At 39.1% G+C, this 72,089-nt stretch overlaps 1 protein-coding gene and 2 long non-coding RNA genes across 3 annotated transcripts in view; 1 reads left to right on the top strand and 2 right to left on the bottom strand.

Annotated features, from left to right (window-relative positions):
- The window catches only part of LOC132602252 (uncharacterized), a 12,074-nt gene extending 5,326 nt beyond the window's left edge, over nucleotides 1–6,748 (bottom strand). Inside the window, exons 1-2 of the long non-coding RNA XR_009567689.1 lie at nucleotides 6,230–6,748; nucleotides 5,857–5,906 (exon numbers count right to left, since the gene is read on the bottom strand). This is a non-coding gene — a long non-coding RNA (uncharacterized LOC132602252). The remainder of the gene's footprint in view (nucleotides 1–5,856; nucleotides 5,907–6,229) is intronic.
- Nucleotides 6,749–11,563: 4,815 nt separating this feature from the next.
- On the top strand, nucleotides 11,564–14,678 carry LOC132603408 (rac-like GTP-binding protein ARAC7). Its single transcript, XM_060316456.1, has 8 exons — nucleotides 11,564–11,844; nucleotides 12,442–12,529; nucleotides 12,644–12,753; nucleotides 12,929–12,992; nucleotides 13,095–13,159; nucleotides 13,239–13,304; nucleotides 13,460–13,566; nucleotides 14,328–14,678. Exons 1-8 carry the CDS (start codon nucleotides 11,746–11,748, stop codon nucleotides 14,359–14,361), a joined length of 633 nt encoding a protein of 210 aa, XP_060172439.1. The 5' UTR covers nucleotides 11,564–11,745; the 3' UTR covers nucleotides 14,362–14,678.
- A 24,371-nt stretch (nucleotides 14,679–39,049) lies between these two features.
- Nucleotides 39,050–53,005, bottom strand: LOC132602250 (uncharacterized). Its single transcript, XR_009567688.1, has 3 exons — nucleotides 52,931–53,005; nucleotides 40,489–40,573; nucleotides 39,050–39,338 (listed from the first exon to the last, which is right to left on the bottom strand). It is a non-coding gene; the product is annotated as an uncharacterized LOC132602250 (long non-coding RNA).
- Between the last annotated feature and the right edge of the window lie 19,084 nt (nucleotides 53,006–72,089).

The following is a 72,089-nucleotide window of genomic DNA, read 5'->3' as shown; positions in this document are numbered from 1 at the left end:
AGAAAGGTATGCTGGGGATCATAGTGATTTACGATCGCGGTTTACGGGCCGTATTTTAATTTACGGTCCGTATTCCAAATCATATTTAACCATTTGATCGTTTGGCAGAAAGTTGAAGTTTGGTAAGTTGGAATACGACATGGTGGTTTACGGGCCGTGTACTACTTTACGGTCCGTATTTCATTTTATGACCAACTGGGCCAAAGTGCAAATCTGCAACTTTCACGTCTTCAGAACCTATAATTAGTCATTGTGGAGCATAACCTTATCTCTTATTTCCCTTGCCTTTGAAATCTTACTTAGGGTCGTCAAACTACATTCCCTTTTGATTAAAGCATCGTATACTCGTATTCTTCATTAGTCTATTCATTGTATGTTCACGGGGAAATTTACGAGGTGTAACAGAACTATATTTAGTCATGATTCTTAGTATGATACGGATATAATCATGTTATGGAAGGTAATAATGGTGACGAAGAAGCATTATATGAAAATGTGCTAAAATGGGTGTAAAGTTTTTGGCATAAGTTGAACATAAGGATGAATAATGAAGGCTTAATGTAATGTGATTACTTGATTATGATATTGTGAGTGTATTATGGATGCTTGGGAGTTGTTTTGTGAAATGGTGGAAGTTGACGAAATAGGGGAAATGCTGCCCAATTTTTGCTAGATCATGAGTTATTCTAGTTTGGGTTTAAAAGTATCATTAAGGCTTAATCATAGTATGAATCCTTCTAAATATAGATTATTCAAGCTTCGACGGTGATCGTAAATAGTTAAGAAGCCAAAGAGGTATGTAAGGCTAGCCCTTATTTCATCAAGGCATGGTTCCCTTGCTATATGCATCCTTTCATGAGCTCCATAATGTCTCCAAATGACTCTATCTCTAAGATTTCAAAAGCTTATGATCCTTGATACTTTCATGGTTCTATTGCATCCTTATATGATAGTTAATTCTCCAAGGATAGACGTAACGAAAATGATGATGGTAATAATGTTGATGATGTTTATGGGTTCCTATATATATATATATATATGTGTGTGTGTGTGTGTGTGTGTTTAAGTATGTATGACTATTATGTAACACCGAGCTTATATGGCCGGGTATGGTATCTATTGCGCGCACACCATTACAGTTGGGTACGGATAACACTGAGCCTTGGTAGAACCAGGTACGTATAATCACCGAGCCTTGTCATGGCCGGGTATTGAAACACCGAACCTTCATGGTCGGGTATGCTACGAATATGAATATGGATACAAGTATGAATATGAATACGAATACGAATATATATATATATATATATATATATATATATATATATATATATATATATATATATATATATATATATATATATATATATATATATATATATATATATATGTGTGTGTGTGTGTGTGTGTGTGTGTGTGTGTGTGTACATGAGTAAGCATTAGAAATGGAAGGTCCCTACGAAGGACAAGTAAGTAGATATGATGAAGGCCACTAGAGGTACAAATTACTCTATTACCTGCCGATTCTCCCATCTTATGTTATTTCTCGTGCTGTCTATTATGCTTCTACTATGATGTTGATTATGTTTTACATACTCAGTACATTATTCATACTGATGTCCTTTTGTTTGTGGACGTTGCGTCATGCCCGCAGGTGGCCAGAGAGACAGGCTTGATCCTTAGCTTTCTTATTCGGGGACTACATAGAGGAGATCCATTTCATCCGGAGCTATAACTTTTGGTATTATTCTTTTTGTGCACATACATATGGGCACGACGGGGTCCTGTCCCGCCTATATGATGTTACCTACTCTTCTTAGAGGCTCGTAGACAGTTGTGTATGGTTAGATGTCTTGTAGCCTTGTCGGCTCATATTTTGCATATTATTTTGATAGCCTTGTCGGCTTGTGTATACGGATATGGGCATTGTTATTGATGATGATATAAATGCGTTGTTGCCCAATGAGATTAGCACTATTGATGTATGTAAATTATGATTAAGCCATGTGGCTCACCTAGATGTGAATAAAAATGTACGATAAGAGGTACCCAGGTGGGTTAGCATCGGGTGCCCGTTATGGCCCTCCGGTTGGGTCGTGACAAAAAGAAGTTCACTAATCATCAGATCCTGCCTACTGGGAAGGTCTACCAGTCTGTCTATCGGTCGAGAGAGTAAGATACATCGGTGTAAAAGATTTCCTTTTTTCTGTGAGCTTGGTGTACCTGCAGGCACGAATGCAGCGCCCCCAGCAAAAGGGGCGTCAGTACGAATAATGTACTGAATATGTAAGGCAAGATAACAACTGAAATGAAATAACAAGCTATACTCTGAATATCTCAAGAAAGCATCTGGAGGTACTCTACCTGGGCTGCCTCTCGTCTAAGGCAAGATAACATAACTTTAGAAATATAACTCCGTGACCCGGAGGTCAGGCATAGATAACTCTATGACCCATAGGCCAGGTATAACCAACTTCGTGGCCCGTAGGTCAGGTGTGCACAACTCTATGACCCGTCGGTCAGGCAACACCTCCATGGCCCTAGGCCAGACATATATATACTCATGTAATAGTAATTCTAAGGTAACATAGAAACATGTAAGCAACATTCGCAATTACCATTCTGTTATGTCCCGTATTTTCGTATAATTGGAAATCGAGAAATAATTAAGACTTGTGTGTTATGAGGAAATATTTTGATTCTAGTTGATGTGACTATGTTGGTTATGAAATCATTAATGTTAAGACATTGGGGAAGGCCGAGGGTAAATTTGGAATTTTGGAAATTAGTTTCGGGAATTACAAAACGGGACTTTTAATGAATTGGACCAAGAAAAATTAGAACAAATTGAGGCCAAAGTCTTGAAGGGAGCCGGCTAAGGCTTGGCCCATGATCCATTTTGAGTGGTCATGTGATTATCACATGACCTATAATTGGATATATATTAAGTCCCCCTTTAGAGTTATCAAGAACTAAATCAAAACAAAAGAAAAATTGAAGAACACCCACCAAGGGCTCTCGGCCGAACCTAAGGAAAAGAGAAAGAAAAAAATTCCCCAAGCCTTGTTGTGATCCAAAAATCTTAGTCTTCACATAGTTGTAAAGTACTCAAGACCCTCTTCAACGGGGTACAATTAGTTTGGCGAAAGGTCCGCGTTTGCGACAAGTCGGAAATTCAAGAAAAGGTAAGAATTTTGCCCCTCTAATGTTATGGAATTGGTGTGAATGTGTTAAGGATTGAGAATAGACGAGAATTTCGTCGTTTTGATGTGTGTGCAAAACCGTGGGTATATGTATATTTGATGTCATGGCCGTGTGCCCTAGGAAGAAGAAAGAAATGTGAATTGATCTTGTTTGATTTGTTCAATGTGTCGTTGTGACCTTTATGTCATAAATGAACGTTTAAAGAATTGAATTGGCGTTGGAAAAGGATTTCGGATCATTACGGGAAAGTGTATACCTTTTGTATATTTGCGCATATCATTGTATATCTTTGATGCTAAAGACTTTAAATGTGACACATAGTTGATGTTAATGAATTTGGAATGAAACAATGCGAGTTAGAATGTTCGCCGTAAGTTTTTGATGTTTTGGATGAAATATGGAAAGTAATGAACTTCGGGAAATTTTGTATATTGTTGGAGTGTAATTGGGATGGGTTTGAATAATCTTGAATGGGTGAATGAATACAATAGTGTGGGCGCAAGTTTGGAATTGCGAAGTTTGAATGAAAGTTGTCAACTTGTGTAGTAAGGTAGAACTTTGAAGTTAGAATGATTTGATTGTGATTTATGTTGTTTGATGATGTTTGGGTTGTTGTTGTTGATGTATTTTGAGCCGAGATAAGTCTCGGGGGTGTTAGATTTATAGGGGAAATGCTGCCGAAATTTCGGTAGCCAAGTATAACCCAAAGATTAAGATGTTAACTTTCATGAATAGTAACTGGTAAAAGTGACCATTTGCAGTTTTTTGACGAAACGGGAATTGAGATTTGACGAGCGTAAGGCGCAATCCAGGTATGTAAAGCTTACCTTTCCTTCTTTTGGCATGTCCTAGTTATACTAGGTTAAGGTCGGACCCTCGGGGATAATTCTGCTCTTGGAAATCCGAGTTCAAGTTTGGGCACTATTCATTCAGCGCAATTGAAACCTATTCCTTACATTTGGTTGAAAGAATGTTCAAACCTTCCTAACTTTTGCTATTGTGTCCGAATCTCTCCGAAACTTTCGTAGATGGCTTTATGGAGCCTAAAGTCTGTGATTTGTGTCCGCCGCCTCGATTTGACTCAAGGTGGGCCCGTAAGCCCCGAGGCTTCCCTTATTTGATTTGTTTGACTCACTTCCGTCCGATATGAAAAGTAATTGTTTGCCTATGACTCAAAGGTCCGTTTGAAATCTCCTACACCATTATGGAACGTTTTGCACTATGAATGATACTAGATTTTCGGAAAATGATCTAGGAGTTGCTTTTCAAAGGTTTTGCAGTTTGGAACTTCGTAACTTCTATACATTAATTTTGATCGACCTGACTCCTAATCCGAGCCTTTTGGCGTCGGTATATGCCTATATGTAATTATATGTCGAGTCTTGTAATTTACTTTTAATATGCATATGGTCTCTGCACTACTCTGTTCGTGCCATTCGCTATGATTTCGTTCGTCGGTACCCGGGCCGGCTTTGTGATCGTGCGCGCTATACCATATTCGGAAGTATGATGTGTTACGGTTTCCGAGGCCTCGCCATAGGGGCCGGTTACCGTCTATGGAGTTATGTTGTGATATGGCATTTGATATGTTCTGATGATGTGATATGTGTGTGATACGATTTGTCTGGAGACTGTACGGAGATTTGAAAAACTTCTGGAGTATGATGTGTTGTGGCACCAGCATCGGGGGTGACCACGTCCCCAAGCCCTATACATGATTTTATTTGCATTTGTATATTTATCTTCCGCACAGGTTTGAGTTGCTACTTTGATGTTTGTGTTTGTTCCTTCTGACTCCAGTTATGATTTGGATCTCTGTACCTTCTGCTTTACATACTCAGTACTTCTCCCGTACTGACCCCCCTGTCCTTCGGGGGGGGGGGGGGGGGCTGCGTTTCATGCCCGCAGGTACAGAAGCTCGGTTGGGTGATCCTCCGGTTTAGGCTACCTATTCTGCTATTTTGGAGAGCTCCCCTTGATCCGGAGCTTAACTTTTGGTACATACCTTTTGCTGTGTGTGTTTCTGTACATTTGTGGCTGTGTGGGTACGGCGGGGCCCTGTCCCGTCATATGTTCGTATGTTCTGTTTTGTTTTAGAGGCCTGTAGTCATATTCGTGGGTCGTGGGTCCGGTGTGTTTGTATGTGGATCTGTTTTGCGTTCTTAAGCGGCCCGTATGCTACTATGGCCAAGACGGCCCATGAGTTCGTACGTGTGTGTGTGCATCTGGGCGATGTATATTCCGCCACCTTTCTGATTTTGATATGACTGTTCTGCACGGGCGACCGCTTAAGATAAGTGTTCGATCAATGTTTGTGTGACGTCTGCTATTAGTTTTCAGTTCGAACAACGTATGTTAAGTCTGAATGAGTCTTAATATGATGATCTGGTTTGTGAGTCTGTTTGGGGTGCCTAAGTAGGGCACCAGTCGCGGCCCACGGGGTTGGGTCGTGACACATTCTTACCATCATGCTAGTGTCTTACAAACTCGGCTATCCTTATACTCGTTCTCACTAAAGGAGAAATATCACAATAGGATCATGGTAACCCTTAGTAAGATCTCTGTGAATAGCACGTCTTTGTGCGAATAACCAAAGGTGGCTCAATAAGAAGGAATCATGCCAATGAAAAAAAAGAAATAGCCTTAACATACCTGGTCTTAGCTCAACGGCTCAAGAACTCAACTCGTATCTGCTCCTCGACCTATATGATAACAATAATGATACTATCGTTAACCATACAAACAATTCTCTTAATCGTATAGCGAAAACTTAACTTATCCTAAAACAAAATGGGCAACATCTCCCACGTTCTTCTCATTTCCCAAACTCCATATATCAACAACAATATACTTAAGTTACTCCAACCATTTCCAGCCACAACACAACCCAAAAATATACCTTAAATCAGCCCACACAACAACAATAAGTTATCCGATTTCCCGCAATTAACTCCATATTTCTCCTCCCACAATTTAGCTATGACCCGGACGAACTTAAATATATCAAGAATAGGAGAATTCTTACCTTATATGACAAGAACTACTCTTCTTCAATCTTACTCTACTTTGAAGAAAGCTCGAATTCAACAACACGACAAATCGGAACAACGAGATCGAAGCGGTGCTTAGAATCCGAATATTGTTCTTGAGAAAAAATTATACATTTCATCTGTAAAATGCAACGTCAAGTTGCTGCTTATGAAAACAGTAGTACGTTGCTGCTACCTTTCTTGAGAAACACAATCGTTTAGCTAAAAGTCTAAATTGGAAAGAAACATTGTTACTAATCCCAAAAGGAGAATTAATGTTGCTGCTATATTTGTATAGCACGTTGCTGCTCTAAAGGGAAATAATCATTGTTGCTACTAAGTATTTAGATGCTGCACATCAGGGGTTACTAAAAGGAGAAAGAGGAAAAAGATCCTTCACTATTTTCTCCGTACAGTTGCAGCCAACTTTTCTTATGAACTCCTTTAATTCTAGAAAATTGCTGCATGTGTGATATGTTTACATAATAAGAGAAATGAGCTCTCAAATGATGCCATTTAATTATTGACCGCAGGGTCTACATGCTAGCAAGTTAAGTCTCATCCTTTCAAATATGCCACTTACTACCCATTAAATGCATAGTCACTTTGTTACTTTTCTCCCATGGTGACACGTGGACATGATGTCCCCTCACCAATTATCCAAAAATAACTTTAATTAATTCTTCTATCTTCCACTAAAATTCTATATTTAACTAATTACGTACATAATTAATTTCTTAATCTCAATTCACTTAAATAGTGATTACCTTTAACATACTCCATATACCCATTATCATCATCATGTGACATAGCACTAGTCCATAACCTCATTTGTCATACATAAAATATTATTTGCAATCATCTTCGTCATACTTTTTCACTGTAAATCATTTCGGGACTTCATTCCTTGTATACACTGAGTTCTTGATTTTGATGCTTGAATATGACCAAATCTTTCGAGCTCGGTAAAATTTGCTAATGTTGACTGTTCAATTTCCTAATCCAAAAATACAGGGTATTATGGCTTGGACCGTATCTCATTCAAATAAATGTCGAACCTCAATGAAACTTATTTTCTTTGATTCGTTTAACTTCTAATCCTTACGACATATCCGTACCTATCCTTCTAACCACCCATAAACTTGTGGATAACCGCATTTTTCGCTACTAATGTCGTCTAACTTGTACGCTTTCTAACGCACAAAAATACGGGATGTAACACGTCTTCAATTTGAAAAGAAAAGAAAAAACTCTTCAGTCTGAGAATAATATATTGGAGAAGAAGGTGTTGAATTTGGAGTATTCAAATTTGTCCCTGAATTTTGCGACAAGAACTAAATATACTCCTAAACTTTGCAGGAAGGATTTAATTGTGGGGGTTGGGGGTGCGGAGGCGCGGGGCAGATTTGAATAAATCAATGTACTTTATTTTAACAAAAAAAATTAAAAGAAACAATTTTAAAATTAGCTATTTTACTTCCATCGGCCGAGAAAAGCATATTTGAGCCTATTATGTAATGATAAGAGCAAAAATATAGTACTTTTTCTTAATGGATGATACATTGCTCTAAATCATATCATCCAAAATATATTTAAGCCTTTCCCCATAAAAAAAAATTAAAAAAATTCCTTGAACAGTGGTTCTGCTTATTTTTTATTAATAGACATTCCATATGTTTAACCAAAAACCGAAAAATAGCACGAACAAAATGGAGTAATGGACTGAGGGATGTAGAATCTGGTCAAGACTCGAGGACAAGAATCACCTCCACAAGAAAGTCATAATTAGTCCATTTTACGATGAAGCAAAGAATGAGTAGGATTTAGTGTTACTCCTCACTCCTTTAAACTCAAGTTTATTTTTAATCTACAGAACGATTTAACATTTATAATATTATTATAATGATACAAAAGGGAAAATAAATACTTAAATCTATTTCATTTTATATAGCGATAGTTAACCATACATGAATTTAAGAAAGAAAAAGATATTTTGGCATATATCAAAAATATACTTGAGTAGTTTGGTTCATGCAACAAAAGATAATAAGCATGAGATAAAATGTGGAATTAATTCCATGTTCCGTTGGATTTTTGTTTCCTGGAAAAGCAATTACATCATTAGTTATACCACAATTTTAGTTTATTTGTTATACAATACTCAATGTCGGAGTAACCATCTTGGAATAGCTAATCACGCGAAAAAATAATCGAATAAAAAAAGTGTTTTTATCCAAAACTCTGCTTCTAAAATAAAAGTTTATCAGTTAGAATTGGAAATAAAAGTTTATCCAAATTTGTCTATTACACAATCAATCACATATCTTAATATTAGACCCATATTAAGGGTATCAAATGGGTGGGTTAGTCTGACTTCGGATAAATTAAATTACTTGAACTGAAATGGGTTAAGAAATGGGTCATAACCCATACGTCCAATTCTTACTAAGTTTTAATTTCTTTGTTTGTTTTTTATAACTTGCTTAAGTGCCTAACAATTTTTTTTTTAATTATGACACATATCAACAAAAAAAAAAGTACTTTGACAAGATCTCTCGTGGGTCTGTTTAGGCTACATAATACTCGAATTTTAGAATGGGCTGAATTGAGCGGATTGAAATGGGCTGAGTTAATAAATAGAAAGGTCAATGATCTGGCCAAATTTGAACAAGTTGGGTAGGTTATTTTTTCATGGGCTAACTTTGTCATCCTAGTCCCATATATTAATTTTAAATTCAATGTTTGAACCAAATATCTAAAAAAAAGTGTATCCGCGAATAATCTTGTTAGTATTAATCCCGCATTATAGTTTTCATGTTATAATCCTAATATAACTTATACGCAAAAATGACTCCTTTGAACTTATAACCTTAAATGTGTCATGATGTTTCTATAGATGTAAGTGTTTGCCTCTGAGACCGAATGAGAAGTTAGATGTAAGAGTTTTCAATTATAAAAAACATGTCATTCCTTTTTAAATAGATCTATTTTAGTTTGTGTGATCTTGTTTCCTCTTTAGTTTAGAATGACCTATTTTTAGGAGCCGTTTGGACATGATTTGAAATTATGTTTGGACATGTAATTTGGATAACTTAAGTTGTATTTTCTCTTATAGACATAAAAATTCACAAGTTGTGAAAACTATCAAAACATTCCAAATTCTTATACAATCTTACCAAATGAGCAAGTCATAGTTCATAACAAAATTAATACGTTACTGGAAGGACTTTCTAAAAAATACAACATCAATTGATCAAACTTTAGTTCAATAAAAACGAAAATTTTGACATAAATAGTAATGTAACTACTTTTTAATATATTCCTCTCACATGGTAAACATAAATAAAGGTTGGTGGAGGTTAATGAAATTGGTAAATGGTTGGTGGAAGTAATTGTTAAAAATATTTACCAACTTATGAGTTTTTTTATATATAAAATATAAACTTATGGGTCAAGTTTTATATTTAAAAATTTTGAAACCATGCTTTGAAATCCCAAATCATGGCTTTTTGGATGATTTGGGGTTTCAAACCATGAGATGAAATGCATGTCTAAACGCTGGTTTCATCTCATGGTTTCAAACTGCATGTCCAAACGCTTACTTAAATTTTGTGACAGTTCAATTCAAATTTCTTATTTTAACTTTATTCACAAATTTTTATAGTCACACAAATTTTATAACATATTTAAGATCACAACTTTTAAGAATCTTGCAACCACACATATTAAGGTACTCCCTTCGTTTCAATTTATTAATCTTACTTTTTATTTTTAGTCCATTTAAAAAAGAATGTCACTTTCTATATTTAGTGATACTTAGGACCCGTTTGGCCATGAATTCACTTTTTTCCGATTTTTTTTCACTTTATGGTGTTTGGCCATACAAATTTCAAAGTTGTATTTGGAAAACAACCAAAATCTTATTTTTCACTTTTTCCATTTTTTATTTTGGACCTTTACTTTTGCTTTTTATTTTCAATTATACCCCAAAAATTTTTATGTTGCAATTTTTACCCCTAAAAGTTCATACAACTTTTTTCACTAGTCAGAGACAACTTATGTTGCTCTCCACTCTAACAATATTGAACATTATGTGCTAAAAAGGAAAAGAAGAAGGTGGGAATTGTGCAACAAAACCATATTTAAGGATGCTATATTTTTGTGTACACAAGCAAGCCTCCCAGTTGCAACTTTTTGATGGGAAGAAACCATCAGCTTTGAGCACTCCATAAGCTAATCTCAAGTATATTTTCCATATTTCTCGCACTGGTTATGTTTATTAATTGCTTTGGGTGGTTTTGCTAGTTTTTAGAAATTGGGAGGTATAAATCACATTTCATGTTTTTTAGGAAAAAGACATTTCAACAATCGAATATTATTTGCAAAAACTATGGCCAAACACAACTCCAACTCTAACTTATTTAAAAAAATGATTTTTTTATTGGTTTCTATGACCAAACGCCTACTTAACTTTTATACACTAAACATCCTACATGACATGTCTAAGAGCACAAAACATTACACATATTTTTAGTTTTTAGATTATAAAATTTAAAAGTTTTTTTTATTTGCTTAAACTCCGTATCAAATCAAACTGAAACAAACTAATTAAAACGGATGAAGCATGATAAGATCACGAGTTAACATTTATTTTCTTAATACTAGGTTCAATTATTTATCCTAGCATAAAAGAGTGATAATTTAGCGAAGCAAATGAGTGGTGGAATGGCAGCAAAAGATGGAAGCCAGCTTGCCCACAAAAGTCGTTTTGAGCCGTTTGAAAAGAGGGCCCATCCACATCCACATCTTCCAACCTTTTTTTCCGTCACTTCTCAATAGTGTATTTGTTCACTAGTTAGTACTTAGTAGTTGTACTATTGTAAAGATTTTCAAATTTATTGAGAGGTTTGAAAACTCCTTTGACTCCCTTGTATCTCTCTCTCTCCCTCTGCAACTATATTTAATGTGTTTTTCTTGAAACTAGAAGAGGAGTTCTCTATCTCTATCTTATTGCTGTCTGCAGGGGTCTTCAAGATACTGTCATGGAATCGAAAAATTTATAAGATAATAAATTATAATTCTTGATATTGATTTTTGAATTATTTTGTTATATTGAATTTTTTTTTTTTATAGAGAAATAAAGAAAATAAAATAAAAATAATAGATTAGCAAGAGACTCAAATGTCACCTAAAACGAAAATGGGATCCCTCATATATATTATTTCTTTATAGATACTAAATTAAAAAAAAATTATAATTAGAATAGTAACTAGACTAGAAGAAAATTAAATATTCTAAAATAATCCTAAATTAAAAAGAGAATAAATATTCTACTATTATTCATGTAGATCATAAATATAAGACAAGTAAATTCTGTAGTCCTTCCCTTCCTTCTTTGATGCTCTTCTTTTCCTTTCTCCTCTCCCTTTTCTTCTTCATTCTTTTCACTCTAACTTGAAAAGCCCTTTTAATACAACAAGTGCATAGTAGCTGTGCAAACTTTGAGAAAGATATGAGTGCTTCAAAGTTCATAAAATGTGTAACTGTAGGCGATGGTGCTGTTGGCAAGACTTGCATGCTCATTTGTTACACTAGTAACAAGTTCCCTACTGTGAGTTTCTTCTTTTCTATACCAAACAACCCTCTTTTTTGTAGTCAAACCACATATGCTACTTCTAATCTGGCCATTCATGAATTTTTTCCTCAAAATAGGAATATCTTTATAGCAACATTTGACTTGGTAACATCTTGGATGACTTTTACATTGTTGATGGATTTACTTGTTGCAGTTTCTTATTTTTTTTTCCTACTCATTGTCTCTTCTTTTCTGGGTTTTGGATGTTAAACCACCTTCCACTTCCTTTTTTTCCCATTTTTTGTTTTCAAAAATAAAATAAAAATTGTGATATGATTTTCTTGGGCGTGCTTTGGCGAGAGCAGTCCTGATGGGTGACCCTCGAAAGTCCTCATCCCTCCTTTAAAAGGGAGCCTTGACATAACTGGTAAAGTTGCCTTTATGTGATTAGCAGGTCACGGGTTTGAGCCGTCGAAACAAGCTGTTGTAGCCTTTCGCCAAACCCGCGAATAGCGGGAGCTTAGTGCACTGGGCTGCTCTTTATATGATTTTCTTGATTGCTGTTGGTTATAGGGAAGTAGCTAAGCTAGTTTAGCAGTACTGTCATAACCTGTTTGGGGCTTTTGGTTGCAGGACTATATTCCAACTGTGTTTGACAATTTTAGTGCCAATGTAGCTGTGGATGGGAGCATTGTCAATTTGGGATTGTGGGATACTGCAGGTACTTCTACTTTTATGTAATCATTTGACTTCTTTCCAATTGATTTTACTTCTTAGCTTTTACATTGGACTTAAGTATTTGCTTTGCTTGTGGTTTTATAACTTTGTGATAAAGGTCAAGAGGATTATAGCAGGCTGAGACCACTAAGCTATAGGGGTGCAGACATTTTTGTATTAGCTTTCTCCTTAATCAGCAGGGCCAGCTATGAAAATGTTCTAAAAAAGGTACTCCTTCCTAGACATACTTTTCATTCTTCAAGAAGAGAAAGAAGAAAAAAAAAAAAAGGAAAGAGGAGTACTTAGATCAGCATAAATGTTCTTTTTAGTCGAAAAGAACAACTCTCTATTAGTATCACTGCCAATGATGCAAATGTTTGAATTAATTATATATTCAATGCAGTGGATGCCTGAACTTCGTCGTTTTGCACCCAATGTCCCAATTGTGCTTGTTGGAACTAAATTAGGTATGTGTTAAGCTGATATTAGTACAATTTGAGTTTACTGTATTTTAGGAGCCGCTGGATATGGAGAGACGGGATCTTGATTCTTTTCTACTTTTGTGCCAGATCTTCGAGAAGATAATCGATATCTAGCAGACCATATGGGCTCAAATATTATAACACCTGCCCAAGTGCGTGAATATATAATTTTAGAATTTGAAAATGCTCTACAGAGATGGCACATCGGTAACTTAATTGGCTTGAATGCAGGGGGAAGAGCTAAGAAAACAAATTGGTGCAGCAGCTTATATAGAGTGCAGCTCAAAAACTCAACAGGTATTTTAAGTGTGCTAAATATTAATTTACCAGAATACCAACCTTCAGTCTCATCAACAATGTGTTGGCTGCAACCCAAAATTTCCCTATTAGTCTAATGCTTGTGAAGTTGAAGATATTTGCCTTTTCACTAAACTATTTTATGTATCTTTCAGAATGTGAAAGCTGTTTTTGACACTGCAATCAAGGTTGTGCTTCAGCCTCCTAGGAGGAAGGAGGTGGCGAGGAAGAAAAGGCGTAGAAGCACTGGTTGTTCAATTGTGTAAGTTTAGAATTTTATTAGATGTAATTTATCAACAAGAATTGGACCATATAACATAAATATCCTTATGAGTTAACCTGATTGCTTACATAACCAGCACAATTGGATACTTAGGTCATGCTTCATCTAGTGTGAACCACAAGATGGAACTCACTCCATTATTTATTTAAACTACCGAAATGAGGGATGTTAACCCAAAAACTCAAGGGTCATTGTAAATGATGCTAATCATGGAAACAAGATATGAAGTGAAAAATGTAGTTTCAATGTTAATTAAGCCCGATACTTATTGCAAACTGCCTCTTCTTTGGAGGTGGTATGTTCCACTTTTATGTTTGAACTATACTACTTACTTTAACAGGTTAAGAAGAAACCTAGCATCTATGCTTCACTAAACCATATGAATTGGATTTAGTTTTATCTGATTATTGTAAGTTATAAGACAAAGCAAGGCAAATGTTTTTGGCTTTTTGTTCAGTGCTTTTCAGTTTGTTCTGTTAGATCCAAAATCTTAAAAATGCACTGAATGTGAATCTTGCTATCCATATGCTTTCGTATTGAGGGCATCTATGGCCAGCTCTCACTAATGATAGGCATACTCATAGTACATATTTATAGAAGCTTTTGAATATGCGCTGCCAATATTTTCAACTATTTGATGAAATCACTCCTAGTTCGTAACTCTTTACATATGGAAACCATATTATGTTGATTGTTGATCGACTCTTTGTTCAATCTCTACTTTACTCTTTGTTCAACAGCAGGGGGATCGTCTGTGGAGGCTGTGTTGTATAGAAAAGTTTAGGATTGACGCTCATGACATGTATCCTTTCAAACAACTACTGACGTGAGTTCTTGCCAGTTGTTCTTTTTGTGGTACTACGTAAAGGCTGGAGCATGCAGTATTATGATATGGCTGAAGAATATTGTATTGTATTACCTGTTTTGTACCACAAACTACTCGTGGATTAGCAGAGGGAATTCTTGATTTCCTCAGGTCATGTATTTTGATTATGTTGGTTTTGTGGATACATTGTGTTTGCTTTTTACTAACGGTTAGATGACTGTAAACTTGGTAAAAGGAATGATCATCTGCAAACTTTACCCCCAAATGCAGTTTAACTTTTTATGCTTGGATCATCAGATAGATCAATCTTTTTCATTGCGGAAATATTTCTGTTAAAAATTTTCGTTAAGTAGTGATGAAATATTAGACACCACTTTGTGGGATTACACTGGGTATGTTATTTTAGTGATGAAATACCAGAAGACCAGAAAATAGGTATATATATTCTGAAGTCACTCGAATTTTAAATAGAAAAATGACTTGCTAAATGAGAAGAAATTACCATGGCGATCTGTGAAACTTTGTTGAGGTACATACTCCAAAAAAATTCCGAAATGTTTAAAATGATATTTTAACCTCCTGTAATAATCAACAAAATGAGAAGCATAACATCCTATTAACGGAGACTTGAAATGTACAGAATGAGAAAATGAACTGTGTAACAATCTTTTAAGACCAGACTATGAAGAAATGCTTACTAGTATTACCAAAAATGGAAAAGAGTCAAAATTACCCCTAATATATTGGATCGACTTAAAAATGACCTCCGAACACCAATTAGATCAATTTAGTAAAGACATTCTTAATAAATGATTTTTGAAAGGGTGTGCCTAGTCAATAAAGGCCTAATAAAAGCCAAAGGAGGGAGTATTAATATCTAAAACAGAAAAAGGTCAAAACTTCCCCTAATCTATTAGATAGTCAGGGAAACTGGATGGAGACTGTCACGACTCATCTAGAGGGCTGCGACGAGCGCCCGGTGCTAGCCCACCCGGGCATCCCTTGGCTTGCACTTACACTTACATCTAGGTGAGCTACATAAACATTTATATTCATCAGTCATACTAGTCCCATTGGACAACAATGCCTTTATATCATCATTGGCATCTATACCACGTCAATGTACATGAGCTGACAAGGCTAACAAAATGATATACAAAATATAGGCCGACAAGGCCAAACACATCTAACCATGTACACATGTCTACGAGCCTCTAAGGAGAGTATGTCATATCATATAAGCGGGACAGGATCCCGCTATGCCCATAATTATGTACACAAAAGAATAAGTACCCAAAAACTATAGCTCCGAATGAAATGGAGCTCTGCTATGTAGTCCCTGAGAATGTGGCTATGGATCAAGTCTGTCTCCCCGTGCACCTGCGGGCATGACGCAGCGTCCACAAACAAAAGGACGTCAGTACGAAGAATGTACTGAGTATGTAAAGCATGATCAATATCAATGTAGAAGCATAGTAAACAACATAAAAAAAAATAGCACAGGATGGGAGATAGTAATATCATCGTCGTAGGCACTTACTTGCCTTTCATAGGAACTTTCCATTTCTAATGCGTATTGTGTACATACATCCATATCCGTATCCATAATCGTATCCGTTCCATATTTGTACTCGTATTCGTGTACATACCCTTATTCACATTCATATCGTATCATATCCGTATTCGTACTCGTATCTATATCATATACATAATCATATCATATACATAGCATTTACATAGCATACCCGACCATGCCGGATCGATGTTTCATACATACTTGGCCAGCCAAGGCTCAAGGTTACACATACCTGGCCCTACCAAGGCGTCAGGGTTACATCTACCTGGCCCTACCAAGGCGTCAGGGTTATATCTACCTGGCCCTACCAAGGTGTCAGGGTTATCCGTACCATCTGCAGAGGTGTGCGCGCATTACATAATCATATACATACTTATTTACATATCCTACCCGGCCTCATAAGCTCGGGGTTCCATAATAGTTATACATAGATACATATACATAATAGCTCATAAGCGTCTTTAGTATTATAGTTACTATCATTGTCGGCATCGTTATTGTCATCGCTATTACCACCATAGTCGTCTTCCATATCATTGTCACTATTATCGTCATTCATCACATCTATCTTTATAGGCTTACTCGTCATACGAGGAACTTAGCACAATCGTGGCATATCAAGAATCGTGAGCTTACAAGCTCGGAAGATCAAATCATTTGAAAGATATCATAGTCTTATAGAAGATTTAGACGTTTGGCCAAAGAACCATGTCTTATGAAAGAAGGGTTAGCCTTACATACCTTTCCGTTGAACTATTTACCACTTGCACGTTCTTCTTCAACGCTTGCGTTTCTACCTTCATTAAAGTCATACTATCATTAGAAATCGATAGCTAGCGTACATGACAAAAACTAGATAAAATCGGGCAACGTCTCCTCTATTTATACGAAATTCCTCTATAGCGTATATCAACTCTCAAACGTCAATAATACATTCACAATACTATAACGATAGTCATTATTCATCCACATTATCCATGGCCATAACGCACGACGACGTCCATTCTCATACATTGCTCATCTCATGTTCTCAACATCATTTATAACATATTTACATCACAACACATCAAGAATCGTAACTCAAGTTAAGCTATTTCTCAAAATGGCACTATTCCACATTCATGACCCATTTTTCTATACCCTTCTACAATCCAAGTATTTCAAATCTCAAATACTTTAAACAACATATATATATATATATATATATCATAAAACTTACCTTAGATGTCGTAGGAACAAGCCTTGGTTGATAATACTCCACTTGAGCAAAAACCCTAGTTCATCTCTAATGAGATTTCTTGACTTGTATGATCTTTGATGGGTTTTCTTACACTTGATTCACTTGGTTTATGTTGTTGATCACTAATAATCCTTGAATTCTTGTGGAATAAATGTAGAGAGATGTTTTAGAGAGAAGGGGTGAAATGTGGAAATGAAATAATAAACTTGGTCCCCCTTTTAATAACCCAAAATCTGATCTGAAATGAACAGTCGTCGAAAGTGCAACAGTGGTCGTAAACTCAGTTTACGGTCCGTATTCCAGTTTACGAGCCGTATTTCGTGGACGTATTTAATCATAACAGAACCAGAAAGTCAGGCTGAGACATGATGATTTACGAACACAGTTTACGGGCCGTATTTCAGTTTACGGTCCGTATTTCAAGTCGTCTTTAAACATTCAAGCATTTGACAGAAAGTTGAAGTTTTGGAAGTTGAAATATGACATGGCAGTTTACGGGCCCGTAAACTACTTTACGGTCCGTATTGCATTTTACGATCAACTGGCCAAAGTGCAAATCTGCAACTTTCCACATTTTCAGAACCTATAGTTAGTCATTATGGAGCATAACCTATCTCTTATTGCAATTTCCTTTGAAATCTTACTTAGGGTCGTCAAACGTCGTTCCCTTCTTATTAAAACATTGTACACGCTATGTCCTTTGTTAGCGTATCCACCGTACGTTCGCGGGGAAATTTTCAAGGTGTAACAGAGACTAAAGAACCCATTGTCATTGCTGCAGTTTCTGTTATCTTATTTCCTTTTTAGTCAGGGAAAGATATGAGTGAAGTAGACTATATATTTGGAGCTAAGATTCAAAGAAATCATTTCAAAAGGTTTTTGAGTTTTTCTCAAGAAACTTATATAAAGAAAATTCTGAAACGCTTCTGAATGAATAGTTACAAACCCATGGATACTCCTATAGTGAGAGGTGAAACTCTAAGCCTTGAAATGTGTCCAAAGATTGAAAAAAGAAAAGGAAGACATGTCTCGAATTTCATATTTAAGTGTCGTCGGGAGCTTGATGTACCCTACGACGTGTATTCGTCTGGACATCCGTTATGCCATAGGTCTGGTTAGCAAGTATCACCAATCTTGGAAGAGATCATTGAAATGCAGTAAAGAGAATTTCACAATACATGAAGAGAACTGCAAATTATTCACTATGCTATGGTGGATCTGATTTACTTCTGAGAGGTTATACAAATGATGATTGGGCTGGTGAGAGGAATGATAGAAAATCGACCTCCGGTTATTCTTGCTTACTTAATGGTGGTGCTATTTCATGGAAGAGTAAGAGATAAACTTGCACGGCCTTTTCGACTCTGGAAGCTGAGTTTATGGCTTGTGCATATGCAGTACAAGAAGTTCTCTAAGAATTTGGGCATTGCACAGAATTCTCAAGGATCAATGATTTTATATTGTGATAGTCAAGCGGTTGTTGCAAACACAAAGGATCCTAAGTGTTACACCTCGGAAATTTTCCCGTACTTGTGTGATGAGTAGAACAATGAAGGGATTAGGTGTATGATGTTTTACTAAGTCGGGAATGGCTAATTATGAATTTTTGGAAATAAGAAGGTTGCGGAAAATTTTCAGCTCAGTGGTCGTAAAGGGCACTATACGGCCCGTATAGTGCAATCGTCCTCCAGCCTTCTAAAATCTCAAAGTTTCTGCCAAGTGATGAAATGGCTAAACACGACTTGGAGGACGGCCCGTAAACTGGTTTACGGACCGTAAACCTCGGTCGTAAACTGCCATGTCCCTCAGCCAAACTTTCTGTTTCTGGGATGATTAAAAACGATCATGGAGGACGGACCGTAAACCACAATACGGTCCGTAAACTGTGGTTTTCGACCACTGTTCATCCCGACAATTTTTCATTAAAGATCAGTTTTGTGATTATTAAAAGGAACTTAGGCTTCATTTCATTTCATTTATCTTCCATACAACTCAAGAATGCTCTAGAACTCTCCAAATATTTCCTCCATAAGAATTCAAGAGAATCAAAGGGAACATCAAGATCAACACCACTAAATTTATGAAAACAAGTGTAAGAACACATCAAAGGATCATCTAAGTCAAGAAATCCTTAAAATGGTGGAACTAGGGTTTTGGCTAAGTGAAGTATTTCAACTCAAGGCATGTTCAATCATCATTTAAGGTATGTTTCATTACTATACCACGTGATTCAAGGTATTAGAAGGCTTAGATACTTAAAATGTAGAAGAACATAGGAATGGGTCATTATTGAGTGAATAGTGACATAAATGAATGATAGTGGAATTGAATCATGAATGATGAAGTGTTGTGAGTAAAAATACGATATAAATGATGTTTATAACGTGAAACAAGTAGTAAATGCACGAAAACACTAAGGTGAGCTATAGGGAGAAATATGGGAAAATTGGAGGAAAATGGTGGATTGTGCTAATGGTGCATAAATGATGATTTTGATTGCGATATTGCGAATAGCATTGTGAATGATTGGGGGTAGATATAGAACATGGGAAAAGTAGTATAAACGAAGGAAGTGCTGCCCAAATTTTCCTAGAACTAGCGATCCGTTCTTGTAGTTAATTAATTAATGTAATACGAATTCTCTCATGAAGGTGACGACGTGGTATCGAAGGAGAATAAGTGGACAACAACTTAGCTAAACGTCAAGGTATGTGAGGCTAGTCCTTTATTTCCAATGACATGAATCTTATAGTCTGAATTACCATCTTTCCATGAGCTCCTACATTCCAAAAAGCTAAATGCCTATATGAGATAAGTTATACAATATGATGATGATGTTAGTCCTTGCCTACACTCACCTTATGTACTAGTCCTTTCAAGGTGAGGCAGAATGTCTATAATTGCGCCATAAAGTAATCGGGGGGGGGGGGGGGGGGGGGGTCATGACCTTACGTCACCCCGATAGAGTAAAGTTGTTCTCAAACCTTACGCATGTGCTATGATAAGATAAGTATTTTACAATGAGTACATTATTATGATTATTTTATGATAAGCCTGGCATGAGCATTGCATACCGGACCTAGTTGGCCGGGCAGACACCGCTTCGGCGGGCGGCGATACAGATACACCACGACCTTCGGGCGTGGGCAGACACCACTAGTGGGCATCATGAGATGGTACCCCGGACGCGGGAGGCCTCGACGCGGGCTTATATTATTGATTATCACACCGTTCCAACATGGGCGGGCAGCTTGCATATGATGCATACATGTTACGATGATAAGTATGAGTAAGACAGCATGCATTATTCCATTTATGATTATCGGTCAGATCCATATGCTTTATATTGATGCTCTCATTATATTTTTGATGCCGTTCTTCACTGTTCATGCCTCTCATACTCAGTACAATATTCGTACTGACGTCCCTTCTTTGGACGCTGTGTTCATGCCCACAGGTAGACAGGGAGGCGAGCTTGATCCAGATACTTATTGTCACGACCCGACCAGGGGCCGTGACGAGTACCCGATACTTGTACCGAGCACCCCTTAGCTATCCTGTATAAGCAGTGCCATATTTTTTTTTTCTAAACATTAACATTTGCAGTAAACTTTCTAATATCGCGTTACACCAGAACGCGGACCATTCGGAATAAAATACATTAAACTGTACATAGCTGACTGTGTATATCTGTCTACGAGCCTCTAGACATAGTACATTTATACAGAGAAAGGGCCGAGTACTGTCGCGCCCGAAAATACATACACAAAATAGTACCGGTGAAATAAGGCTCCGGAACAACTGGAGCGCTGTCGAATGCTGCTGATAGGGCACTAGGAATCTGGTCCGTATACCTGCTGACCTGCGCGGCATGAAACGCAGCGTCCACAAGAAGGGACGTCAGTACGAATAATGTACCGAGTATGTAAGGCATGGAAAACAGTTCAAGCAGTAACATAAAGTACGATCAATAATAATATCACAGAGTCATAGCGCGTATAACGAGGCAAGAACGTAACCTGTAAGTAAGGAGGCCCCTTTTCGGGCCGGCTGTCATGTAGACTTGCCTTTCCATCCTTGAAACGTTTCTTTTCATAGGCATAGGACTCAACATTTTCATATTACTTATTCTCGTGTACAGAAATAAAACAGTACGTTTCAGTAACGGTATCTTTTGCTTACATTTACAGACGCCGAATACAATCGGCTTCCCCAATCCCCTCCCCAACGATAACCCAACATATTACATCACACATGTATCACACATTATATATATATATACAGACGCCGCGTACGGCTCATCCCATATCCCGCGTCCGGGCATCCCGCGTCCAGGATGGAATCCAGCTGAATCAGGTGGTGATATAGCAGTGGCCCTTCCCTTTTTCCCCATATACACATACATATACGCTTACTCCTCTTTTATGCATATACATGTCTCATATACAATTTCTTTATCTAATATACATACATATCCATACACGTTAACTCGCTTTATATACATATATCCTATAAGCACACAAGAGAGCCAAGGAAAATCATGTATCCATCGGAGTGACGTAAGGTCGGTAACCTCCGATTACAGTACGAAATGCTAGTGATAGCTTTGTCTCACCTAGAAGGAACAAGTATTTTAAAGTGAGATTATTAACGGAGAATAGTGTTGCAGTAACCAAGAATGAAATCGCAGGCATTTTAGGTGACAGTCATAGGTTTTGGAATCTTAGAAAATAAGATTATAACTAGAAGGTATAAATACGATTTAGAAAATTAGTTTATCAATTTAATGTTTACATAAGGTACTTGGCTTAGTCATAGGGTCGTTCCGGTCGTATTTATCATAGCTACATTCTCTTGCCCGACATTGTCATTATCATTATCATCATAGGGGCACTCCCGTTGGGGTAGTCATAGCACTTATTACTTGGTGACGGAATCGGGATCAAAGGCCCCCTTTAGATTCACTTCAAGTACGCTAACCAAGACTATAGGAAAATCCGAGAGTATCGGGCCCACCTCGGGCCGGACGAGGTAGCGTATACAATTTACCCATATTACGTGTCATAGAGTTACTTGTATGAGTCTTAGGGTAATCGGGTCCCACTTAGGCAAGTTATAGGGGTCTAGGAGGCCTTTTCATCATTTTGCACACTTTCTACCTCAATTCAATTGAACGAAAAGTTGAAAACTTTAGGTACGGATTCCGGGGAACCGGGTTGTCCCCGAGGCTCGTGCCCGACTCATTATATCTAAGACATGCCATAGAAAGAAGGGCGAAGCCTTACATACCTCTTTCCGCTCCTTTGGCTACTCCAAATTCACATCACAATCTCGTCGAAATCTGCGAATTGGTCATTTTTACCAAAACTTTCATTAGTACATTTTGAGTTAGAATCTTAAGGAAGCACTTTGCTACCGAAATTTCGGCAGCATTTCCTCTGTAAATATACCATCCTCAACATTCAATTTCGTCAAATTCTCATCAAACACAACCCGGGAATTCAAACCCGGCCAAACGGTTAACATAATTCGACAATTACACTAGCGCTTCACATATTCCAATCAAGGCACATAATATCGATTTGCTACCTCCCTCAAAACTTTACAACTTCAATGAATACAATATCAACCTCATAATATACATTCCGATAACACCATACTAACGTTATTGTCATTCATACATACAAAGAGACATCCCGCTCCATTCACATAGCTCCTAAACAAGTTCCTAATTACAACAACTTCACTAGAGTCATTATGCATTCATTAACAACACAGAATCCGCAACATAACCACAACCAATACGCTACATAAAATTGACTCATTCCCTTCCATACCCTACCACAAGCTCACGGCCACACCTTACACACACATGCACGGTCATACACACACTTACAACACACGGCCAACATGCATGTATACCACAATTTTTCCAAATTCATTCAACTTTCATTTTCCACATCTCAATATAGTATTCACAACAACAACAACCAACTACTAGGCAAAATAATTGAAACATAACCCCTACAACTATATACATGCACACGGCTATATATTATATTCCTCTACTTCATGGATTTCATTTATTTAAGCATACTACAACACATATAAACCATATAGAACCCATAAACAAGATTGAAACTCACCTTTCTTCCTCAACTTCTTCACTTGTCTACTCTTGGCAACTTGTATGATTTTGAACTTTCCTTGCTCCAACAACAACTCCACTTTGTTGTGTACCCTCTAATTAGTTGAATACAATTTTTGGAGGAATTTTACAATTTTTTTCTTGGAATTTTCCTTATGGCCGAATGCCTTAGGGTTTTTGCCCTTCCTTTCTATTGTTCTTCTTTTCTTGAAAGTTCTAGAGAGTAAAGTGATAAAGATGACTTATTCATCTTATTTATTTCACAATATATTCAATATTTGGGCCTAGCCCATCAATATGGACGGTTGGGCTTATGATTTTCCCTTAAAAAAATGTCAAGCCCACTTTGTCTTTTGGCTAATTCTTGCAATTCTTGAAAACAATTTTTCCGACTTCCAATTTGCCCTACGTCTTCCTTCGTATTTCCACGAGTCATGTCGCGAATTCCCCTTTATGCTCTTAACCATTCTCATTGTCTTCACTTCTAAATTTTTCATAACCAACTCATGTGCCAAGAAATCATAAAATGGGGCCTTGCTTGTCGTCTTCCCGCGATTGTCTTGAATTATCCAATTGCATAAAATGCGGGATATAACATCCTCCCCCCCTTTAGAACATTCGTCCTCGAATGTTAAACTGGCCTCATAACACAGTATAGTACTTCGGGGAGGTCTCCTTTGTAGACACCTTATGTCGCTTAGCATGTCCACCTTAGAGGCTTAGGTTGCCCACTTGCGATCTTTACAGTTGTGCTTCTTTCTTGTGGCGTCTGCTGCGTCTATCCCCTCACTAAACATGTTACTGTATGTCGCCATATTAGGAATTCCTTGCCTTAGACAGTGTGGACTCAATATTGGTCCCACCCTGCGACACCTGTACTTTTCTCCTTCATTCCCAAGGCTTTCTGTTGTCATGGCTTTTCTTTTTCTATTAGCTTCATCCGTCTCAGCCTATATGGCTCGTATGGGGTTTCTAACCACTTTCCACACCCCAACTTACTCTGGGCTGCCTAATTTTACACTCGTCTCTTGTTTCCTCATTTATGAAATTTCCAGCATGTTTCCCAGGGGGTCACCCATCATGGAATTACTCCCACCTGAGCACGCTTAACCTTGGAACTTTAATGCATTCCGATATCTCGGCGTCAATATTTTTACTTCCGCTTCCCCGTACTACTTATGTCACATAATATGGAACAAGTTGAGGTCTCGGCAGTTTTCGAAACGTCCGCGTCACACGTCTTTTCCTTCATTTACGGTTCTGACCTTCGCAATTTCCCGTATTCGCCTTTTTACCTATGCGTATGACCATTTTTCGTCCAAATTCTCAGTGTGTTCAGTAATACAGAGGACAGTATAGGGAAAAATAAAATTTGAGTTAATTAACACACGTCTATCACAGAAAATACTGAAAAATTACCTGTGGCCGCGTCTGCGGAAGGCTCAGGGTCCTGTCGTCCTGTCAGTGCATATAGGCGGTGCGGAGGACCGGCTGAACTAGGTGCTCCTCCCCTACCTCGGCCGCGGCCTGCTGGAGCGTGAGAAGTCTGTCCACGAGGGCGCACGGTCGACGTCGAACCGATCGCTGATCCGGCTGGCTGAGTTTGGCCTCCTCCATCCTTTAGCGGGCAATCACGTACAAAATGGTCAGTCCGACCACAGGAAAAACAACCACCGGTGTCTAAGTAGCACTGCCCAGAGTGTGGCTTGCCACACCGAGCACATCGTGGTGGGGGAATCCCCGTCCTGCCGGAATCAATTCTGTACTGGGAATCCGAAGCTCTGGCACCCTGACCTGGTCCTGAATAAGTAGGGCGATCAAATCCCCTATCCACAAATCGAGGTGGGGCACTGGCCGCTGATTGGCCTGAATACCTGGATTGCTCTTGTGCTTGCCCCCCTCTATACTCGCTTCTAGCCCTGGAAAATCTGCCTCTTTTTCTGGAACCCCTTTCTGGATAGCTCTCCTCTCTCCGTGGCTGATACTGCTCTTCCAGATTTTGGGCGTGGGCCTGGATGCGGGTAATAGTCACCCCGTCCTGGAGTGAGGCCGTCAAACACTCCTTAACCAAATGTGGCCCTAGCCCACTTACAAACCGGTGCACATGGTCTCCCCTATCAGCTATCAGGGCGGGGGCATACCTGGCTAGCGAGTTGAAACGAAGACTGTATTCTCGAACGCTCATATTTCCCTGTCTCAGGTTCAAGAACATATCGGCTCGAGCCCGTCGAACCTCTGGCGGTAGGAAATGTCGTAGGAAAGCCTCAGTGAACTCCTGCCAAACCGGAGGGGGTGCATTTGCTCCCCTCGATGATATCCAGTTACCGTACCACAGAACTGCCACATCCCGCAGCCTGTATGAAGCCAACTCTACGGACTCCGTATCCGAAGCATGTATGATCCTCAGAGTCCTCAGCATCTCGTCTATAAAACCCTGCGGGTCCTCCTCTGGCTTCGATCCATAGAACTCTGGCGGCTTCAGGGTAATAAAGTCTCGGGCCCTTGCGCTTACCGCCCTGCCGCCTGTGTCCACATCTTGCCGCTGAGCTTGTGCGGCGACTAGCTGGGTCAATAACTGGATGGCCTCTGCCATCTGCTGGCCCGGAGCTGCTGGCGGTGGAACTGGAGGTGCGGGGGCTGGAGCTGGAGCTCTTCCCTGCTCTGCCGGTGCAGGGGGTGCAGGAACAGTCTGAGGGGGAGCTTCATTGTGAGATTCTTCTTCGTTTAGCTCCTGTTCAACTCTGCGGGCCGCCACCCCCTTGGCTTTCTCGGCCGTCGTAGCCTTTCTCTTCGGCGACATTACTGAAACCATAACATCGGTTTTAGAAAAGGAGCATGGAAGCCTGGTAACATAGCTCTATCGCACGATTTCAGAATACAAAGAAGGTCACATTTCCTAAATGCCCTGTAGCCTCCCGTCTATAAGTGTGGCGCGCTACACACCCATAGACAAGACTCTACTGGACACGGCTCGTAGACAAACCCTAGGACCGAACTGCTCTGATACCACTTCTGTCACGACCCGACCAGGGGCCGTGACGAGTACCCGATACTTGTACCGAGCACCCCTTAGCTATCCTGTATAAGCAGTGCCATATTTTGTTTTTCTAAACATTAACATTTGCAGTAAACTTTCTAATATCGCGTTACACCAGAACGCGGACCATTCGGAATAAAATACATTAAACTGTACATAGCTGACTGTGTATATCTGTCTACGAGCCTCTAGACATAGTACATTTATACAGAGAAAGGGCCGAGTACTGTCGCGCCCGAAAATACATACACAAAATAGTACCGGTGAAATAAGGCTCCGGAACAACTGGAGCGCTGTCGAATGCTGCTGATAGGGCACTAGGAATCTGGTCCGTATACCTGCTGACCTGCGCGGCATGAAACGCAGCGTCCACAAGAAGGGACGTCAGTACGAATAATGTACCGAGTATGTAAGGCATGGAAAACAGTTCAAGCAGTAACATAAAGTACGATCAATAATAATATCACAGAGTCATAGCGCGTATAACGAGGCAAGAACGTAACCTGTAAGTAAGGAGGCCCCTTTTCGGGCCGGCTGTCATGTAGACTTGCCTTTCCATCCTTGAAACGTTTCTTTTCATAGGCATAGGACTCAACATTTTCATATTACTTATTCTCGTGTACAGAAATAAAACAGTACGTTTCAGTAACGGTATCTTTTGCTTACATTTACAGACGCCGAATACAATCGGCTTCCCCAATCCCCTCCCCAACGATAACCCAACATATTACATCACACATGTATCACACATTATATATATATATACAGACGCCGCGTACGGCTCATCCCATATCCCGCGTCCGGGCATCCCGCGTCCAGGATGGAATCCAGCTGAATCAGGTGGTGATATAGCAGTGGCCCTTCCCTTTTTCCCCATATACACATACATATACGCTTACTCCTCTTTTATGCATATACATGTCTCATATACAATTTCTTTATCTAATATACATACATATCCATACACGTTAACTCGCTTTATATACATATATCCTATAAGCACACAAGAGAGCCAAGGAAAATCATGTATCCATCGGAGTGACGTAAGGTCGGTAACCTCCGATTACAGTACGAAATGCTAGTGATAGCTTTGTCTCACCTAGAAGGAACAAGTATTTTAAAGTGAGATTATTAACGGAGAATAGTGTTGCAGTAACCAAGAATGAAATCGCAGGCATTTTAGGTGACAGTCATAGGTTTTGGAATCTTAGAAAATAAGATTATAACTAGAAGGTATAAATACGATTTAGAAAATTAGTTTATCAATTTAATGTTTACATAAGGTACTTGGCTTAGTCATAGGGTCGTTCCGGTCGTATTTATCATAGCTACATTCTCTTGCCCGACATTGTCATTATCATTATCATCATAGGGGCACTCCCGTTGGGGTAGTCATAGCACTTATTACTTGGTGACGGAATCGGGATCAAAGGCCCCCTTTAGATTCACTTCAAGTACGCTAACCAAGACTATAGGAAAATCCGAGAGTATCGGGCCCACCTCGGGCCGGACGAGGTAGCGTATACAATTTACCCATATTACGTGTCATAGAGTTACTTGTATGAGTCTTAGGGTAATCGGGTCCCACTTAGGCAAGTTATAGGGGTCTAGGAGGCCTTTTCATCATTTTGCACACTTTCTACCTCAATTCAATTGAACGAAAAGTTGAAAACTTTAGGTACGGATTCCGGGGAACCGGGTTGTCCCCGAGGCTCGTGCCCGACTCATTATATCTAAGACATGCCATAGAAAGAAGGGCGAAGCCTTACATACCTCTTTCCGCTCCTTTGGCTACTCCAAATTCACATCACAATCTCGTCGAAATCTGCGAATTGGTCATTTTTACCAAAACTTTCATTAGTACATTTTGAGTTAGAATCTTAAGGAAGCACTTTGCTACCGAAATTTCGGCAGCATTTCCTCTGTAAATATACCATCCTCAACATTCAATTTCGTCAAATTCTCATCAAACACAACCCGGGAATTCAAACCCGGCCAAACGGTTAACATAATTCGACAATTACACTAGCGCTTCACATATTCCAATCAAGGCACATAATATCGATTTGCTACCTCCCTCAAAACTTTACAACTTCAATGAATACAATATCAACCTCATAATATACATTCCGATAACACCATACTAACGTTATTGTCATTCATACATACAAAGAGACATCCCGTTCCATTCACATAGCTCCTAAACAAGTTCCTAATTACAACAACTTCACTAGAGTCATTATGCATTCATTAACAACACAGAATCCGCAACATAACCACAACCAATACGCTACATAAAATTGACTCATTCCCTTCCATACCCTACCACAAGCTCACGGCCACACCTTACACACACATGCACGGTCATACACACACTTACAACACACGGCCAACATGCATGTATACCACAATTTTTCCAAATTCATTCAACTTTCATTTTCCACATCTCAATATAGTATTCACAACAACAACAACCAACTACTAGGCAAAATAATTGAAACATAACCCCTACAACTATATACATGCACACGGCTATATATTATATTCCTCTACTTCATGGATTTCATTTATTTAAGCATACTACAACACATATAAACCATATAGAACCCATAAACAAGATTGAAACTCACCTTTCTTCCTCAACTTCTTCACTTGTCTACTCTTGGCAACTTGTATGATTTTGAACTTTCCTTGCTCCAACAACAACTCCACTTTGTTGTGTACCCTCTAATTAGTTGAATACAATTTTTGGAGGAATTTTACAATTTTTTTCTTGGAATTTTCCTTATGGCCGAATGCCTTAGGGTTTTTGCCCTTCCTTTCTATTGTTCTTCTTTTCTTGAAAGTTCTAGAGAGTAAAGTGATAAAGATGACTTATTCATCTTATTTATTTCACAATATATTCAATATTTGGGCCTAGCCCATCAATATGGACGGTTGGGCTTATGATTTTCCCTTAAAAAAATGTCAAGCCCACTTTGTCTTTTGGCTAATTCTTGCAATTCTTGAAAACAATTTTTCCGACTTCCAATTTGCCCTACGTCTTCCTTCGTATTTCCACGAGTCATGTCGCGAATTCCCCTTTATGCTCTTAACCATTCTCATTGTCTTCACTTCTAAATTTTTCATAACCAACTCATGTGCCAAGAAATCATAAAATGGGGCCTTGCTTGTCGTCTTCCCGCGATTGTCTTGAATTATCCAATTGCATAAAATGCGGGATATAACACTTATGAGCTGTCAGCTGTTGAGAGCACTCCATTGTTCGGAGGTGCTTATGATTTCTCTTTAGTATATATGTATATATATATTTTGGGCATGACGGAGTCTTGTTCCGTCTATGTATTCATTATGACAGTAGAGGCTCGTAGATACGTAGTGTGGGTCAGGTGGTCTCAAAAGATGCTATTGTTATGTACATATTATTTTGATGGCCGAGAGACATATGTATATAAAGTACTTATGTTTTGATACAAATTATGTTTCCTATACTTTCATGCGTAAAACTGGCAAAAGATCATTAAATGAGTAAAATAAGTAGTAGAGTGAGCGGTGCTCGGTATCTAGCTCTGGGTACCCGTCGCGGCCCCTAGTTGGGTCGTGACAGAAGTGGTATCAGAGCAGTTCATCCTAGGAAGTGTCTACGAGCCGTGTCTAGTAGAGTCTTGTTTATGGTGTGTTGCGCGCCACATCAATAAACAAGAGGCTACAGGGCATTTAGGAAAATGACCATTTTTGTTTTTACTAGATTGTGCGATAGAGCCATGCATAGGATTTTATCATTCCCTAAAAGTGCGTTGTGATTTCAGAATGCCGCCGAAAGGAAAAGCTACAGCTGCCCAGAAAGACAAAGCTACGACGAAGAAGCGGGCAGAAAGGGAGCCTCCGGCGAATGTAGAGGAAAGTGAATCACAGAATGAGGCCTCGCCTAATGTAGGAGAGCAGGGAGGAGCCTCAGTCACAATTCCTCCGCCAGTTGCTTCGGGTCAACAAGTGACCGAGGCCATACACCTACTGACACAATTGGTTGCTTCCCAGGCACAGCGGCTGAATGCGGGCCCGAGTGACTGTTCCGCCAGTACGAGAGCCCGTGATTTCTTAACTTTAAATCCTCCAGAATTTTTCGGGCCGAAGCCAGATGAGGACCCCCAAGGCTTTGTTGATGAGATGTTGAGGACGCTGAAACTTATGCATGCTTCTGAGACCGAATCGGTAGAGTTGGCCTCTTATAGGCTCCGCGATGTGGCGGTGCTATGGTACACAAATTGGATGATATCAAGAGGAGAGAATGCACCACCTCCCGTTTGGCAAGAATTTGTGGATGCCTTTATTCGTCATTACTTGCCGCCTGAGGTCCGCCGAGCTAGAGCGGACAGGTTCTTGAATTTAAAGCAAGGAAGCATGAGTGCTCGAGAGTATAGTATGCAGTTCAATTCGTTGGCCAGATACGCTCCAACTATGGTGGCCGACATGGGAGATTGAGTCTACAGATTTGTGAGTGGTTTAGGACCCCACTTGTTTAGAGATTGTTTGACGGCCTCTTTGCAAGATGGGATGGATATTTCCCGGATACAGGCTCACGCTCAAAATCTTGAGGAACGACAACAATAGCAAAGGAGTGAGCGTGACGGTGATAGGAAACTAGGTAAGAGGGCTAGATCGATGGGAGCGCGTAGCGAGTATAGAGGGGGACCGAGGCAGACGCACTCTAGGCACTCAGGTCAGTCAGCAACCAGTGCGCCTCCCAGGTTCTCAGACAGGAGGTTCGATCGTTTTTTTTTCAGTCGGGACAAGGCCAGAGTTCGAGGGCCTCCGATTTTCAGTTCAAGGGAGATTTTAGCCAGAGGAGACCCCCAGTACCGCGGTGTAGCCAGTGCGGTAAATTACATTCCGGAAAGTGTCATCAGGGTACCGATGCTTGCTATGCCTGCGGGCAAGTTGGTCACATGATGAGGGATTGCCCTTCGGTGAGAGATAGAGCAGGGACTCAGCCCACAGGTTCAGCAACGGGTTCTTCTTCAGTGCGTCCGACAGCACAGACTTCTCAGACTACAGCAGGTAGAGACAGAGGCAGAGGGGGAGCATCTACTTCAGGAGCTGTTCAGCCCCGCATATATGCTTTGGCAGGGCGACAAGATCTTGAATCCTCCCCCGATGTTGTCACAGGTACCTTGACTATATTTTCCCGTGAGGTATATGCTTTGATTGATCCGGGTTCTACTTTCTCTTATGTTACCCCGTATGTTGCTAATTGTATCGGGGTGGAACCCGAGCCGATTAAACCTTTCGCGGTGTTCACCCCGGTTGGTGATCCCGTAATAGCGAGGCAAGTATACAAGAATTGTGTAGTCGTTATATGTGACCGACAAACAAGGGCCGATTTGATTGAACTGGAAATGATAGACTTCGACGTAATAATGGGTATGGATTGGTTAGCGTCGTGTTACGCAAATGTTGATTGCCGAACGAAAATGGTTCGATTCCAGTTTCCGAGAGAGCCCGTACTTGAATGGAAGGGTAATATAGCATCCCCTAAGGGTAGGTTTATTTCCTACCTCAAGGCGAGAAAGATGATAGCCAAGGGCTATATTTATCATCTAGTTCGGGTTTATGATACGGAGACAAGGCCACCAGTTTTCCGATCTGTCTCGGTAGTAAATGAATTTCCAGATGTATTCCCGGATGAACTTCCAGGTCTTCCTCCAGAAAGGGAAATCGACTTTGCTATCGATGTATTACCAGACACCGAGCCTATTTCTACTCCTCCTTATCAAATGGCTCCGGCAGAACTGAAAGAGCTAAAAGCACAGCTAAAAGATTTACTTGAGATGGGGTTTATAAGACCCAGTTCATTGCCGTGGGGAGCGCCAGGCTTGTTCGTAAAGAAGAAAGACGGATCTCTACGAATGTGTATCGACTACAAGCAGCTGAATAAGGTGACAATAAAGAATAAATATCCTCTTCCCACAATCGATGATTTGTTTGATCAGTTACAGGGCGCTAAGTGGTTTTCCAAGGTAGATCTGAGATCGGGTTATCATCAGGTGAGAATTAGAGAAGCAGATATTCCTAAGACTGCCTTCAGGACAAGATATGGTCACTACGAGTTCCGAGTGATGTCGTTTGGATTGACAAATGCCCCGGCGGTGTTCATGAATTTAATGAATAATGTGTTCAGGCCATTTTTGGATCTCTTCGTGATAGTATTTATCGACGATATTCTGGTATATTCTCGCACAGAGTCAGAACATGCAGACCACCTAAGAATTGTTCTTGGTGTCCTCTGAGCCCGAGAATTATATGAGAAGTTCTCAAAGTGCGAGTTTTGGCTAAATTCTGTGGCATTTCTAGGCCATGTTATTTCAGATGATGGCATCCGAGTCGACACTCAGAAAATAGAAGCTGTGAAGACTTGGCCAAGGCCTACGACGCCTACAGAAGTTCGTAGTTTTCTGGGTTTGGCAGGTTATTATCGAAGATTCGTAGAGGGTTTTTCATCTGTTTCAGCCCCATTAACGAAGCTAACCCAGAAGTCAGCGAAATTTCAGTGGAACGATGCTTGTGAGCGTAGTTTCCAAGAGCTAAAAGATAGATTGACCTCAGCTCCAGTGTTAACACTTCCAGAAGGGCCGGATGGTTATGTCGTGTATTGTGACGCTTCCGGTGTGGGACTAGGATGTGTGCTGATGCAGCATGGCAAGGTTATTGCAGATGCTTCGAGACAGTTGCAGAAACATGAACAGAATTATCCGACTCATGATCTCGAATTGGCTGCGGTTATTCATGCCTTAAAGATATGGAGGCATTATCTGTACGGTGTGCACGTCGATATCTATACAGATCACAAGAGTCTTCAACATATTTTTAAGCAGAAGGAGTTGAACCTACGACAGAGGCGGTGGTTGGAATTGTTGAAGGATTATGACGTGAATATTTTATACCACCCCGGGAAAGCGAATGTGGTAGCAAACGCGCTTAGCCGTCGATCAATGGGCAGTTTAAGTGAAGTCCCTACAGAAAATAAAGAAATGGTTCGTGAGCTCTATCAACTAGCAAATCTTGGGGTACGTGTAATTGATTCGGGTAAGGCAGGAATTAGTGTTAATGATCCTGCTGTCTCGCCCTTGAATGCAGAGATAAAAAAAGGCCAGTACGAAGATCCACAGATGTGTCATCACAGGGTGGTATCCCGTGGGAAAGAGAAGTCTCCATTTGCAGTTTCCATAGATGGGGTTCTTAGATACCGAGACAGACTGTGTGTACCGGATGTGGCAAAATTACGCCAGCGAATTTTAGAGGAAGCGCACCATTCTCGGTATTCCATCCATCCAGGTACGACCAAAATGTATCATGACCTTAAATTGCTATATTGGTGGGGTGGCATGAAATGAGACATAGCAGATTTCGTAGCGCAATGTCCGAACTGCCAACAGGTGAAAGCAGAACATCAGAAGCCAGGGGGCTTATTGCAAGCAATGGAAATTCCTACCTGGAAATGGGAGGAGATTAATATGGATTTTATTGTGGGATTACCCCGCTCCCGAGGCAGATACGATTCTATATGGGTGATCGTGGACAGGCTCACGAAAGCAGCTCATTTCCTCCCAGTTAGAACCACGTATTCGGCAGAAGACTATGTCAGGTTGTATCTAAAAGAAATTGTGCGACTTCATGGAGTTCCTTTGACCATTATTACAGACAGAGGGGTACAGTTTACAACCAAGTTTTGGAAATCTTTTCAAGAAGGGTTAGGTACTCAAGTCAAATTCAGCACAACATTTCATCCACAAACTGACGGACAAGCCGAGCGCACTATTCAGACCTTGGAGGATATGCTCCGAGCGTGTGTGTTGGATTTTGGGGGTAGTTGGGATGAGCATTTACCCCTTATCGAATTTTCTTATAACAATAGCTACCATTCCGGTATTCAAATGGCCCCGTATGAAGCCTTATATGGAAGAAAATGCAGATCTCCAATTGGATGGTTTGAAACCGGAGAAGTACAATTGATAGGCCCCGACTTGATCCAACAAGCAGTTGAAAAGGTTAAAGTGATTCGAGACCGACTGTTAATAGCTCAAAGTCACCAAAAGTCTTATGCAGACAACCGCCGATGGGATTTAGAATTCCAGGTAAATGACTGGGTATTTCTGAAGGTATCGCCAATGAAAGGGGTGATGAGATTTGGCAAAAAAGGGAAGTTGAGTCCAAGATACATCAGACCTTATAAAATTGTCCGTAAGGTGGGACAGGTAGCATATGAATTGGACCTACCTTCGGAGCTTGAATCAGTCCATCCGGTGTTCCATGTTTCGATGCTCCGCAAGTGTATCGGGGATCCTACAAGAATAGTCCCGGTTGACGATGTGCAGGTGACAGAGAAGCTGACATATGAAGAAGTACCTATTGCCATTTTAGATAGATAGGTGCGACGACTCTGAAATAAAGAAGTCGCTTCGGTCAAGGTTCGATGGCGAAACAACAACCGGGAAGAAATGACTTGGGAAGCGGAAGAAAAGATGAAAGCCAAATACCCGCATTTATTCCAACCCCCGGAAGGGATTCAAGATGAAACGTCGAAGATGTAAGGTATGTATACTTTAGTATTATGCTTTTAGTCGTGTGTGGCCATGGATGTGTTAATAGTGTGATATAGCCCTGTAAGGCCATGATATTGTGGGTTGCTGTGACAGGTTGGTAGAGTCAAATTGCAAAGGAGACTCTGGCAAAATTTTTCTAGACGAGTGTCGAACATTCGGGGACGAATGTTCCAAAAGGGGGGAAAAATGTTACACCTCGGAAATTTTCCCGTACTTGTGTGATGAGTAGAACAATGAAGGGCTTGGGTGTATGATGTTTTACTAAGTCGGGAATGGCTAATTATGAATTTTTGGAAATAAGAAGGTTGCGGAAAATTTTCAGCTCAGTGGTCGTAAAGGGCACTATACGGCCCGTAAAGTGATTTACGGACCGTATAGTGCAATCGTCCTCCAGCCTTCTAAAATCTCAAAGTTTCTGCCAAGTGATGAAATGGCTAAACACGACTTGGAGGACGGCCCGTAAACCTCGGTCGTAAACTGCCATGTCCCTCAGCCAAACTTTCTGTTTCTGGGATGATTAAAAACGATCATGGAGGACGGACCGTAAACCACAATACGGTCCGTAAACTGTGGTTTTCGACCACTGTTCATCCCGACAATTTTTCATTAAAGATCAGTTTTGTGATTATTAAAAGGAACTTAGGCTTCATTTCATTTCATTTATCTTCCATACAACTCAAGAATGCTCTAGAACTCTCCAAATATTTCCTCCATAAGAATTCAAGAGAATCAAAGGGAACATCAAGATCAACACCACTAAATTTATGAAAACAAGTGTAAGAACACATCAAAGGATCATCTAAGTCAAGAAATCCTTAAAATGGTGGAACTAGGGTTTTGGCTAAGTGAAGTATTTCAACTCAAGGCATGTTCAATCATCATTTAAGGTATGTTTCATTACTATACCACGTGATTCAAGGTATTAGAAGGCTTAGATACTTAAAATGTAGAAGAACATAGGAATGGGTCATTATTGAGTGAATAGTGACATAAATGAATGATAGTGGAATTGAATCATGAATGATGAAGTGTTGTGAGTAAAAATACGATATAAATGATGTTTATAACGTGAAACAAGTAGTAAATGCACGAAAACACTAAGGTGAGCTATAGGGAGAAATATGGGAAAATTGGAGGAAAATGGTGGATTGTGCTAATGGTGCATAAATGATGATTTTGATTGCGATATTGTGAATAGCATTGTGAATGATTGGGGGTAGATATAGAACATGGGAAAATTAGTATAAACGAAGGAAGTGCTGCACAAATTTTCCTAGAACTAGCGATCCGTTCTTGTAGTTAATTAACTAATGTAATACGAATTCTCTCATGAAGGTGACGACGTGGTATCGAAGGAGAATAAGTGGACAACAACTTAGCTAAATGGCAAGGTATCTGAGGCTAGTCCTTTATTTCCAATGGCATGAATCTTATAGTCTGAATTACCATCTTTCCATGAGCTCCTACATTCCAAAAAGCTTAAGTTATACGATATGATGATGCTAGGATGAGGATGATGTTAGTCTTTGCCTACACTCACCTTATGTACTAGTCCTTTCAAGGTGAGACAGAATGTTCATAATTGCTCCATAAAGTAATCGGGGGGGGGGGGGGTCACGACCTTAGGTCACCCCGATAGAGTAAAGTTGTTCTCAAACCTCACGCATGTGCTATGATAAGATAAGTATTTTACAATGAGTACATTATTATGATTATTTTATGATAAGCATGGCATGAGCATTGCATACCGGGCCTAGTTGGCCGGGCAGACACCGCTTCGGCGGGCGGTGATACGGATACACCACGACCTTCGGGCGTGGGCAGACACCACTAGTGGGCGGCATGAGATGGTACCTCGGACGCGGGAGGCCTGGACGCGGGCTTATATTATTGATTATCACACCGTTCTGACATGGGCGGGCAGCTTGCATATGATGCATAGATGTTACGATGATAAGTATGAGTAAGACATCATGCATTATTCCATTTGTGATTATCGGTCAGATCCTTATGCTTTATATTGATGCTCTCATTATATTATTGATGCCGTTGTTCACTGTTCATGCCTCTCATACTCAGTACAATATTCGTACTGACGTCCCTTCTTTGGACGCTGTGTTCATGCCCACAGGTAGACAGGGAGGCGAGCTTGATCCAGATACTTAGGAGCTGTCAGCTGTTGAGAGTACTCCATTGTTCGGAGGTGCTTATGATTTCTCTTTGGTGTATATGTATATATATATTTTGGGCACGACGGAGTCTTGTTCCGTCTATGTATTCATTATGACAGTAGAGGCTCGTAGATACGTAGTGTGGGTCAGGTGGTCTCAAAAGATGCTATTGTTATGTACATATTATTTTGATGGCCGAGAGACATATGTATATAAAGTACTTATGTTTTGATACAAATTATGTTTCCTATACTTTCATGCGTAAAACTGGCAAAAGATCATTAAATGAGTAAAATAAGTAGTAGAGTGAGCGGTTCTCGGTATCTAGCTCCGGGTACCCGTCGCGGCCCCTAGTTGTGTCGTGACACTAAGTTTCACAGCAAAATCAAACATATTGACATCAAGTATATCTTTGTGAGGGACACAGTAGCAAGTGGAGAAGTAACTTTACAAAACATATCAATGCAAGAAATGATTGCTGATCCTTTTACAAAGGCGATATCTATAGACTTGTTTGAGAAATATGTTATGGCTCTTGATCTGCATAGGATATGATCATATTTCTATGGCCAAAGTCATAGACAGCATGTTCACAGATTCTTCATGGCCACCTAAACCTAAGCTTGTTCCAATTGAACCCCTATACTGTTCAAAAATTGATCCTATTAGACACTATTTTGACAATAAGCCAAAAATATAAAATAAGTGTAATGCACTCACGGTGACATGGCAAAGTGACGAATTAAATGATGACATGTGGCATTTGGTCCAAAAGGTTATTAAAAAATTAGTTATAAGAAAAAGAAAAAGAAAAACAATTTTAAAATCTATTTAACTAATTATTTAATCCCTAGTTTCGAGAAACCCACTGTCACCTACCCAAACCCACCGTTCCGCCACCGTCACCCACCCAAACCCACCCTTCATCTTTATTTTGATAGCCATTGAAGAACTCCCACATGATGCCATCTTCCCACATCATGTTATTTCCTATCTCATTTCCCGATTAGTATAAGAACCTTCTTATCCATCCCATTTACCACCGGAAGGAGCAAAGAACGAAGCTTTGACAGAAAAAAATAACGAAGCTCGTAATTCGATTCGGACTATTTCTGCAAAAATGGCTAGTTTTGCAAAATCTGAAAATTCAGATTCAGTTCGTCACTTTCTTCGTAGACCTGATCTGTAATTTGATGCACAACCACTCGAAACCTTCTTCGAATCGCCCCAAATTTTAGATATGAGCTCCTCTCGAAGTTACGATTCTTTTGAGGTATCACTCACTCGAAATGAAGCTCATTTGCGGCAACCCGATTTTTCGAACATGAAGCTTTGAGATTCAGCAATGGCGATTATTAGCTCCCAAGAGCAGCATCAAATACAATTTTCAGTAGCGGGGACTAATTTCTCAATTGTATTCACCAACAAACAATCAAAATTCCAGAAGAATTTGCAGCTGAAAACAAAGCTTCGACCTCAGTCTTCGAACAATTTGAACCCAGGTTAAAAGTCTTCATCAATGTAGAAAATGAAATTTCACCAGGAAAAGTTATAGTATCCAAATCTAATGTTTCTTTTACTTGGAGAGAAAATAAGGGAAACGTATTGAGGAGAGAAGAGGAAAAGAATTGGAGGGAGAGAGAGATGAGGGGAATAGGGGAAGGATTGAGGAGGAAGACGACTGTCTTGCTCTTTTTATCTTTTAATTATTTAGGTTATGTTGTGTCACGACCCAAGTTACCGATCGTGCGGGCACTTACTTTATTATCACTAGTAGGCGAATCCTTACTCGTTATCCCTTTGATCACTAGCCATTTTTAACTTCTTAAATCATTTATACTTAAACAATCAATGAACACGTGAATGAAGAAATAGTCTACCAAATCATAAATAATAAATAGTACAAGTGCGAAAGTTTTAACTATTACACCCCCAGAATCTGAAAGTCATCGTACAAGGACTCTAACTAACAATGTCTAAAGAATGAAGTATATCTCAAATATAATAATAAATAATGTCTAGAATGAAATTAGACATCTAGAAAGAGAGATCTTCAGGTGGCATGACATGGGTAGAAGCTCACCCTCGGATCTGATCGAGCGAGCTAGCTTCAAGCTAGAGATGTAGTCTGGATGATATCTCTGGAACACAATCTGCACTCAAAAAGGGTGCAGCAAGGTAGTATCAGTACAAACACTATGTACCGGTAAGCATCATAGGCCGACTAAGAGTAGTTCACGCATATAAGTATAAAATCAACAAGATAAACAGATAGGCACTTAATACTTAAATCCAAATCACAGAATATCCCATAACAGAGTCACATCCTAAGATGAAGCTTCTAAACCACAAGTTTGTCAAGTTTCAATAATCTCACCTGATAATCACAAGTCCAAGTTCCGACCCTAGGTAGAATCACTAATCCACAATTTAACTCAGTCAATGATCATATTTATATCACAATATACATTCAACATCCATACCAAAATTAGAACTAACCAAGCATATCATAATGCAGAATAAAATGTGGTGATGTACAATGAAAAATATGATGACGTGCGATGCAATGCAATGCAATGGCCAATCACTCGAACTGTACACACATACTAACTGATGTCATTGCTCAGTAGTCATGACCTGCAGGGGACCTATGGTGTCCATGTACCACTCATTCCGGAATACTCCTCGGACCCGAGCCATAAATCCTCCGCTTCGGAACGAACCTCTAATGCTGGCCATATCAATGTATCCCTCATTTTCGGAACGAACCTCTAACCAAGAGCTCATATCTAGGTCACATCCTCACCCCCGGTCAAATGTGACTTTTTATATATATAGTAACACTGTCACATTACTCTCATTGATCAATTCATTAAGTACCATGTACCAAATAGTTTCATAAGTTCGACAAGAAGATTATATTAACTTCTTCACTAATTTCACATCACAATGTATGTCTCAATATATTCCAGTTCATTAGTGTCACGACCCAACTAGTGGGCCATGACGGGTACCCGGAGCTGGCTACCGAGCACCACTCACAATGCTCTCTATCATACCCAACCTGGACATATATCGTTTTCAACATAGGACTTGTCATACACCAATTTCCGAATCTCCTAAAAACCTATATATATACATACAAGCCCGCAAGACTACAAAATAATATACAAAATAGACACTGAGGTGAACATAAGACATCTACTACCCCACATGAGTATCTACGAGTCTCTACTAGAGTACTGAGACATAAGGACGGGACAGGACCCCACCATGCCCAAATATATACACAAAAGAATATACCGATAGCGGCAACTCCGGAGTAGTGGAGTGCTCTTGTACAACTACTGGTAAAGCTCCTAGGTGTCCGGGCCGTCTCCCTGTCTACCTGTGAGCATGAACACAGCGCCCATAAAAGCAAGGAAATCAGTACGACAATGTACTGAGTATGTAAGACATATATGATAACATAGTAAGGAAGTATAGAAAGCATGAGAAGAAAGGATAACTGTGACTGCTTGCCTCTTGAGGCGGAATCATGCATGATCACTTTTACCTTTAAGAAAAATCACACATACGTACATAACTGTATGAGTCAATAACATCATTAGCCCTCGTCCAGAAAAATCATCTCACGCCGCCCACTAGTGGTGCTGTCATCATCATCCAAAAGCCGCCCGCCTTAGCGGTGCTGTCCGTGCCATATAGACACGATATAATAAGACACCCGCCTTAGCGGTGCTGCCCGTGCCATATAGACACGGTGTAATAAATCATTATACACTCAACATGAAGCATGCATAAGAGTTCAAGTAAAGGCTATGACTCTATCGGAGTGACGTAAGGTCAGTAACCTCCGATTATATTATGGAACAATCATAATCATCTTGTCTCAGCTCGAAGGAACTAGCATTATAAGGTGAGGCTAGCAACAATGAACAATATCAAGGAATCATGTAAAAATCATTAACATTATAATAGCATCATATCATAAGCTTTAGAATCTCTAGACATAGCATTATCATCATCATGGAACACATCTTATCTCTTCCTCATAATAAGCTCTTAGAAATCTTTAGCTCTCAACTTGGGAATGTAAGAAAGTCATAAGAATATATACGAAATCATAGTATAGGAATCATGCCTTGAAAGAAAGGGACTAGCCTTACATACCTTCACGTCTCCTTAACTCTATCGACTAAACGCTTTCCTTCCGTGCTCAAAATTCTACATTCAAGAGAATTCGTACAAGGTTAGATATCCGGAAACCTACTTAAGTCTAAACTAGGACGACTAAGGGCTAACGAAAATTGGGCAACACTTCCTTTGTTTCTACAACTTCCTCCATTCAATAAAAAACTCCCAAACATCAATAACAACACCCACCATATCATAATTAATAAACTTCATCAAGCTAGACATGACTCAATTCTCAAAATCCCCTTTCAAAGTCATCCATAACCATAGTTAAGACACAACATCATATTCATTCACATATAATACTTCTACAACATCTTTAATATCATTCATAGTAAGATTATACTCATTACGTATTAAGAACTATGATTCAAGTCAAGTTACTATTCAAGAATACCATTATTTCCATATTTGAACTTCATAATCCAAGTCTTTCAACTACTCAATTTTCTTAATAACATGAAATGAATATAAAAATCACCTTGATAATGTAGGAATGGACTTTGGGTGACAATACTTCACTCGTAGGAAAACCCAACTTCAACTTCAAAGAGATTCTTGGTTTCCACAAGCCCTAGAGAGCATCCTTGCACTTGATTCTACTAATTCTTGGTGTTTAACCTTTGATTCACCTTGGGATTGTGTTAGTAGGGTGTATAGAATATTATATAACTCTCAAGAAATGTGGAGGAAGTGAGAGAAATGAAAAAATAAGAACTTGTGTCTAATATATATACTTGCAAAAATTTGACCCGACATGGTTTTATACGGACACTTATATGGTCCATATAATTTTATAGGATCCGTATAAGTGACCGTATAAGTCCATCAGAGACTGGTCCATCCTGTGACTGTTATACGATCCACTATACGGACCGTATAGTTGGTCGTATAACTCACATTTTTTCCGAAAAATGCTCTCGTCGATTCATTTGATCTCCGATCCTTATGGAACCTTTATAACACTTGTTTAACACTTCATTAACAATTCAGGGAACCTTATAACTCATCCTCAAGACCTTACTAAATAATCGTTAGCTCGATAATTATAGAACCTTTCCCAAACACAACTTATACTTCACTTTCCTCTGACGAACTTAATCTCACCAATTCATATAACTCCAAATTCTTCTCGCGTACACTTGAAAGCTACCAAATATCCTTCTTATGGTCATAAGAGCTCCATGCTATCCTTATGCTTACTCTAGTCTACTCACAGTACTACAACCCAAATTTTCGAGGTGTAACACTCTCCCCCCTTAAAAACATTCGTCCTCGAATGTTAAGTTCTCGGGAATTCTGCATAAAATTTTGCCAGAGTTTCCCCTGTAACACGGCACTTCCATCCTGTCACAACAACCCAAAATAACATTGCCTCACAGGGCTACAACTATAATAGCAAGAAGACATGGCCACAGACGACCCAAAAGCATTGAAAGAAACATTACATAACTGGGGACAATGGCGTCTCATCTTGTACTTTGGCTTGGGGGGTAGAGATAGGTACTAGTGTTGGACTTCATATCTCCTTACGCTGCCTAATGCAACTCTTTGCTTCCTCTTCCCTTCATAATACCTTCATCAAGCTTATATTTTTAATTCTTCCTTCACTACTTCAAAACCATTTGAGATGGCAGCAAGAAATTCTCATAAAATCTTTTAATAATCTTCCCCAAAACTTTTTGAAATGAAATTTCCGCACTCCAATGATTTAATACCCTCTCATTCTTGCAAGCTTTATGCGACCATCGGTATATATCAATTCCAAGCCATCTTACAAGTCTTTTCATCTTTCTTAACATACCTTGGGAAGTTAAAAAACGAACTCTATTAGCTTATTTATTCCAAAATAGAGGTTTAATAGGATGACCTATCTTTCCCAAATCTCTCGAAATGTATCGATCTTCAGGCACTGGTAGAGAACCAAGAATTTTGACAAATTTTCATAGATAGCTCATATGATTCTTTACAATTGCAACACTAATTTCATCTCTAGATTCATCCTCATTCTTGATTAGTACCATGAAATTGTCTTACACAAGTTTACTAATTATTTCCTTCTTTATCCACATTGCTCGCTTCCAGTTTCTTACCTAAATCTATCTTACTACATTTACTTCGCGATGCAGTCTTAATTTCTTCGTGTTTGAGTACTCTAAGCTTAAAATTCTCGTATCACCCATACATTCCCTCTTCTACACGATCATACATATTTGTTCCTTTTCATTGTAGGTCGCTACCGTCAAGTATTCACATGCTTCCAATTAGTTCATTTCCATTTCAATCCTCTCCTATTGTTAGCTTCACATCTTTCCGTTAGCAAAGGCATTACTAAATTTTGAGTCAAGCACTCTGCTTTTAAGGCCTTCTCTGCACAATGCTTCCTAAATTGTTATGTGACATTGTAACTTCGCATCCATGTAACTTGCTTGCGGTGGCTATTTCACTGGACTTCCCGTCTCAGTCCATCATTCACTTCTCCCCTTAATTAAAATCTCACTCTCATCGCCTGTATCTCCTCACCATAAAATCATTCGCATGAGCCCTTATTGTATGGAAATACTGTTTTATTCTTGTCTACCTTACACTTGAGCCGAAGCCGCAATACTCATGTGATGTATCTTCTTGGGATTAATGCTGCTCTTCCGTTATATGCTCATCCTTTAACTCTACCTCATAATCTACCTTATTGTTGTATGACTGCCATGTTGGATTCTCTGCCCGTCTTCCCTTCTACGGTCCATATCTTGTATTATCTCATTCTTACGCCTCCGGCGACCACGTTGCCCTTTGAAAATCGAAGACTACTTCTTTGATGGTCTTTTTTGGTTACCAATTTGTTGCCACGACTATCAAACCATGAGGGAATTTCCTTTAGCCCTATACTCCTTTCCTCAATTCTATCAAGACCCATAGATCGTCTTGCGTATTAATCATTTCATCGATGTAGCTCATAACCGCTCTATACTCGCTATATCGTATCGTCCACAGACTCGCCCTCTCTTGGCTCACCTTTCCTCAATAATCACCCCCAGGGACCTTTACCGTGTAACTCATCGGGGATGCAATTCCATTTGTTGCTGTCTGGAGATACATATGAAGTCAGTCCATTGATAGTTCACAATCAACCCTTGTTTCTTCTTCCGTCTTACCTCTCATCCTTTCCTCAAATGATTTCATCCACAGAACAATCGTTCTAAGCATATTTCAGAGTACCATTGACTACCCCTCCTTTCTTTTTTGAACTGCAACTTAAGGTTCAACGCCAATCCTTTCATACTCTTCTCTGATCAGTTCATACTACCATAGGAGTATTGTCCCCTGCCATCTCAACATTTTAATAATAGGGTAACACTAGGCCCTTTTAAAATTCTTTGGAGAGATGTTGTATAAAGTCACCCTTCATGCATAAAATATATTACTCCACAAATGGTTCCACATCCCTTGTCATCATCCAATCAACCACACCGTTCTTACAGTAAGATTTAAAATTTCAATCACTCCATGACATCTATTACCATTCCTACTTAATGTTAGGATATCCACAGGGTTTGATCCTTTTCCACCCTCTGTTTATCGGGTTTCTGATCCGGTAGAACTTCATAATCCAAGTCTTTCAACTACTCAACTTTCTTAATAACATGAAATAAATATAAAACTCACCTTGATGATGTAGGAATGCACTTTGGGTGACAATACTTCACTTGGAGGAAAACCCAACTTCAACTTCAAAGAGATTCTTGGTTTCCACAAGCCCTAGACAGCATCCTTGCACTTGATTCTACTAATTCTTAGTGTTTAACCTTTGATTTACCTTGGATTTGTGTTAGTAGGGTGTATAGAATATTCTATAACTCTCAAAAAGTGTGGAGGAAGTGCGAGAAATGAAAAAATAAGAACTTGGGTCTAATATATATACTTGCAAAAATATGACCCGACATGGTTTCATACGGACACTTATATGGTTCGTATAATTTTATATGGTCCGTATAAGTGACTGTATAAGTGCATCAGAGACTGGTCCATCAGAGACTAGTCCATCCTGTGACTGTTATACGGACCACTATATGGATCGTATAGTTAGTCGTATAACTCATCCTTTTTCGAAAAAAGCTCTCGTTCGAAAAATGCTCTCGTCGATTCATTTGATCTCCGATCCTTATGGAACCTTTTTAACACTTGTTTAATACTTCATTAATAATTCAGGGAACCTTATAACTCATCCTCAAGACCTTACTAAATAATCGTTAGCTCGATAATTACAGAACCTTTCCTAAACACAACTTATACTTCACTTTCCTCTAACGAACTTAATATCACCAGTTCATATAACTCCAAATTCTTATCGCGTACACTTGAAAGCTACCAAATATCCTTCTTATGGTCATAAGAGCTCCATGCTCACCTTATGCTTACTCTAGTCTACTCACAGTACGACAACCCAAATTTTCAAGCTGTAACAGTTAGTATTTATGGACTATGAACAATTTGCAATATCAATGTCAAACACAAGGCATCATGCCACAAGTCTTTCATGAATTGTTTCCGAACCATTTCCATCATGTATGAGTGTATGAATGCATAAATGAGTGTAAACATGGTAAATCAATGCAAACCAATAAAGCAACAATGAAGGTACAAGTCACAAAGCCACAAGTCATATCAAGACTTGGATCAAATCAACCATGAAATGAATCATACAAACCGTCTCAACCAACACAAGAGTCTATGTCCCTCTTTACTTCCTCATATTGAAAGTATGCCTCACAACTAGATCTTGTATCACCAAGAAGCTCCAGTTTTCTATATATTATCATCAACAGTAAATCATATGCCAAGTTTTCATCTATGTACTGTCATAATTTTATATCAACATTCAACTCTAAACTCATTATCCTTTCTTTCTTCGATGATACGTGTCACAATAAGAGAGAACTGAGTACAACATGACAATTTAGATAATAAGTCTAATCACAACAACAGGGCAACAAGCCACTATCAACAACAATCAACCTAATAGAAATCCATCTCGAATCGCCACAGTATGAATACAACTACACCTCATATTTCAGTAAATAAAGTAATGGCAACGAGCCCACAAAATCAGAAGTCATACCAATCTAACTAATATCCAGCCAAACACCATGTCCGAAGACCTAATCATGCTTTCTCCCGTCAATTCTACACAATACATACGTTTCGCTAATCAAAGTCTAACTAAAGTATGCCATAACCTACCTCGAATGTAGAACAGGAGCCACGAACTACTCCACACGAGTCTTCTATTTCTGAAGCACCTCATAGTGGTCAAAGTTTAACAATATGATGCTAAGTAAGCAACAGACCACGTATTTAAATAAGAACAACAATTTGGGGAAGAAGACTCACTTACTTCTACCCCTTTTTAATGGATGAAACCATCCTTTAATGGTGAATTTATCATAACTTCTACCTCTACAATCATTAGCCTTCAATTCTTGGGTTTCTAATCAATTTACCCTTTCCAATAGATTTTAGAACAAAGCTTCCATTTTTATTAGAACCCTAGTCTCAACATGATATTTCAAATATAAGAAATCAAATTCCTTTCCTAGAAGGTGATAATCTATACTCCTAGATGATTAATCAACAACAAAATCAATAACCCACCAATTATTTAAGGGTTTACTAATTCTAGGGTTCTAGGGTTTTCACCCATCATTGATGGACCTTAAACTAATCATGAAACTTGAAGAAGAAAGGAAAAGGAACAAATAAAGGTGGAGACTTACCCTAAGATGCTTTCACCAATGAGTGGAATGAATTTTGTCTCTTTCTCTCTTGAAAACTGACTTTGGGGTCTTGGGAATAATGGGTAGGAGTTGGGGGATTAAAATAGGGCATTCTGCCCCCCGTCGGATGCTGTAGCGGCCAGTTGGTCGCTGCAGCGGTACCGCTATAGCGGCCCTTTGGTCGCTGCCAGTAGCTAGCTAGAACAGTCCGCATTAAAATGGTCATATCTCCAGGCGGAACGCGACGATTCATTTTGCTATGGCTTCGTAATTTCGATACGGGTCTAATGGTTTAAACCTCACTCAAAACAAAGGTCGGATGATCAATATGGAGCCATTTCTATCCACAGACCTCATGCGAAAACATAGAATACGAGCGCGACAAAACCCAAACCCATCTGAAACTCTTTGGAACCTCACCAAAACTTGTGGACAAGTTTAAAATCATCATAATAACATGTTGGAACTTCCAAAATATTGACATGAGGTCATCCTAACCCGACGTTGACCGTAGTCAACTCTAATTCGCTAACTTAACTAGCTTCTCAATCAACAACTCAATTTACATTCAAACCTTGCGGAAACCAACCCAATGACTTCGTTAAGTCATAGATCATACTAACGGGACTTGGGGAAGGGTCAACAAGGTAAACGGGCCCAAACACTATAACGACTAAACGGGTCGTTACATGTTGGCCATGACTAGTTCCCGAGCTTAGGTTAGGTGTCAAATTGGAACGAGCTTAGGTTTAGGTGGCTATGAGAAATCTGTGGACAACTTTAGGGGGTTGTCTATGACTTTGGCCTATTTCTATATTGTAATATGACTTGGTTGTTATAATATTCTCATCAATATTTTACTCTCGAATTTATTTTCATAAGATGTATGCATGTGATGATGTATTTTTATCAATAAAGTATGCCGAACAAGTCGCGAGATTCACTCTATACATAAGCAATCGCCTCTTACGTTGAGGAACGTGAAGAGATGAGTTTCACCATCATGTTATGACTTGTTTTGTAAGCCAGATGTGAGTTCTCTAAGTAGATGGATTTGAGGATTATTGAAGTGAGAAGCTCTAGTTAGACATGTGGAGGGGTCTAGACCAAGATATGTACGATATTGAATGAGTAAATGAATGAGACACATACGTCAATGTAAGGCAAGACTGTTGTAGCACGTGTTTCATACCACGTGTGCTAGCAACCAATGGGTTAATGCAAGAATGGATCAATGCTTCTTCATTGTGTGAGACCCTGAAAAGTTACATTAACTTTCATTTGAATACCCTTTGATTTTTTCTTGAAGTTTCAATCGGTGTTGCTACTTTAGCATGTCATTAATAGCAATGAGTGATTCGGCAATACAGTACATGTCCAGAAAAGCAGTTTATCTGAAACAGATAGTTTCGAGTAGAAAGGGAGGAAAGTTAAAATTAGTAATTTAACTTTTATTTACAGGATGACCATTATACTTACCATAAGGGTGTCAAGTGTAATTGTGGATATAAACATAAACATAACTCGAGTTCACCTCTTTCGAGGATGAAAGATCAGATTATTATCTACTGGAGTAAGAAATGATGTCTGTGTTAGTGTTAGAATTTAATTGATGAAAAGTCTTGTTATGCAGGGAAATACTCAAGCGCTTCAACACAATCCATTGGATGCACACAACCCACAAAGCAGTGAAAATACTCAAGCAGCTCAGCCAAAATCATCAATGCCCAGTTCACTGATAGGAAGAGAAGAGTTGTACCAAAACAACTCATCGGCCCATCAAAGAAAAGGATCACAACACTGTCTTAAAGTAATCTAGATGTAAAAGGAAAGAAAATATCGAGATGCGTCAATCAATAAATGCAGTCAAATTAAAGATCTGCGTAAATAAGGAAGCAAGTACCAAGGGTTTGATTGATGAAATAACTAAGGAAGCAAGTACCATGGGCTTAACTAAAGGAAGCAAGTACTGAAGATTTTCAAATATGCCAGCGCAAATCAACATCTCACAAGGAAACAAATATGGAGTGACTATTGAAGATCAAGGAAAGTCAAGCACACAATTAAAGTTCTAACTTTATTCTTGGAAATAGGATCATTAATTCCTTTTTCAAGGATCAATGCTTCTGGGTTGCCATCTCTGTCGAAGAGCCAAACGGTCAACACTCCAACAATTATTTAAAGGCTGTTCTTGGAACGATTAAAGATATAATTTCATCTAAACTTCTCAAGTTCTTAACTCTACTTTTCATAAGCATTGTATTTCTGGGTGATTTACCGTGTAAACAAAAAGGACTGGAGAGAAATATTATAGCTGGTGAGGCATTGTATCAAAAAGATTACGAGAGTTTGAGTGTAGATGTAGGAGCTCCATTCAAACAACCTTGTACCAAAAACATAAATTTTGTGTCATTTATTTTCTGCACGTTACTTTCTACATTCTCTCAAGTTACAGTCGAATACTGATCTCAGATAGTCGACTAGAAAAAGAAAATTACAATTCAGCCCCACTCTCTTGCACTTTCTATTGGTATCAGAGCAAGGCCCCACTTCTAGCTGCTTAACAACACGTGAAGAAAGATCAAAGGACTGGATATCAAATTCCTAGAGCAATTTTGCAGGATGGGAACTCAACAAACCTACTTCAATGGCGAACACTACAGCCACTGGAAGGAAAGATTCAAAATCTGAATCCAGTAGAATGATTTTCAAGCATGGGTTGTGATCAAGAAAACACCTAATCCAATCCTAAACATTGAAGCAAAAGACTCAAAAAGAAAGATCGATGTGGAATCCTTTGAAGTTACGAAAGAAAAACAAGAGGTTATTCAAATTAAGAGGGGAGTATGGAAAGATTTCAACTTGTGAGACTGCCAAAGAAATGTGAAATAATCTGGACGTCACGTATGAAGGTACATCCAAAGTAAGAGAAACTAAAATTGATGCGCTAAAATATGACTATGAATCATTTATGATGAAAGATGATGACAACATTGAATCAATGTTCACTAGATTCAGCAAAATCATAAGTGAACTCAAATCTCATCGAGTGGTGTCTACCAACACTCAACAAGTTAGGAAGCTGATAAGAAGTCTACCAAAGGCTTGAGAAACTAAGGTCATTGTTCTTGGAGATGGAAACCTGGATAATCTTACCTATGAAGAATGCAGAGGTAATGTAATGGATTTTGAGAAAAATCATATCAATAGACATTAAACGGAGGAAAAAAAGAAGGTGGTCGATTTCAAGTCGCAAGGTGAAGAATATGATGATGACGTTAGAGAAGAAGAAGTGACTATGATTTCCAGATCTGTGATGGAAGCAATGAGAAGATCCGAAAACAATAGAAAAGGAACTTCAACCTTTAGAAAAAGGGAAGTCTTCAAATGATCAACACATAAACGATGAAAAATGTTATGAGTGTGGAAAATATGGTTATGTTGCATCTAAATATCCTGAATCAAAGTGTAGACTATCCAAAATTATCAAAAGAATAGGGCCTTCAGCAGCTGGAGTGAGGATGAAATCTCAGAAAATAAAGACGAAGGAGTGGAAATGTTTGTTTCATGGCTTTTGGCGAAACAAGCGTGGTAATACCTTATCCTTGTCAAAATTGTAATAAAACTCAAGAACTTTTAGATCAAACCTTAGAGGACCTAAATAAAGTTTTTGATGAACTTAAAAAATTACAAAGAAGAAAAAAAGACTGGAAAATTAAATTAGAAGTATGTGAAATTGAAAGGGATCTTCTTCAAGAAGAAGGCCATGATTTGCAATTGCAATTAAATGTCTTGCGCAAATCCACCAGTCATAGTTCAGTCAGGTCTAGCCAGTCGACTTGTAGTTACAAGTCAACTGAGAACAACAAGCCTATCAGTGACAAAACCACACCTAGTAATTCAACTGGTAAGTCAAGTGTTCATGTTCAGACGGATCAATCTACTAGGTCTTTTAAGTCAACTGACAGGAAGTCTAGAGGTAACAAAACCTTCATGAATAAATCGACTAACCAGTCAGTCACTGAAGAATAATTTTCTCAAACATGTTTTTGTTGTGGTAGAACTGGTCACAAATTGCGTAAGTGCAGATTTCGCAATGGAGCTACTCCTGGTTAGTATGCAGACCCATAAATGATGCAAATAATCATGAAGCTAACCATCAAGGAGTCATGAAAGCTTGGGTACCTAAAAGAAAGTACTAATCTTTTGTTACGACCCTAATTACCGATCATGCAGGCACCTACCTTATTATCACTAGTAGGCGAACCCTTACCCGTTAACCTATTAATCATTAGACAATTTCAACTTCTTTAATCATTTATTAATAGTCAATAGATAAGTGAATGAAAGAATATCCCATAACAGTGTCACAACCTAAGATGAAGCTTCTAACCCACAAGCCTGTCAAGTTTCAATAATCTCACCTGATAATCACAAGTCCAAGTTCCTTCCCTAGGTAGAGTCACTAATCCACAATTTAACTCAGTCAATGATCATATCAATACCACAACAGCCGTTTCAGCGAACCACACCAAAATCAGAAGTAAACGAGCCATATAATAATGCAAAATAAAATGTAATGATGTGTAATGCAAAATATGATGATGTGCGATGGAATGTAATGCAATGCACTGGCCAAATACATATTGTACACACATGCTAACTGATGTCATTGCTCAGTAGTCATGACCTGCAGAGGACCGATAGTGTCCATGTACCACTCGTTCCGGACTCACTTCTTGGACCCGAGCATAAACCTCCGCTCCGAAACAAACCTCGGACTCGAGCCATATCAATGTAACTCTCATTTTCGGAACTAACCTCGGACCACGAGCCCATAATATTGGTCACATTTGATCCTTTCCATATGTATAGTAACACTATCACATCACTCTCAATGATCAATTAATCAAGTACCATGTATCAAATAGTATCACAAGTTCAACAAGAAGATTATATTAACTTCTTCACTAATTCCACCTCACAATGTATGTCTCAACGTATTCCAGTTCATTAGTACGTATGGACTATGAACAATTAATTGGCAATATCAATGTCAAACACAAGGCATCATGCCATAAGTCTTCCGAACCATTTCCATCATGCGTGAGTGTATGAATGCATAAATGAGTGTAAACATGGTAAATCAATGCAAACCAATAAAGCAACAGTGAAGGTACAAGTTACAAAGCCACAAGTCATATCAAGACTTGGATCAACTCAACCATGAAATTAATCATACAAACTGTCTCAACCAACATAAGAGTCTATGCCCCTCTTTACTTCCTCATATAGCAAGTACGCCTCACAACTAGGTCTTGTATCACCAAGAAGCTCTACCTTTCTATATATTATCATCAATAGTAAATCATATACCAAGTTTTCATCTATGTACTGTCGTAAGTTTATATCAACATTAAAGTCTAAACTCATTATCCTTCCTTTCTTCGATGATACGTGTCACAATAAGAGAGAACTGAGTACAACACGACAAGTTAGGTAATAAGTCTAATCAAAACAACAGGGCAACAAGACACCATCAACAACAATCAACCTAATAGAAATCCCCGAATCACCACAGTATGAATACAACTATACCTCATATTTCAGCACATAACGTAATGGCGACGAGCTCACAAAATCAGAAGTCATACCAACCTAGCTAATATCCAACCAAAACACCATGTCTAAAATCTTAATCATGATTTGTCCCGTCAATTCTAACCAATTCATACGTTTCGCTAATCAAAGTCAAACTAAAGTAAGCCGTAACATACCTGGAATGCTAAGCAACAATCTCGAATCGCCAAACCTTAGCCTTGCCTTCCTCTTTGGAGAACCTCAAAATGATTAATGTCTATCAAATATGAATTTTATGTTAGAATACGAATCTAAGGATACCCATATTGCCATAGTTTTACCCAAAACCCAAAAATGGACCCAAAATTGTTACACCTCGGAAATTTTTTTCGTTCATGCACAGTGAATATACTGATGAAGGGTACGACGTATGCGATGTTTTGATGAGTAAGAAATAAAATTCGATGATTCTAAATGAGATTTCAAAGACATTCGAAGTAAGAGAAGAAAGTTGCCAAGAGGAGGCAAGACATACGAGATGTATCGGAAAGGATTTACGAATAACGAATTAACGATAACTTAATGATGATTTGGAGAAGAGTTATAATGACCCCTAGACTATTAATGAAGTGATAAACTAGTGTCAAGAAGGTTCCATAAGGATTGGAGATCAAACGAGTCGACGAAAATGATTTTCGGAAAACTGTGGATTGTATGGTCCATTATACGGACCGTACAAAAGATACAGACCGTAGGTATGGCCGTATATTTAGCCAAGATGGGCAGTGTTCACTGGAACCATTATACTGTCACACATACGGACCGTGTAAATTGTACGGACCGTATATGTGTCCGTATAAATGGGTCGGGACAGAATTATGTGTACTTAATAAGGGACCAAGTTCTTTTCATTTCATTTCCCTTCACACCCCTTCTCTCTAAAACATCTCTGTACACTTCTCCAACAAGAATTCAAGGGGTATCTGTGATCAATTACATTAAACCAAGGAAATCAAATGTAAGAAAATCATTAAAGTTCACCTAAGACAAGGAATCCAAGTGGAGGTGAAACTAGGGTTTTGCTCAAGTGAAGTGTTTGCACTCAAGGTTCATTCCTACACCATCTAAGGTAAGTTTTATGGTATTTACATGTTGTTTTATGTATTTGAAAGTTGAAACACTTGGATTGTAGAAGGACATAGGAAATGGGTCATAAACACGAGAATAATGAGATTTTGAGTAGTAGTTTGGAATGAGTTATGAATTTTGATATGTTGTGATTATAAGTATGTTATAAATGATATTGAGTGTCAAGACCCAACCCCGTGGGCCATGACTAGTGCCCGAGCAGGACACTCGTATACGTACCTGTTAGATATAGTCAGACTGAATCTATGAACAATATGAAAACTTGCAAAAACTCCAAAGGTTCATAACGTCATATATATATATATATATATATATATATCAAGATAACCTGTCTCCTGAGGAGTCGCTACAAATCAAAACGTAATACGATACGCAAGCCGACGAGGCTGCCACTACATACGAACATATCCATAGCAAATCACATAGACACAGCTGAGCAAAACTCATACATAACCCACACGTATGTCTACAGACCTCTAAGAGTATCGATAGTGAAATATGATGGGACAGGGCCCCGCCGTACCCCTAGATAAACATATATATACATCAAAAGATCTGTACCAAAAGTTTAGGCTCCGGAACAATGGAGCTCTCCAAGACAGCTGAGTAGAAGTCCTAAGCTAGAGGATCACCATATCAAGTATCCGTACCTGCGGGCATGAAACGCAGCCCCCGAAGAAAGGGGGTCAGTACGGAAAATGTACTGAGTATGTGAAGCATGAAGTACAATAAAGAAGATCATGGCTGAGCAAAATTCAACAGGAGACAAGTATGACAATCATAATACCAATACACTTGCCTTATGAAATGTAAATCATGCATATCAATATCATATATCATACCCGGCCCATTATGGGACTCGGTGAATAAAGTCATCATATACCATCCTTGGTGCTATAATCACATCATCATATCATCATATATATATATATACCGTATCCCGGCCCTCTAGTGAGGGACTCAGTGAACAATGCAGTGAAACTGTGCACGAGAACGTACCCCGGCCCGGGACTCGGTGAAAGATATATTGAGGCATGCACGAGCAGAGTAGTGAGCAACCATATGCAAACTAAGTCATATCTGAGACTCGATAGAATAATCAAAATGAACTTATCATTTGAAAATCAAGACAATAATCACATCAAGTACCCTTCGAATGTCATAATGGATTATATCAAAATAGGACGCCTGAAATCGTAGACACGTATTAAGACATAATAAAATAAGTTTTGGGAACCAAGAACATTAACCATCCTAGTGTTTCTAAGAATATGAGCTTCTTTGGAGTCATACACACGTCGTCTGTTTGTTTCATAAAGATCATGCCAAAAGAAAGAAGGGTTAGCTTCAGATACAGTTTGGAACCTTTAAAAGTAGTGTCATCATCAGTGAATAAAATTGAGAACATCTAGAAGTAGCTCCACATTTTCATATTCGCTTGAAATCATAAACATAAAATCACCCTTATCGTTGTCACCATCATAAAATCATTCTTATCCTAGACATCATGAGAAACTTTAAGAACCGTGGACTTTTGGATTTTGAAGACAAGAAGGTTACGGGAACATTTATGAAATCATACCATAGGAATCATGCCTTTGAAAGAAAGGGACGAGCCTTACATACCTGTTCAACCTCCTATTGGCTACCCTTATGCGTCCGAGCTCGCAAGTCTACATTTAAAATGATTTACACTAACGTTAGCCTCTTTATCGCACACTTATTCCAAGTTTCAAATTATACCATTCTATATTCTGCCGAAAATCGGGCAGCATTTCCCCTGTTTATATGCCTAGCCCGAATTCTCAATTCAACAACCAACAACAATCACAACAATACCAACATTAACCATAATATTTCCAACTCCAAAGTACTTCATAGAACAGCTCACACGCTGTTTTCCAACTTCCATAACTAATCAACTCAGTATACAATTATTTAACCACACTTTCTTCGTAAATAAATCGGTATTAACACAAATAGAAAGAGATTCATACCTTTACCTCGATAATAATGCTATATCTTCACCCCTCCACCTTGAAATTAAGCCACAACGCCTCAATACACAATTTTTTAGTCGCAACTATACGCTGTCTGGACCGGAATTTGGAAATTATACCTGGTTTGGGCTAAAAGGTTGGTGGTGGAAAGTTGGGGAATTTTCTGGAATATTTGAGGGGTTCTTGGTGCGTTTGGGATGAAAATGACGGGTATCCCCCTTTTATAGAACGGTCCAGGTTCTGCCTGGACCGACTTACTTTTCCTTCAGCGCGTTCGCGCCCCCTTTGGGCGCATTCTCGCTGACTTAATTTTCCCGACTGCGCCTTCGTTCAGTAAAAAGGTCATAACACTTGATCCCGATATCGTGTGAGGGCCCAAGGCCTATGGTTGGAAAGCTAATTCAATTATCTACAACTTTCATTATTGGTGTTTATCCAAATTCCAAAATTATAATATCGTTTTGGCCCCTCCAAGTCAGATCATCCGAAAACGTTTCCTTAAATCGTCCTTTTGGAGGGCTTATGCCCATTTTTGGCTTAAGGGTCCTTCTTAGGACTTGCTCATCTTTCCATGTATTACTCATATATCTCTTCATATGTCCTTTATAAAACTCGGGTGTGTGGACCCCACTTAGCTTACAGCAACGAGGCTTTTCGTCACGTGACATATGAACCAATTCACACCATATGGTCTCCAAATGTCATATATAAGTTATTATTGATACATCCTTGTAATATAACCTTCGTCCCGAACCCGGGCCTCAAAATTGTTCAGCGCGTTCGCGCCTCGTGGTGGCGCGTTCGCGCAGACCATTTTGGTGGTCCGCTAGCCTGACTTGTAACATCCATATCTCCTTACCCCGATGTCCTATTGAGAATCGGTTTGTTACGTTGGAAACTAGACTTCCCGAACTTCACTTTAGACTTTTGTTTCACTTCAAAAACTCTTAATATACTAAAACATATTCTTTCTTCCTGTTAGACCAAAATTTTCGTACCAAACCTTGCCCACCTTTTCTTCAAAGCCTCGGAAGCTTAATCTCCTTAGTTCACTGATCTTTCAATCCCCCTATAACTTGTTACGCAAACTCAGATTCTTATAATCGTAACACAAGCACCTATGATCTTGCATCTTCTCGACAATAACTCTGATATCTGCAATTGAATAGCTAATACCTAACGAATCTCAATGTATAGAAACTACGGGGTGTAACATTGAGGACACGGGATAGGTATTATATGCAAGAAAACACACTAGTATACTATGACCATGATTATGGATTAATTGAAGTGAAATTGTGAAATGAGGGTAATGTAGATGAATGACGATTGATGGTTATGATATTGTGAACGTTATTATGAATGTTTAGGAGTTGATATACAATATGGGAAAGGTTGTATAAGCAAAGGAAATGCTGCCCAATTTTCTCTAACTCTAGTAGGCACATTCATATAATCGATTGGCTAATGTGAATGCGAATTCTCTTGAAGGTAGAAACGTGAGCATTGAAGAAGAACAACCAAGCGATGGAAATTGTTAAACGAAAGAGGTATGTAAGGCTAGTCCTCTCTTTCTAAGGCATGAATCATATGGTACGAATCCTCCCATCTCTCTATGATTTTCCTACATATTGGGAACTATGAATCTACGAGTATAAAGAATTTCATATGAGACAAAGAAAAGAGGTACGTTACGAATACGACGATACCGATGATGAATCTAAGTCTAGAAGTCATAAAGCTCATGATATGGTATTCCTACTGAGCTAATGATCCTTATATGATTCCTATGATAGTATTTCCCTTACCTGTCCATGACTTTCCTACCTTCCGGAAAACTAAGAGCCTTTGTTTATGAATAGTCATATGGGATAAGATAAGAGGTATGTTACGAATACGATAATGATGATGATGAGTCTAAGTCTAAAGATTCTAAGGCCTATAATATTATGGCTCTACAAGGATAATGATCCATATTACGATCCATTGATGTTGTTCATTGACTACACTCACCCTATATGCTAATTCCTTCAAGGTGTGGCATAATGCTTATGAATGCTCCATAATGGAATCGGGGGATCTCGACCTTATGTCACCCCGACATTGTTATATATTGACTATAAGCTCTAATACTTGTCCTATGACCAATGTTCCGAAAAGTTACGAGTCTATGTTCATAAGGGGTTCCATATGAGATTAAGATAGGAGATATGCCATAGATATGATGATAGTAATGATGAGCCTAAGTTAGAGATGATAAAGTCTATTATGCGATATTATTACGAAGTTCAAGCTACAAATACGATGCGATTTTCATAGATTGTCTTTAAATCCAAATGTATGCTCTATGATAAGTTTATGAGATATATGTGATGATGATAATGACGATGTTGATAGTGATGATGATAATGATGACGTTAAAGATATTTATGGACTTTCATGTATATATGTGTCTATGTATGACTATTATGGAACTCCGAGCTTATAAGGCCGGGTAGAATATGTATGTATGTTTATTTAACGCGCGCGCACCACTGCAGTTGGGTACGGACAACACTGAGCCTTGGTAGGGCCAGGTATGTGTAACCCTGAAGCCTTGGTTGACCAGGTATGTGTAACCCTGAAGCCTTGGTTGGCCAGGTATGTGTAACCTTGAAGCCTTGGTTGGCCAGGTATGTATATGTATATGATATAAGAGTACGTATACGATATGGATATGTACATGATTTAGATAGGTATATGATATATGTAGGATAAGCCCAGAAAGTATGTATGCGATATTGTCGAGCCACTACGTGGCCGAACGCGGATAACGTTAATGTGTATGAGCAGATACGGTATTATGATACATGTATGATATGACGATGTATGAGCTATGATGATACATGTACCGTGATAATATATGATATAGGCATGAAAGGTATCCTCACTTAAAAGTCACGCAGGTCATGTCTTCATCTTATGTCTTATGATTCTCTATTATGTTTATTTCATTCATGCCTTACATACTCAGTACAATATTCGTACTGACGTCCGTTTTCTTTGGACGTTGTGTTCATGCCCACAGGTAAGCAGGGAGGAGACCCAGATTTGTAAAAGTCGATAAGCAGAGTTTTGAAAGCACTTCATTATTCCAGAGGTGCCATTGATTTACCATTTTATGTACATGTAAGTTTTGGGGACGACGGGGTCCTGTCCCGTTCATATGTCTAGTACTCTAGTAGAGGCTCGTAGATACGTATGTGTGGGTAGTATGGTCTCACGATTTTGATAAGCGTATATGTATATATGTATGTGTGTATTATTTGATAGTCGAAGGGCTTACGTATATAAAGGTAATTATGTTTCCAAATGAAAAACGATTTTCCTATGTTTCAGTATCAATTTTATGAATGAACATTTAACGAGTATGATAAGTAGCAGAATGAGAGGTGCTCGGTGGATAGCCCCAGGTACCCGTCATGGCCCCTAGTCGGTTCGTGATAAAAATAGCCAAACTCGAGCCACAAAGGCAAAACTGTAATTTTATTAAAAAATTCAGATACAATATAATAAAAATAATACTCTACGAGTCTAAACGAGACCCATATTGCTATACTTTTAGAAAAATGTCCAAAACACCCCTCCCATGTGAATCCGGGTTCATGAGGGTAAAACGAAAAATTTAGTGCATAATTATGTTACCCATCATCTAGTTAACTGTTACACCTCAAATTGTTTTTTTGCGTCATTCATATCTTAAGTTGGTTAATGTAAGCTCGGGAATGAGACAATCCGTGGAAACGATGAAAAAATTGAGTCCCTAAAATAATTCCACTGGTTGAACAGTACGCGGATGAACAGTAACCTGGTGAACAGTAAAAATCAAAAAATTAAAAATGGGAAATCTGAATTTTTTTCACCATTTTCTACCCCTCTCTCACCCCCTCTAAACTCTCCCAAAGCCTCCTAAAAGCTCTCTAAACCTTCCAAGTTGAATTACTCCAAATCAAATCAAGATTTCATCATAGGAATTGGAAACTAGTTAGGAAAGGATTATAGTATTTGTTGCTTGATGCGTGGCTGATTATTGAAGCTTGGAGCTAGGATTTTAGTTGATTTTTCTGGGCAATAAGGTATGTAATATACTCTACTCTTGTTAATGAAGTTATTCATGGAAGAATTCCCTAGTTTAAAGTGAAGGGAATTATGTTATGAAGGCATAGATTAGTTGGTTGATATGGTTGCCTTGAGGGTTGTTTCTGATTGGAATTTTGGAGAGATTTCTATTTGTTTATATTGCTATATGATGTTGTTGTTTTGATTGATGATGTTGTGTATATTGTGGACTGTTTTGGGGTTGTGTTCTTGTGATAATTTATGGCTGAATATTGATTGAATAACTTGAATATTCTATTGTTGATATTGTTCTTGTTGTTTTGGTGTTGATTTAAATTGGAGGGGAAGCGAAAGATATAGGAAAGTGCTGCCCAATTTTTCTGAAAATCGTAGTTTTGTTATTGTTGTTGTTGGTTGTGATATTGTGATTTCGGGCTAGGCATATAAACAGGGGAGATGCTGCCCAAATTTCGACAGATTTTAAATGGATTTAGATTGAAGACTTAAGACGAGCGTTTGATGGTGAGCCTAACAATAGTATGAATGGTTTTATATGCAAATTTCAAGACAGGAGGTAGGTTGGAAAGTCGAGAAGCGAGCTTCCAGGTATGTTAAGGCTGTCCCTTTTATTCTTTTGGCATGATCCCTATTATCTAAACGAACACAATAAGCGAGTGTTACACCTAGGAAAAATCCTCCATTGTTGTCCAAGTGAATGGACCCGCGAGAACTACGAGTATCCTGTTATACCCCGTATTTTTATACGTCGAATTATTCGCAAGAAAATCGACTCAAATTAAAGACGGGATTATTTTCGGACATGAAATGGGAACTTTTAATTTTCAATTTTAATTAAAACATTTTTTGTTTATAAATTTTATTTAGTGTAGAAATATTATTGGAGATTAGGAACTAATTAATTATGATTAGATTATTAAGTAGGGATTAGTGGTTAATTAAAATTAATTAATTTAATTACCATTTGTGGGCCCCACCTGAAAATTTTAAAAAAATAATAAAAATAAAATGATAACAATTCAAGAAAGCATTGGTGAGTCATTAGGGGTGGGGGACGTGTGTCAATACAAGAATAATCATATACATAGTTGGAAAAATGATCAATTCAATTCATTTTACAAAGTTAAAGTTAGGAAACAAAAAAGGAAAGAAAGAGAACTTCCATGGCTGCTCACGGCCAGCCATGGATGGAAGGAATAAATATTTTGTTGCATGTTGTGATCAAGTTCCAAGTGAATTACAAGTTCAAGGAGGTGATAGCAACATTGGATGTTGAATTGAGGAAGAAGAAATTATGAAATTGGAGCAATTAAGTGTAGAAATTCCTCCGAGAAAACTAAGGTAAGATTTTCTTATTTTGTGGTATAATTGTATTAATGGTACTGTAAGAGAAGGATTAAAATTGGATTGGATGAAATTGGAAGTAAGAAATTTCATGAAATCGTTATTATACGAAATTGTGGGTTGAAAAGGATCAAAAAGGGTTATTGGATTGTTAGAGTTGTTTATGGGCTGAATTGTAAGGGTTCTATATGAATATTGCTATTACTGTCATTGTTGGTATTTCTGTGATAACAGGAGGATAATTGGAAGTTCGGGTTAGGCGAATATATAGGGGAAATGCTGCCCGATTTCCGTTAAGTCCTTAACTAATGAAAACCCTAATCGAGAAAGTATAAGTTAAAGAATAAGTTCTATAGGCGATTGGTCACAAATTTATGAGCTAGGAAGTATAGTTACTAACGATAGCGTTACTTGTATATTAAATAGGCTAAAGGGGCGACGAAGCGAACGAGATTACGAATAACCTTCAGCAGGTATGTAAAGCTATCCCTTCTTTCCTTTGGCATGTCGTAGACTTAAGTGACGAATGATATGAGATTTGGGGTAATTCTATTCATAAGTTTCGAGTGTGATTCATGATTCTTATTCACTTCTTGATGTTAGAACTCTTAAAATGATTGAGCTTCCCTCTTCAGTTTTCTATACGTTGGATAGTAGTCGATATATATAAGCTCCTATTCTTAGAAACTCTACGATAACTCATGTCCTTGACTTCTATAAGCTATTTCATATTATCTTGATACATGTCTATGATTCCTAAAGCTCTTTTGATATAATTTATAATGACATTCGAGGGATACTTGATATGATTGTCGCTATTGATACTCAGGTGTTAATCCCTTCTTCTTATTTTGTTTGAGTCTTGATAATGTTTTAAATTTCATATGGTTGCTCACTACTCTGCTCGTGCATGGCTCAATATGTCTTTCACCGAGTCCCGGGCCGGGTATGTTATCGTGCACAGTCTCACTGCATTGTTCACCGAGTCCCTCACTAGAGGGCTGGAATATGATATATATATATATATATATATATATATATATATATATATATATATATATATAATGGAGTTATGCTGTGTTTATGGAGTTATACTGTGTTATGGCGTTATGCTGTATTTATGGAGTTATGCTGTGTTATGGCGTTATGCTGTGTTTATGGAGTTATGCAGTGTTATGGCGTTATGCTGTGTTTATGGAGTTATACTGTGTTATGGCGTTATGCTGTGTTTATGGAGTTATGCTGTGTTATGGCGTTATGATGTGTTTATGGAGTTATGCTGTGTTATGGCGCCAAAGACGGGGTGGCGACCATGTTCACCGAGTCCCATAATGGGCCGGGTATGATATATGATATTGACATTCATGATTTATGTTTCAAAGGGGCAAGTGTTTTGGTATTCTGGACATTGTACTTGTTTCTGTACTCCTTATTTCAATTATGATCCTTCTTACTGTATTTCATGCTTTTATACTCAGTACATATTCCGTACTGGCCCCCTTTCTTCGGGGGGCTGCGTTTCATGCCCGCAGGTACAGATAGTCGGTTTGGTGACCCTTCAACATAGGACTCCTACTCAGCTGTCTTGGAGAGCTCCGTTGTTCCGGAGTTTAGACTTTTGGTACAGATCTTGTGATGTATATATATATATATGTTTATCCAGGGGTACGACGGGGCCCTGTCCCGTCATATTTCACTGTTAGTACTCTTAGAGGTCTGTAGACATATGTGTGGGTTGTGTATAATTTCTGTTCAGCTGTGTCTAAACGTTGTGCCATGTATATGTTCGTCTGTAATGGCAGCCTTGTCGGCTTACATATGACATGATATTGATGTGTAGTGGCAGCCTTGTCGGCTTGCGTATCATTTTATGATCTGATTAGTTGGGACTCCTCAGGAGACAGTCTATCTGGATATATATATATATATATATATATATATATATATATGATGACATTATGAACTATTAGAGTTCTTTCGTAAGTTACCATATTGTTCGTAGTTTCAGTTTGGCTATAACTAACAGGTACGTATACGGGTGTCCAGGTCGGGAACTAGTCATGGCCCACGGGGTTGGGTCGTGACATATCCGATATTTTCATGAGTAAGAAATAATGTTTGACGACCCTAAGTAAGATTCTGAAGGCAATTGCAATAAGAGATAGGTTATGCTCCACAAAGACTAATTATAGGTTTTGGAAATGTGAAAAGTTGCAGGATTGCATTCTGGCCAGTTACACGTAAAATGAAATACGGACCGTAAAGTGGTATACGGCCCGTAAACTGCCATGTCGTATTTTGGCTTCCAAAACATCAACTTTCTGCCAAATGAGCAAATGGTTAAAAACGACCCAAAATACGGACCGTAAAGTGGTTTACGGTCCGTAAACTGTGTCCGTAAATCACCACGTCTCAGCCTGAGTTTCTGGTTCTGTAATGATTAAATACGACCATGAAGGACGATCCATAAACTGGAATACGGACCGTAAACCAAGTTTACGACCACTGTACTGTTCACTCCAGACCAGATTTTAAGTCATTAAATAAGGGATCCAAGTTTATTATTTCATTCCCACATTTCATCCCTTCCCTCTAAAACATTTCTCTACATTTATTCCACAAGATTTCAAGGATTATTAGTCATCAACAACACAAATCAAGTGAATTAAGTGTAAGGAAACCCATTAAGATTATTCAAGTCAAGGAAATCTTATTGAAGGAAAACTAGGGTTTTTGCTCAAGTGGAGTATTTCGACCAAGGATCGTTCCTACAACATCTAAGGTAATATTTATGGTATATATATATATGTTTTTTAAGGTATTTGAGAGTTAAAATGCTTGGACATTAGATGAGTATAGAAAAATGGGTCATGAATGATGAATAGTGACATTTTGAGAGATAGTTTGAATTGAACCATGATTCTTGTTGTGTTGTGATATGAATGTGTTATAAATGACGTTAAGATCATGAAAATGGGCACTTTATATGAATGGACGAAGTAGGGTGATATGACCATGAATATGGGTGAATTGGGAGCAAATTGAGAAATCTAGATAATGTGGTTAATGTAAATGATTAATGGCCATTGTTATGGTATTGTGAATGTTTGTTGAGGGAGTTGAATTACGATATGGAGGAATGTTGTATAAATAAAGGAGATGTTGTCCGATTTTCTCTAGCTTTAGCCATGTGTGCTAGTTGTCGATTCTAACGGTAGTATGACTTTAATGAAGGTATAAACGCAACCGTTGAAAGAGAACGTGCAAGTGGTAAATAATCGAACGCAAAGGTATGTAAGGCTAACCCTTCTTTAATAACGCATGGTTCTTTTGCCAAACGTCTAAATCTTCCATAAGTCTATGATGTCTTTCAAGTGATTTGATCTTCCGAGCTAGTAAGCTCACGATTCTTGATGCGCTACGATCGTACTAGTTCCTCATACAACGAGTAAGCCTATAAAGATAAATGTGACGAATGACGATAATAGTGATAATGATATCGATGACGATAATGATGACGATGATGATAATGATGTTAATAGTGATGATGCTTATGAGCTAGTATGTGTATGTATCTATGTATGACTATTGTGGAACCCCGAGCTTATGAGGCCGGGTATGATATGTAAATAAGTATGTATATGATTACGAAACGCGCGCACACCTCTGCAGAGAGTACGGATAACCCTGATGCCTTGGTAGGGCCAGGTAGATGTAACCCTGAAGCCTTGGTAGGGCCAGGTATGAGTAACCTTGAGCCTTGGTTGGCCAAGTATGTATGAAACACCGATCCTACGTGGTCGGGTATGCTATGTAAATGCTATGTATATGATATGATTATGTATATGTTATGAGTACGAATATGATATGACTATGTATATGAATGTGAATAAGGGCATGTATACGAATACGTGAACAAATATGGTACGGGTACTATTACGGAATACGGATAATGATGTATGTACACAAATACGTATTAGCAATGGAAGGTTCCTATGAAAGGCAAGCAAGTGCATATGACGATGATATTGCCATCTCCCATCCTGTGCTATTTCTGATGTTGCTATTTATGCTTCTATATTGATATTGGTCATGCTTCACATACTCAGTACATTCTTCGTACTGACGTCCTTTTGTCTGTGGACGCTGCGTCATGCACGCATGTGCACAGGGAGACAGGCTCAATCCATAGCTGCTTACTCAGAGATTACATAGCAGAGCTCCATTTCATTCGGAGCCATAGCTTTTGGGTACTTATTCTTTTGTGTATATAATTATAGGCATAGCGGGGTCCTGTCCCGCTCATGTGATATGTTATACTCTTCTTAGAGGCTCGTAGTCACGTGTATATGGTTAGACATGTTCGGCCTTGTCGGCTTATATTTTGTATATCATTTTGATAGCCTTGTCGGCTCATGTACGTTGATGTGGCATAGATGCCAATCATTATATAAAGGCATTGTTGTCCAATGGGACTAGCATAATGAATGAGTAGAATTATGCGTTTAATTATGTGGCTCACCTAGATGTAAGCTGTTACACCCCAGAAAATTTCGTGTTACTAAGGCTACAGACGGCTTAATGTGAGCTCGAGGAGGAGCATATAACACAAGTATAAAGAATGAAATTCTACTGTAGTAGCATGAGTATGATACTTGGAATTCGTACAATATGATTGGAATAATACGTTAAAACATATATAGCCTTCGTAACCGTAAGCTGAGGTGGGGCCCACATGATGGGATTTTTATAAAGGACATATGATAAGTTATATGGACAATATATTTGAAGTTAAACATAACTCAAGAAGGACCCTTGAGCCAAATCTATGTGTAAGCCCTCCAAAAAGATATTTTTAAGTTACGTTTTCGGGTGATCTGACTTCGGGAGGCCATAACCCCATCATTATTTGGGAATTTGGGAAAAATCCTAAAATTAAAGTTGTAGATAATTGAAATACCTTTCCAACCAAAGGTAGTGGGCCTGTACGTGACATCGGGATAAAGAGTTATGGACGTTTTAAGGCAGAAAGGTCAAGCTGGGCAGTGAAATGGGCCCAACCCGATTCCAATCCGGGTCAGGCCCATTTCCCTTTTTATTTAAGGGAAGTTTCAGCCTTCTCCTCCTCATTTTCAGACCAAAAAGACCCATAAAATTCTAGAGAGAGAGAGGGAGGAAAGCCTTAGAGAGAAAAACCAAGTGTTGATCAAAATCCGAGCCTCGAATCCCGAAGCTCATGAAGAGAAAAGTGTTGTACGTTGCGTTGCCTTCAATTTGAGCTAAAAATCAGCCAAGAAGAAGAGTGTTGACATGGTTGCTGCATACTTAAGATAAGATTAAGGTCCCTTTTTCATTGTTAATAAGTTTATTTAGAGTTTTAACGGATTAGAACGGAGAAAATAACGTTATAAATTCGTTTGTTGTTTTATTGAGATTTATGGATCGGGGGCTGTTTTAGCTGGATTTAATGGATGGAATTAGCTGAGTTATGATGTATAATCATTGTTGATGTTGTTGACAAGTTGCTGTTCTTGAATTTGGGAGAATAAAGTGTATGAAGATATCATATACAAAGCGTATACCGGGCTGTTTTTATATGATTTTCGTTGCTGTTTTGTGACAATATTTTGGGGCTGTTTGGTGGTTGTTATGAATTGTTTTGTGGGCTGGAATATCGTGGGATTGGATATAGTTGTTATTGTTGTTGTGTTTGTTGTTATACTATAGATATACGAAAATAAAGAAGTGTATACAAGCATTGGTATACGAATGTATATTGGGCTGTTTTGAAAGTGATTTAAGAATGGATTTAATTCTAGTTTGATATGAAATTGTTGGTGTTGTTGTTGTTGGTATTTTGATTGATGTTTGGCTAAATTGGAATCTCGAGGATTGTTAAGTTTTCAGGGGAAATGCTGCCCGAATTTCGTTAAGTTTCATTCGTACTTGGATTGGTTAGTAAGTGATGTGGATGATCTAACTGTGGCTTATGTTATCTTAATTTTAGACCTACGAGCTCGAGAAGTAGACGTTGGACATTTAAATAAGCGTTAAAGGTATATAAAGCTAACCCTTCTTTCTTTTTGGCATGATCTATGTGAGACAATAAACGACGAAGTATATATAAGCTCCACAGAAACTCCTATTCTTAGAGACACTAGGATGACTAATGTTCTTGACTTCCAGAAGCTATTTCATTATGTCTTGGTACATGTATATGATTCCAGAAGTTCTATTTTAATATAATCCGTAGTGACATTCGAAAGGTACTTGATATGACTATCGTCTAAATTTTCAAATGATGGTTCATTTTGATTATCTTATTGAGTCTCAGATATGATTTAATTTGCATATGGTTGCTCACTACTCTATTCGTGCATGCCTTTATACATCTTTCACTAAGTCCCGGGCCAGGATACGTTCTCGTGCAGAGTTTCACTGCATTTTTCACCGAGTCCCTCACTAGAGGGCCGGGATACGGTATGTATACATATATATATGATGATGTGATGGTGTGATGATGTGATGATGTGATTATGGCGCCAAGGATAGTATGTGGCGACCTTATTCACCGAGTCCCATAATGGGCCGGATATGATATATGATATTGATATGCATGATTTTCATTTCATAAGGTAAGTGTATTGATATTTTAAAAGTCATACTTGTTTCCGGTAATCTCTATTTCAGTTATGATCCTCTTTATTGTATTTCATGCTTTATATACTCAGTACATATCTCATACTAACCCCCTTTCTTCGGGGGGTTGCGTTTCATGCCCGCAGGTACAGATAGTCGGTTTGGTGACCCTTCAGCATAGGACTTCCACTCAGCTGTCTTGGAGAGCTCTGTTGTTCCGAAGCCTATACTTTTGGTACAGATCTTATGATGTATGTATATGTTTGCCCAGGGGTATGGCGGGGCCCTGTCCCGTCATAGTTCGCTATCGATACACTTAGAGGTCTGTAGACATATGTGTGGGTTGTGTATAAGTTTGTTCAGCTGTGTCTATACGATGTGCTATGGATATGTTCGTATGTAGTGGCAGCCTTGTCGGCTTGCGCATGATATTGATGTGTAGTGGCAGCCTTGCCGGCTTGCGTATCATCTTTTGATTTGATCAGTTGTGACTCCTCAGGAGACAGTTATCTGGATATATATATATGATGACGTTATGAACCTTCGGAGTTCTTTTGCAAGTTTCCATATTGTTCATAGTTTCAATTTGGCTATATCTAACAGATACATATATGAGTGTCCAGCTCAGGCACTAGTCATGGCCCATGGGGTTGGGTCGTGACATAAGCATAAGTGTGAGATAAAGGGCACCGGGTGGGCTAGCACTGGGTGCTCGTCGCGGCCCTCTAGACGGGTCGTGACAAAAGTGGTATCAGAGTAGTTCAGTCCTAGGGTGTGTCTACGAGCCGTGTCTAGTAGAGGCTTGGTTATGGGTGTGTTGCGCGCCACACTTATAAACAATAAGCTGCGGACATTATAGGAATGAATGACCTTCTTTCTTCGTAAGAATCGTGCGATAGAGCTATGATGTATGAAATTCTTGTTTCTTAATCGTGTGTTGTGTATTTCAGAAATGCCTGTAAAGAGAAAGGCTACAGCAGCCCAAAAGGGCAAGACGGTGGTAGAAAAGCGGGATGAAAGAGCGCCGCCACCGGTAGTAGAGGAAAGTGAGTCCCAGAGTGCGGCTCAATCTCAGTCCTCCCGTTCAGTGCCTATATTAGAGGAGCGTGAAGGAGCCTCAGCCCCAGCTCCAGCACCTCCAGCTCCTCCACCGGATGCTTCGGGCCAAGATGTGAAAGAGGCCATTAATTTGCTGACTCAATTGGTTGCGGCCCAGACTCAGAGGCAAAGTTCAGGGCAAGGTGATAGGGCTGTTAGTGCAAGGGCCCGCGACTTCATTACTTTGAACCCTCCGGAATTCTTTGGGTCAAAGCCGAAGGAGGACCCTCAGGATTTTATCGATGGCATGTTGAGGACGCTACGATTGATACATGCTTCAGACACCGAATCGGTGGAGCTAGCGTCGTATAGATTGAGAGATGTCTCGATCCAATGGTATACGGTTTGGATGGCTTCACGGGGAGCCAATGCACCTCCCCCGGTATGGCAAGAGTTTGTTGATGCTTTTCTCCGACACTATATGCCTCTGGAAGTTCGGCGAGCTAGAGCCGATAAGTTCTTAAATTTGAGGCAAGGTAGTATGAGTGCTCTAGAGTATAGTCTCCGCTTCAATTCCTTGGCTAGGTATGCTTCGGCCATGGTAGCAGACATGGGTGACCGAGTGCACCGATTTGTGAAAGGCCTAAGGCCACACTTGATGGATAGATGCCTGACTGCGTCCTTTCAGGACGGTATGGATATTGCGTGCATTCAGGCCCATGCTTAGAACATAGAAGAAAGCCTACAACAGCAGAGAAGTGAACGCGAGCAGGATAGGGGTCATAGTAAGAGGGCCAGATTTTTGGGTCCGGTGAGTGAGTTAGAGGCAGGCACAGACAACAGATGTCCAGACACTCAGGATATTCTATGACTAGTGAGCCTCCACAGTTTTCAGGCCAGAGATTCGATAGATCTACTCATTCCGGACCGAGTCAGAGTTATTCGGGGTCTCAGTTCAGAGATGATTCGTGTCAGGCAAGGCCACCCGCACTACGATCTTCCCAGTGTGGGAAGTTACATTGGGGTCGATGCCGATTGGGTTAATATGTTTGCTATTCATGTGGTCGACCAGGCCATATTATGCGTGATTGCCCCTCAGTTCACGGTAGAGTTAGGACCCAGCCTTCAGGGTCGGTAGCCGGATCTTCAGCATCTGTACGCCCTATGGGGCCAGGTTCACATGCGCCAGTCGGCCACGGTAGAGGCAGAGGGAGAGTTCCCAGTTCTAGCGGTCCTCAGCACCGTGTTTATGCTTTGGCTGGACGCCAAGATCTTGAGTCTTCTCCTGACGTGGTCACAGGTATATTATCGGTATTCTCTCATGATGTATATGCTTTGATTGATCCGAGCTCCACATTGTCATATGTTACTCCATATATTGCGGGTCGATTTAGAGTCGAACCGGAGTCGATCAAACCTTTTGAGGTGTCTACACCCGTGGCTGAATCGGTAATAGCTAGACGAGTATATAGAAATTGTGTAATTATGATTTGTGATCGTCGTACCATGATTGACTTGCATGAGTTAGAAATGGTGGATTTTCATGTTATTATGGGCATGGATTGGTTGGCTTCTTATTATGCCAATGTTGATTATAGAATGAAAATGGTTCGTTTCCAATTTCCAGGAGAACCAGTCCTAGAATGGAAAGGGAATACAGCGTCACCAAAAGGTAGGTTTATTTCCTATCTAAAGGCAAGGAAAATGATCACAAGAGGGTGTATCTATCATCTAGTTCGGGTTCAAGATGTAGAAGCTGAATCGCCGACTCTTCAGTCAGTTCCTGTAGTAAATGAATTTCCGGATGTTTTCCCGGAAGAGCTTCCAGGCCTTCCTCTCGAGTGCGAAATTGATTTTTCTATTGATGTGCTGCCAGACACTAAGCCTATATCTATGCCTCCTTATAGAATGGCTCCCGCAGAATTGAAAGAGTTGAAGGAGCAATTGAAAGACTTGCTTGAAAAAAGCTTTATTAGGCCTAGTTCATCCCCGTGGGGAGCACCCGTATTGTTTGTCCGAAAGAAAGATGGCTCTTTGAGAATGTGCATTGATTATCGGCAGTTGAATAAAGTGACGATTAAGAACAAATATCCTCTTCTGAGGATTGATGATTTATTTGATCAATTGGAAGGTGCCAAATGGTTTTCAAAGATATATTTGAGGTCCGGGTATCACCAAGAGAGAGTTAGGGGGAAAGATATCCCTAAGACGGCCTTCAGGACAAGATATGGTCATTTTAAGTTTCGGGTAATGTCGTTTGGGCTAACAAATGCGCCGACAGTGTTTATGGATTTGATGAACGATGTGTTCAGGCCCTTTCTGGATTTGTTCGTGGTTGTATTCATTGACGATATCTTGGTGTATTCTAGATCCGAGCCAGAGCATGCGGATTATTTGCGTATTGTCCTTGGAGTTCTTCGAACTAGAGAGTTGGTCGCAAAATTTTCTAAATGTGAGTTTTGGTTAAACTCAGTAACATTTCTAGGGCACATTGTTGCAGCCGATGGTATTCGAGTAGATAGCCAAAAGATTGAGGCTGTGAAGACTTGTCCACGACCCACGACTCCTACGGGCTTTCTGGGCTTAGCAGGATATTACCGGAGATTTGTTGAAGGTTTTTCTTCTATTTCTGCACCGCTCACAAAGTTGACCCAAAAATTGGTAAAGTTTCAATGGACAGATGCTTGTTAACGTGGCTTCCAAGAGTTAAAAAGTAGATTGACTTCTGCCCCAGTTTTGACACTTCCAGAAGTATTGGAAGGATATGTTGTTTATTGTGATGCTTCAGGTGTTAGGCTAGGCTGTGTATTGATGCAACATGGTAAGGTGATTGTGTATGCTTCAAGGCAATTGAGGAAACATGAGCAGAATTATCCAACCCATGATCTAGAATTGGCCGCGGTGGTTCATGCATTAAAGATATGGAGACATTATTTATATGGTGTCCATGTGGATATTTATACAGATCATAAGAGCCTTCAGTATATCTTCAAGCAGAAGGAGTTGAATTTACGGCAACGACGATGGATGAAGTTGCTAAAAGACTATGATATTGATATCTTGTATCACC

The sequence above is a fragment of the Lycium barbarum genome, chromosome 7 (assembly GCF_019175385.1).
Source record: "Lycium barbarum isolate Lr01 chromosome 7, ASM1917538v2, whole genome shotgun sequence".
NCBI lineage: Eukaryota > Viridiplantae > Streptophyta > Magnoliopsida > Solanales > Solanaceae > Lycium > Lycium barbarum.
Note: the sequence above shows the minus strand (reverse complement) of the source record. Positions and strands in the feature narration are given on the sequence as shown.

Coding starts and splice junctions, on each gene's coding strand:
- LOC132603408 (XM_060316456.1), top strand. CDS start 11,746: ATGAGTGCTTCAAAGTTCATAAAATGTGTAACTGTAGGCGATGGTGCT. Junction 12,754..12,928: donor ATGAAAATGTTCTAAAAAAG/GTACTCCTTCCT, acceptor TATTCAATGCAG/TGGATGCCTGAACTTCGTCG. Junction 13,567..14,327: donor AGCACTGGTTGTTCAATTGT/GTAAGTTTAGAA, acceptor TTTGTTCAACAG/CAGGGGGATCGTCTGTGGAG.